The 72089-nt window shown below is 38.3% G+C and overlaps 1 long non-coding RNA gene across 5 annotated transcripts; it reads right to left on the bottom strand.

The window, feature by feature from the left end:
* Window positions 1-20680: 20680 nt before the first annotated feature.
* LOC138118004 (uncharacterized) lies at window positions 20681-54694 on the bottom strand. 5 transcript variants are annotated; one of them, XR_011154941.1, is made up of 5 exons: window positions 39613-54694; window positions 24350-24494; window positions 23344-23733; window positions 21352-22811; window positions 20681-20851 (listed from the first exon to the last, which is right to left on the bottom strand). It is a non-coding gene; the product is annotated as an uncharacterized lncRNA (long non-coding RNA). The 5 variants fall into 5 exon arrangements; XR_011154939.1 differs by lacking the exon at window positions 20681-20851 and having other exon boundaries at window positions 20909-22811; XR_011154942.1 differs by lacking the exons at window positions 20681-20851; window positions 23344-23733 and having other exon boundaries at window positions 20909-22811; window positions 24308-24494.
* Between the last annotated feature and the right edge of the window lie 17395 nt (window positions 54695-72089).

Here is a 72089-nt window from a genome sequence, read left to right as displayed (position 1 = left end):
CTCTTGGAGAAATAAAAAGCTCAGTAAAACAGGGGCTGCTCCATGTGTGCATGATGCTATTATTTGGTGATGCTGCAAAGAGAGGATTATGAATATAATATCGTGGAGAAAACAAGAGAGAAAATGAATTATAAGAGCAGCTGGGAAGGAAAGCAGGGGGACAAAAACCCAAACCCAACCAACCAAACCACTCCTATGGAACAAGTTTTCTTCTAAGGAAATGCTTTGAGTTTTATTAAGCCAACATAGAAGCGGGGGCGGGGGGGGGGGGGGGGGGGGCAGGGGGAGGAGAGGAGGAAGAGGGGCTGGAGAAAAAAAAGAGGTATTATCATAAAAGTATCCTAATTTCTACACAGGAACCAGCTATGGAAACAGGTCAGTTCTCAAGGCAAATGCCAGCAAACGTGTTGCCTATTTGAGCTGTAGTTCTTGTAGCCCAGTAACAGCGCAGCTAATTAAAACAATAACAAACACCACCAGACTGATAATTGCTCGTGTGCACCAGGGAGGGTGTGATCCAACCCATCCTGAGCCATTATCGCATCTTTCTCAGCCCTCTTTTGTTTGGCTCTGACTGGACTGTGATGGTAAGTCGTGTTAGCTCATTTCCTTATTATTTCTCAAGGATTCAAGCAAATGGTCTTCACTCAGTATTACTAACTTCTTCCCACGATTTTAATTATTCCTTTGAAATTACTAATATCTTTTATTAGGAAGCACTTCTATGAAAGTTAGTCATCAGTAGAAATCTTTCATTTACATAAAATCATGAAATTGTGTCAGTCCTTTTAAAATGGGATTTTCAAGAGATTTAATTCTAGAAGTACAAGCCCTATTCCATTACATCATTCTTCATGGTTTATAAACCTTCCCATCTTCTTGGCATAAAAAAGATTCTCCTTAAAAAGGCTCAAAGTATAAATCTGAATAGAATAAACCCAAAATTATTTTCATAACTATGATCTGCATATCTTCCTCTCCCACGGGTTAAAGGACAGGACTGCAAATTGAAGGTAGTCGGGAAATTTTTGGCTCACAAAGAGTAGCAGACAAACATTGCAGCTGTGTTTTACTTCTGGCCTTATCCTAGAAAAAACTGGGCTGCTGCCAGCTTTTCTGAAAGGAAGGAATCAAGTTTTATTCTGTGTGATTAAAGCAACTGAGAAAGTACTAAACAACACCTGAGCATCACATGCAGTAGTTTAAAACTCACCTATACCTTCACATAAATCAGACTTAGAATATTTACCCGTTTGTAAACACATGCAAATTCCCTCACGACAGGGTTCTTCCCTTCTTCCTACTATTAAAATGCAAATTGCTCACAAATAATGAGCAAAGGACTTCACGATCAGACCAGTGGGCAAAATTGATAGGGGCACTGACGCGGGAGAACTGGTACAAGCTCTTCCTTCATCCTACAGAAGGATGTTAGACACAGATACAGGAGGTAGCTCTGCCTTGATATCCTGCTGGGAGCAGCTCTTCCTGCACAGATTAAGAAACGTTCACCAGAGGAGGAATACAATCCTGGATTCTAACTAGGACATCTCCCAGCCTTTCCTGCTGATCTCACTCGTATTCACAGCAGAGTTACGTTACAAGGGCTGAAACCAAGGACAGTCCCTGTCAGACATCCCGCCTTAGGACACACCACTGCTGCCCCCAGGACCTGCAGACCAGGCAGGAACAGGACACGTCCCACTGTTGGAATGCACTTATTTATTACCCTTGACAAGGCATTCCGGGACAACAAACCCACGGTGATTGTATTTGTCACGACCAGTTTAACTTTCCTTGAAGTTAACAGTAAAAGTAATAGCTTGTCCCTACAAAAACAAGGAATTTCTGGAAAATGGACTTAGCTGGAAATGTTCATTAACAGATCTCAGTTGAATGAAATTCCTTGAATGAAATTCCACCCATCCTAATGTTTTAATATAGTATTTTTTAAAAATAAAAAGACTAGCTACTATTAAAATTTTCTTTTTTCTTCATTTTGCCCTTGGAATCATTAGAGTTGATATATTTCAAATTTGGAAAATACTCATTTTAAGACTGTAAACACAATCATTTATTGTTTTCTGCAGTGAAAGGGTAAAGATATCTATTTAAACAAACATCTGGACAAACAGGTGCTTCCTCATTCAGTATCCTATTAATAATTCCACTTACTTCTCTTTCCTGCTGATGCCAAACAATTTGTGAGGGATTTAAATCACAGTGGTATAAAGTGTCACCTGCTGGTATCAACTTAACATATTTGAAATATTTAAGGCATCCAAGTTTATCATGTTTCTTGAGCTAAAGTTCTGTCAAATACTTTGAGCTAATTTCAGTCAACGTTGGAAAGACCTCAAATCAATACCTGAGTCATGCAGGGATGTAGCCATCATTTAACGGGATACTTTGTCATTTCAGTCAGTCTAGTCTCCAAGTTTCATACAGGTTGCTTTGGATTGTTGTTTGAAGGGGTGGGTTTATTGTTTTGAATTTTGTTTTGCTTAGTGTTACTTTTTTTTCAAGGCAGGAAATCGCAACTTTTGGGAATGACAAAAATTTCCCCACTTTGATTTTCTTATGAGTGTTGTTTGACCTAAGCATACTGGCCAAATGCCAATTATAATAATTACATTCTCAGCTCCCTGAACTCTGAACGAAGCTTCACCTGGATATGCTGACCCTCTGAAAGCACACAAATGAAGTGTCCATGTCTTATTCCAAAGGTGACTGCACATTAGTGTGGGGGGAAGTGACTATTGTATATTTCTTAGGTATTTAACGGAAGTGTTATATCTTGCAGCTTAGTCAATTAATTGTTTGTAATAGGAGATCATAAGATGAATGATGGTATCACTAACAACAAGGATAAAAATCTATTGCTGGATTAGATTTACAAATGTGAACACAAATCCTGTTACTCAAGGCAGTAGAAAACACAAGTTTTCCTGGACTACTGACTTTGCACAAGAAGAAAGGTGACAAAGACTTTTGTTGAAATAAATCACAAGAAAAGATCTTTTGGAACATCAAAAAAAAAATCAATTTAAGTTCAATCTGAATGTTGAGCTGTATTCACTAATTCTAGATTAATGAGTTTCTCTACATATTATTTAAAATAAAAAATTATAAATGCTTCTTTTGAAAGCACTCCTCCTTCTGCTATGAGAAAAGATGGTGATATTTAGGATACAATAGAGATCCAAAAAAAGAAAAGGTAGAACCAAACAAATAAGACCAAACAGCAAGATCAATGGGCTGATGAGTGCCTACATACTCATCTGAATCTTCTGTTTGCTCATCCCTGGGATTAATGCATTTTAGACCTTACAGACCGACCTGTGAATAGAGTGACTACAGGCAGTTATGTTCAATACCTAAATATAAACCCAACTCCACTCTGTGCTATTCTTCATAGAACACAGCACAGATTCTAAGGTTTAGTAGTTTTCCACATGCATAAACAATTCCCCAAAAAAAACTTTAAGTCAGGCACAGAGGATAACTTTAAACAGGAGACTTTAATGCCAGCATTAAAACTTTGTGGAGAGGCTGGGGACAATGCCCTGGTTTTCATTTGCAGTACAGCCTCTCACCGGATTGAGTTGAACCCTTTATAGACTACAGACAGCACAGTTCAGAGTAGAAGCAAACCAATCATTACAAATTAGGCTCACAGAACTGGACTTCGCTATGAATCAGACATCAGGGAATAATAGAGATTGGAAGGACTTCAGGAGGTCATGCCCACAGACAACAGGACACAGCTCTCACCACAGACTGCAGTACCAGTTACGGCATGGGAAATGGTTTTTCTGAATAAATTGTCTGATTCTAATAGGAAGTGGGCATAAAAATAGCATTCAGCAACTCAAGTCATCACACACATTCACTGAAAATACAAAAAATTAAAAGAAAATCCTTTCTCCTGGACTGCTAAATTAAACAGAAATAGAACTTTTGTTATCACCAGCAAACAAAAGATGAAAAACCTGGACCCTCTCATTTACACAGCTGAAGTGACTGAATCTCTTTAGGGTCAACACTCAATTTTTCTATTTCTCAAAAGAGGAAAAGTGTTTCCATGGATCCAAAAACTTTTAAAAAAAGCATTCTGACATCAAACATTTTGTCTATTAATCCTTTTCATATATTTCTCTTGCAGCACTTTCAATTCAGTAGTAACGTGCTATCTCTTACAAATATTTGCATTGTAACTGGTTTTGTTGTTTGTTTGGGGTTTTTTAAACCTGAAAGGCGTTAACACACCATGCACAAATATTTTACACTGAAATATGAAGGCATGCATTTAGGAGGAGATAGTTCACCTTTGCAAGCACAATTCTCTGAAGTTATCCACTTAAGAATTGCTTCCTTCCTGTAGGATTGCACACATGCAATTCTTCTGTCTGGACCTCTGTGATCCCCTATGGCTGCCACATACTAAAGTTCAGCACTCCATTTAAACCACAGAATAGTCAAAAGCAGGAGATGATCTAGAATATATTCCTTTATACTGTTTTGAACAATATGAAGCAGTAGCTTCCTCCCCTTCTCAGTTCATTGGCAGGGAAAAAGAAAAAAATTGCTGCAGCATCAGGACTAAGTGCAATAGCAGTAATATGCACCATGATATGAGGTTTATTATCCAAAACACAGAAGGCAAAATAAGACAGAACTAGATAGACAGTGCTCTCAAACCCATCCCAAATATAAATAGCATAATTTTTATTTAAAATGAACCAGTAAAAAATAGTAAAGTTGGATGCAAAGAACCAGTGAACTAGAAACACAGCATGGTCCTCCAAAAGAGAAAGGATAGGACATTGATGAAAAATCTCTATGGTGTGTTCTTTAAATGGCAAAACACAGTGGAGTCAGTTAGGTGTCTCCTGAACATTCTCCTATTCCACGGAAAATTACTATTATATTTGTCTTCCTAGGGCAACATGCTTTTTTTTTTTGACATCACTAATGACGCCAAAAACTTCACAAAATGAATAGAAACACAAGAGGATAAATAAAAGATCTTGGAATGCCTGGATTTCACGTCCCACACGCTGCTTGTGACTGTCTGAAATACTGACTGCAGGAAGATTTACAGCATTGTTCATGAAGTTGCAGAATAAATTCAGAAAGCAGAGGAGACAGGAACAAAGGAATAGAAATAATTAAACTGCTGCTGAAAGGAAGATGGAACTGTTAAACACAGTTACTGAAAATGAAAAACAGCTAAACGTGTCAGATTCCAGAGAGCTACATTTTATAATACAACTTAAATAATCAGATATTCTTACCAGAAGGAATGTTGTATTTGATGTACTCTGATGAGAACCAGCTAAGTTTTCTCCTGAAAGAATATAAAATGAAAATTATATCAGGAAAAGGCAGCTTGAAAATTCCCTGTCAAAGCAGAAATTATTTAGATTGTTTATGTATCATTAGTATGGATTCATTCAGGCATAAGTATTCTTAGCTGTAACAATATAATATAATATTCTTTTTAATAACAGTCCTATTCTGGAAAAGGTTTTTTCACCAAGATCATGTTAAGACATACATTTTTACAAGTGCAGAGCAGCTATTATACCTGCTTATTTACTATTTCTACTACAGAGTGTCTAGGATTCCAGCTGAGGCCAGAGAGGACTTTGTGATACTACTATACAGACATAAGGAAGTATAAAAACATATTTTTTGTGTTAGAGTCTTTAGGTGAGGAAAACTAAGGGGGGGAAGTGGAAATTGTTGGGGTCCCTCACCCTGCCATGGGGCCCTGGGGGAGGGGCCCTGGAGGGAGACACGGGGTTTCCCTGCCCCTGGTCAGCCTCATTCCCCATTGGTTGTTTTGTGTTCCCCGGGATGAGCAAAGGTCCCGGGGTCCCGTGACTGCGGCAGTTCCTGAGCAGGGCCCCAGCCATGCGGCTGGAGAAATAAACATCTCTCTGAAACATCTACCATGAATCTGTCCAGATATATTTCCTTTCCACGGGACTCCTGGTTTGATATATACTTGTTACAGTATTCCCCGCTGTAACAGAAATCACTGGGCCTAAATAAACCTGACAAGAATTTCTATTTCTGTTTTAAACCCAAATGGTTAGTTTAAAACACTTAATTCCACATTAATGCAGGTTAAGAGGTGGTGACCCTGGTTCTAGCAGTTTGAGTAAGTGTGCAATAAAACCCCCCTCATTTAACACCTTTTCTGTAAACCTGCAATTAGGAAATCTTATGGAACAATCAAGTGATTGCCAAGGTGTGTTGGTGGGCTTGAGCACATTCTTATGACTAATTTACCACAATTTTCACATATTTTGTCCAGTAGTTTCTCTAAGAGGAGGCTGAGGCAGGAGGCTATTTTACACTCATCAGAAATGGCCCTTTTGTCACTGTGTCCATCAGTAGGTAGCAGCTTTCATTGTGGGATGGCACATTTGTTTTGTCATGCACATGTGTTTAATGAAGCAGTCACATATATTAATGAAGCATTATATCAGGGTTCAAATGCTGCCCTCACTGACACTGAGGCTGTTCTGGTGCTTCCTCAGGTAAGCCAGAAACGAGCCCTTTTGTCCTTATTTCCCTTCTGCAGCAGCAGCCAATTCTCATGCCAGAGCCTTTTCTTACCTGAGTGACTGCACTAACTCGATCAGGACACGTGGCTCCTGTCAGTTTGTGACAAGCCACAAGTGAAAGCTTCTGCTTAATGGCAAGTACTAACTTTCTTCCACATAATAACAGCAGAGCAAGTCTTGTCTTTTTTTTATAGAGAAATGAGTAACAGATGTCAGTTACATTTTTTTCAGTCAGTAACTGGGGATTCTTGAAGTCCATCTTCTACGACTAATCTGCCCCCCCTCATTAGCACACTTTTCACACCTTTGTGCAACTCACTTGGACATGTGCCAGGACTAACAGACTCTCACCCCAACCACCTGTTGAGCTTTTACACTGTATTTCTACTAATTCTCTTTCCTGACTCAAGGCATCATTACCGATTAAACAAAAGAAACAGTCACTGGTCTCTCATGAGTGCCTTTCTCCTGTATACAAAAAAATTAAATTTAAGATCAAGATAGATGGAGCTATTATAGTTGCTGACATTGCTTCTGTTGTGGAGCGCTTCCATGTCCCAGTGCTACACGACATTGCACTGAACAGAAACAGTGACACATTTACCACTTCACAATCACCTTGTTTTCATATACAGTGGTATTAAGCAACCAGTGGTGCTATCCATTAAATTGCATGATTATACAACAGGGAAGGTGTATGCATTGAAGCAAATGAAGCATCCTCTAAGTTTGTGATAGCAGCTGGCTTTTGTTATCACTGCAGAAATCACACCAGAGTACAGGAACTTACAGCACAAGCCCTTCGCTGAAATTCAAAGTCAAAAAGGTTCCTGCCATGGAAACAATGTTTCTGAGCCCATAAAAGGAACTTCAAAGGAAATATTTTTTAGGTTCCCACCACTGACACAGGCTCAACTCATGCTCCTAAAAGCAAACTGAAGAACCTCTAGCTCTACCTGTCCCACGTAGCATCCGTAGAATTCAGAATCAGTCTACATTTTATTAACTGGTACCAGCAGGAGTGGTTTTTTACCCAGTTCTGGGAAAAGGGCAAAGCTGTGAAAGCTTTATGATATTCTATTTATTTGTAAATGCTTTGTGTAAAAAGTTTCTGTAGCCTTTACAAACCTTCACATAAGAAATATAAAGCCCTAGTTAAATCAGTTATGAAAATGTAGCCTCAGTGCACTGAGAGTACAATAACTACAAAGGAGCTGTTACCTGAGGTATCATTCACATCTCAATTTTCAGATAAAAACTCTCCAGAAAACATGAGAAAGTCTATACTTCACTAATTTACTGTTAAATTCAGAATTGCTTTCATGGTCCCAGTATAAAGGCAAATAATTTGAATTATTCAAGGAGAAGATATCAAATCCTCCAGAAACTAATGCATATATGCTTCAATCATAAGCATTCCTACATTACCATCATGAGTTCAACAATATTAGGATAAGGATGGTAGTTCAAAACATTAGGTTAAGTGTGGTATTTCTTTCTCTCAATGAGTACTCTATCTTTAGAAAAGAAATTTAGTCTCTGAAAAGCATTTTTGTTCTTTAAGACTCTTTTGGACACGTCAGACATTTGGGGTAGATGTGAATAACACAAAAGATCAGTATTTCTTTTGACACACTAGTTAAAAGAAATAGATTATTTCATTCAAGTATGGTAAAATTATTTTTTTAACCTGTTGAAGCAGAGAAATTACTATTGTTTGTATTAGAGTTGAAAATGACAGGAAAGCTTCTGTGCAGCTTCAGTAGGGTGCAATGTACTAAAAGAATTGAGAAAATCTGAAACACTTGGTAGCTTCAGATTTCTAATAGCTGCACATACACTGTAATTAGAATCTAAACTAAAAGTGATATACACATGGAACTGCAGCATGACACACACCAGAAATGAAAATTGTAATGTGATGAGCTTTACAGTCATTATTTTTTTTTCCTAACAAATGAGTTCTAAAAGCCACAGCATCTCTTCTGATGGCCTAGCTAGCTGGTTTACCTAAGTAATTTCAAAATCCAACACACTTCTCACAGTACCCATACAACACTGACTACTTCCCAGACAAACCCTACAGAAAGATAAATGCTTTCCAATTTTCCTTGGAAAAAGGCCAGATAAACGGGGTCAGTACTGTTGGATGGCCATCATCAGGTAGGTACAAGGCTCAGCAGCGGGAATGCATCCCTGCCTGGCTGGGGCCAGCTCCCGACACTGCACTCCATCAGAGCGCGAACCCTGGAGCCGGGGCTGGACCACAGCAGCGCACCCACTGCCTGTACCAGCCTCCAGCTAGCTCATGCTGAGCTCAAAAATTCACCCAGCTCTTCAAAAGGGTGCTACAAAACACCTTCAGAGGGGTTTGGTGCCAGTCTGTGCCCCACTCTCCAGCCCTGAGGTGGAACACAAGCCCACCCTGCTGCTTACTTTGCTTGTGCAGAGCAGAAAGTTCTCAGGGCACTGCATTTCACAGCAGCAGTGAAATCCAACCCCTTGGGATGTCTTGCTCTGCTGAGCCATTCAGACCATCCACTCTTCCCCCAGCCTGACAACAGGAAGCTGGAATACTGCAAGTTATTGGAGATTGCCATGGGCACTCACACTGTACACCAGGTATGAGTACTCACTCTTCTACCAGGTGGTACAACACGAGCCAAGCTAATCCTACTCTCTAGGACAGTAGAATCACACTGATTTAGATTTCAGAGGATTTCTAGACATCATCTCAAGTTTAACCCAAGGCAAGACTATATTACTGTATATCCAGTAGAGTTCTGAACATGTTTGTGGATGGAGATCACCCAACCTTTTCTTAGCAACCTCTTCTTAGCTCCAGTGGCTGGCTGCCATCATTTTGGGATCTGCCCCTCTCCCCTAACATTCAAGTGTAATTTCTCTTGTTCTAGCTTATACCTGGTTTCCTCTGCCCTTTTGCTATACCCTTCCAGGAATCTTCATCTTCTCTATGAAATCCCTTTAAGGAATTGAAAACAGCAATTGGATCCTCCCCTAAGTCTTTCCTTAGGAGAGACCCAGCTCTCCCACCATCTCTCCTACTGTGCTCCAAACCCCTAACAATTTTAATATCATGAGTAATACTAATTCAGCAGTGTCACCATGCCATCCTTTCTACCTGCTGCCTTTCTTTACTTACTGCTGCCATTGAGTCACTCATTTCTAGGACTTTTTTTTTCATTTATTACACAAATAGCCATTGCACAGCTACAGAACACTTCTAGTCAAAATCAAGATGAATTCTAAATCAAGCTTGGATTCAAGCCCTATTTCTCCACCAGGATACCATTTACTAGTCTTGCCATCCCAGCAACTAACAGAACAGCTGACAATAGCGGGGACCAGGAAAAACGTGCGGAAATATGACTTCTACAGGAAGTACTAAAAGCTCATTCGTTCTCACTTAAGATGTACTATGAAATGCAATTAAGGAAGATGACAAAAAAACTCCTGGTATCTCCCCATCTGAGTTCAAATCTGCTCTGTAAGTAGCAGCATATATTTTTTTTTCCCTCATTAAAAACAAAATGGCTATTTGTCATGGATTAGCAAGCATAGTCCCAGAAGGGATGTCCTTGCTAAGGGGTACTTACAGCTTCCTCTGGGACCTGACAGAACCTATCAGCTGGCCAGTTGGAATATGGACAATTCTTTAAGCCACTTAAAGTTGTGACCGCCTCTGTGATCCACACTTAAGAATAGACAAACCCCAGGCAGAGCTCTCTCTCGTTTCCGGCGCTGGGACAGGTGGCTGCAGGCCCCGTGCGGGGGCCAGCAGGCCCAGCCAGGCCCTGCTTGGGCCAGGCCGGGCCGGGCCACGGCCATCCTGGAGCCGATGGGCCCTGTTCCACCCATGGAACCACCCCCGCCCCCCCCTTCCCCCAGCCCTGCTGTGGGCACACGGAGTGGCTCAGCTATCCCCCCCTCTCCACTGCAGCCAAGATTCAGCTGAAGCTGCCCTGCTGTCCGGCAGAGGTCAGGTGACCAACAGCGATAAGAGAAATTCCAGCTGCAAGGCCTGGGTGAGATTAACCCTTTTAGTGCTGTGAAGAGCTGAAAACCTGAGGGAAGAGAAAGAAGAGATGCCTAAAGCTGAAATTCTGCTGTGAAGCTATGATATATCAGAGTATCCCGTTGTAATTTCATGAAGATATGGGGGGTGGAGCATTCAACTTGTACTTGTGAGCAAAAGCACCTGCGCTGAGATAAGCAGATGCTGATGCAGTTGTAATTTCATGAGAAGTTTGAACAGGGAGAGATGGAAGCGATGAGGACTCTTGCTCCAAATGGAAAAGGAGAAGACCTCAGTTCCTAGAGATGCTCCCAGAGATAGTCCTAAAGATGAAGAAGACCCTTTGCTCCCAGGGAAGGAGAAGGGCCTCTACTCTTAGAGATTAAATGCTCCCAGAGATGGGTGAAGACAACTTTTGTTTCTAAATGGCTCAATCTTAAATTTATACCCCAGTAATTCAAGAGTGCACCCTCAAAAGCAGTTGTGGGAAAAGCTGCAAGTCGGGGAAGGGACTCACATGTGAGCAGAGAACCAACCCAGGCGGCTGGCTCGTTGTGATAATGTTTTCATAGCATGGGCAAGAGAGACTCCTCTTCTTAAATGGACTGAACAAGGTTATTATGGAAGTGGTAAACAGACTGAACAACTCAAGGGCTGTCTTTCTACACTGTCAGTGGGAGAAGGGAGGAAGGTGGGGGGGGAGGAGAAGTATTCTGAAGGTGTGGTATGATTTTTTTTCTTCTTTTAGGTCTGTTAATAAACTTCTTTATATTCTTTCAAGTTTGGTGCCTGCTTTGCGTTTCTCCTAATTCTTATCTCACAGAAGGTAAATAGTAATGAGTATTTTGGACCAAACCACTACACTAAATTGGTGTTTCTGCCTGGTTACAAACCCAACCCGCTACACTATTACAGACACAAATACAAAACTCAGTAAAGTTAACCATCCAGTGATACTGGAAAATGAAATTTCAGCCAGCTAAACATGAGAAATCACAGCACTGGCCCAAGGTCCAGCAGTTTTACTGACACAGCATTACTCAATATTCTCCAGTGCCTGCAGGGTTTGAGTTAAGCAGTGGGAAATAGAAAGAAAAATTTAAAAAAAAAAAAAAAAAAAAAAAAGGGTCAAATTTGAGATCAGTCATCAGCCTGTATCTGAATGAGCTCTACTCTTAATGGAAAGAATGTGGTACATGGAAATGTATCACTAACTGCAGATGCCACTTAGCATTCTTCCAGCTTGCTCATCACAGAGTGCCTCACCGTTCAGGGCTCCACGTGTTCTTTTCTCCTGACTCCTCACAAAGCGTCACAGCAATATTTTGCCTTCTTCCTTTTTGCTGCTTTTGCCTTTCTATCCACTCCTGGCTGAAGCTTGCACACATTGATGGGTTGTAGATGGCTTTGACATCAGACTGACACTCTTCAAAGATAAACAACGGAAGTGCTCTTTGTTTTCTCTGAAGCCACCCTTTCTGACCCTCTCAGGTAATTCAAGCTCATCAGCTCTTGTTCCCAGTTTGTTCCATGTCTGGATACAGCCAGTTCTAGATGCGTCCTCCCAGAAGCTCCAAGTCCCATTAATCTTCTGTACTCTCTTTTAGAAGTAGGTGGAACTATTATGGACAGTGAGGCAATGGAAGCAATGGTAGGGGAGGATCAGATGGGACAGATGTCACACACTCCAGCTCTACTTTAGGATGGCCATTCCTGAAAAAAGGGAATGGTCTTTTGACAGAAGACAAGGACCTCACTATGTCTAAAGAAAATGACCTCATGGAACTACACATTAAAACTCATCACATACTCACCTGTGGAATACAATTAAGAGGATGTTTTGTTTCAGGGTTGGTTTTGGTTTTTGTTTTGATTGCTTTTGGGGTTTTTTTTAACCATGAGAACTCTTTCTTCTTCCTAATTCTAAATAAGGTTAGGAGTAAGGAAAGCTTACTCTTGACCACTGGCAGACAGGATTAGATGTCTTTTGAATCACGGTCTCAGCGAAGTCAGTTCCCCAATGTGAGGTAATGTATTCTGCATTTTCATCAAGGCCGGGTAAGACAACTTTCCCAGATTTCAACATTGATTTGTCAGTTCATCAGGCATGAGCACTCCAAGCACAAGCAAATAATAAAAGTCAATTTAATAGCAGATTTGGCTGCCTTTTGGAAAGCACACTCTGCAGACTGGTAGGAGAAGGAAGAGTAACTGCTGTCAGAGCTGGAACAGGAATGCAGGTATCATTAATGGATCATCTGGATCATGGCAATTCCTTCCAAAAATTCCACCCAGTTTCTGGGCCCTACATGCCCAGAGCTTCACAGAAAAAAATGTGAAACTGATTTTACAAAGTGGCAGTTGAGTTCTGGCAAAACTAAGATCGTAGTGTGAGCATTCAGCAGATGATTTACAAATAAATGAAACCTGAACAATGCCAATTTTCAAAGATACATTTTCATAGAATATGGTTTTCAGCATGTTCTCTGGAGTCCTGCTTTCATTTCTATCACTACTGTGGTATCAATAATATTTCCATAGAATCGGTTTATTCCCATAGTAACCTTTACAGGAGATTTCTGGCATGAAAGTAAAGGTAGGCAATGTGGAGAGCTACTTTTCAATGTCAGGCTGTCAGCACATCCAGGCAAAGACACAGAGACACTAAAGCTGTACTGAATGCAATTCAAATGCAATTCAAAGTATTCACAAGTATTTACCCCTTTCTTGCTCTAGAAAGAGAAATCATCAAGAAGTTTTTTTTTACTCCACAAAAATATTAATATTTTAAATATAATAAATATATAGTTATTTTTAATATAATAAAAAGATACAATAGCTTAAGAATTAATAAAGCAGTACCAAACACATTAATGTATTATTGGATTTAAGGAAAATACTTCAAAGTTACTGGTTTTGCCTCTGTACTATAAATGTTGGATATTTCTTAACTTAATAAAGCTCCATAAGCTACTGCTGGTCAAATCTTGAGAAGTCTTAATAAATTCTCCAGAAAGAATTTCAATATTGTGAAGACTCAACACTTCAGTTATTAACTAGGTTATATTCTGGGTTTTTTAGCCTGATTTGAGAAAATCCTTTCACAAAATCAAAATATTTTTGTGTCTCAGTGTCTCAATAGATAAAAATATTATTTTGGTAAAAATTAGCCCTTTAAATAATAGATAAGTCAGTAACATCAGGAAAAATATTTCAGACTCTTTGGTTATGAAGACTAATAATGATAAAAATCAAACTTAAATTGTCAACACTTCAGTCTACACCAAAACCCGAGAGTCCTAATTGCATTGGTGTCATTGAGGCAGACTAATAAGATAAGTATATGTGCATTTAGTGTGCACTGTTGTATGTTTGTTGGGGACTAATCATAGTAAAATAAATCCAATACAGCAACGGAAAAGGTTGTGTTATGACTCATAAATATTTATAAACCAGGAAAACAGTCAAGTTGGGTTTGATGTTCAGGAAAGAAAAGATTTATTTTTCATGAATCCAATTCTTTAAGAGCTTCAGTGTGCAACATTTTTAATCTTTATATAAATGACCTTGATAGAATGAATAAATTGAGCAAGGCTATCACCTAGTGGTCAATGGGAGTAATATTTTATTTTTTTCTTGTGAGCTTTTTTATTTGCTGGGGAGGTGTTCTGGAGACCTTTTTTCCTCCATAGAGATTTGTCAAATACTGAATTGGCACAGCAATATTATATAAGCAGCTAATGAATACATTAAGAAACCCTTGTTGTGCCAATGTTTTATTACTTGTAATTTATTTTTACCTTCAGTAGCTCTTTTAAATCATCTCAAAAAGTCCTACTAAATCCTTAATTTCACTTAGTGTTTTTTTTTTTTAATTTCGGAAACAAACCTAAATGTCTGCCTTAAAAGCCTATTCAGACATTTTCAAGAGTATACAGCACTGAGTTCAAGCAACACTCCTTTAAACTATGACAAAGGGAAGAAAATACCAAGAAGGTAGTTCTAGCAGACAGAAAACCTAAACTTAAGGGAAAAATGAAAGAGTCATTCCTAAAATAAATAAATAAACAAATACAAAAGGAAATAATCAGTGTCAATTCCACAGTGAAAATAGGTTTGGATGTTTGGGGGGAGGGGGGGGAGGGGCTGGACTACAAGTTTTTGGGTATAAAAGCAAAGAAAACAAACCCCATCCACACATACATACACACTTGAAGCTCTGCACTACTGCAGTATCAGTATTCCAGGGCCCACAGGAGCTTGGTCACAGCCTGCTGCTCTGGAGGCTACACCAGCACGGAACAAAAGCCAGAGCGTGCCCTAAGCAGCTTAGTCCCTACACCTCCACACTGGTATTAGCCCAGGGCATTATATACAGGCTGTAGGATTATCTTATCAAGGGCACAGGGGCCAGAGCTTCAGGAGTTTAGCTGGACAATCAGTACACTGTAATTATTTGTCACGCTAGAAGAGGAAATAGTTTTCCATCTTGGAGGTTTCCTCCTTGTTTTTAGGCAGGCTTCTATCTCAGCTGAGACCAAGAAGTGAGAGCATGCAATTTTATCAGGAAGTATTGGTGCTGTGTATTTTCAAACCATTTAGAAAAGTTATTCTAAACAGACTTCACTGTTTTTTAAACACACAAAAACCCCAAACAAACAAAACCCCCCAAATCAAAACAAACAAAAAAAATTCCAACATTCAAACCAAAACTTGAGCTGTAACAAAAATAAGTTTCAGCTTACAAAAGAAAAAAGTTGTTAGTCTCCTAGACTACAGGGAACATCATTAAAAGATTGGGCACATTACTGCATGCAAGTTTCTCAGCCCATGGATGATAACAAATCTCTTTTCTCCATGACACTGTACAATATGCAGCAAGGAGCAGTACTTACAGAAATAATACAGAAGTTGACCTGAAATAGTGGAGAGTCCCATTTATTTGAGACACAAAATTAAAGTATTTCCCCCTCAATTTGACTCATGACATTTTTTCCTCAAGCCCCATCATTTTGTTTGTCTTGACTCCTTCAAACAGGACTTCAGTATTTCACCTGCAACCACAAGGGCACTGCACAGGTCACAAATCCTGTCTGCACAGTGGCTGATTGCAATTGGTGACCCCAACCACAGCTTCAAAGTACAACCCTGATAAGGAACAGCATGTCAGGGATCCCCAGTGAAATATGAAACGCCACACAGAAAGAGTGCCAGAAGTCAAAGGCAAGTTCCAAATACTGCTCTCACCACACTTCTTTCTCCGTGGTAATGGCAAACGATACATGTGCTACCAGTTTCTCAGTTGTCTACAAGCAATTATCTATTAGTCACCAACAAATACCACCAACACTGAGAATTTGCATGTAATGTATCCAACCAGTTACTACTGCCAGATCTTCCCCTACTCATCACTGAGCTACACCTATTCACATTTTGTTGCTGAAATACTCAGAGTAGACACCCAAGGAACTTCTACATGAACATATGAAGTGTTCATATGTGAATGTCACTTCAGACCTGAGACAGTATTTCCTAAAAGTTTTCACAGCCATGACTCATCCATAGTCTTCTTTCTCCAAGGCTACAACTGTTTTCTGCAGTGTTGTTTCTGCTAAACCTCTCAAATATAGGATTTGAGAGCAGATCTACTTGGATCACCCCATCCCAGGGAGGAGTATCCTCTCCTTACACTGAGTGCATGTCTATTCCCACTGAGTTGTAATGTAAGCATTATTTATAGTAATTGCAGTTTTTATCATGAGTTAAGTCACATCTAGAAATAGAATGCCACAACTATCATGTGTACCCATTTTTATTTCAGAAATAAAGGTCGAAGCTGAACTTCAGTGTGAAATTGAATTCCTCCTCTCTGATAGAATCTCTGATCATATCTGCAGGTGTTAATTGCTCTTTTAATAATACCAAAACTAACTACATTAAGGCTAACAGTAGGAACATAAACTATTGCAACTTATTAAGAAGGTCCCAAAGTATAAAGACATACCTTGTCCCCTTTTACTCCTCCAAAAGAGTCTGGTTAAAACCAGCACAGTGTCCAATTCCCTGAAGACTTTATTAACTCAGGCCTGCAGTGTTAAGTAAGTCAGATACCAGATCAGACAGAATTAGATTAGACAAATTAATCAGTGGAGAATGCATTGTATAATATCCAGTTCAACCTGCCTGCAATTGTATTTAATTTAGAATCTAGGGACAAGTTTCAGACTTTAATGACAAATTCACTTTTTTCTTCACATGCCAAAGTTAGCTGGCAATGTACTGACTGTGGTACCAGTAAAACAGAAAAAAACAGTTGCTGTACAGTATTAACATACTAGGCTGCTTGGTAGTTTGGGATTCACGAGGCATAAAATACATTGAAAACACACTTGCAAATTTGAGCTGTTTAGAACCTTGCTGCTTTATCTGCAGTTCAACTATTTAAATTGCACCTTCACTTGTGCTCCCATGTTTTTGAAAAGAAACAGCTCAACAATATTTTCTAGGAAAGTTTTGCCTCAAAGTACTCATTTCCTGCCTGACCACTCATTTTGACCTAACCACTGCATTGTCTAATGGATCCAGGGCTATTCCAGATCTGAATCTTTATTAACTTTTCATTCACCCAGATCCTTTATTCTAGGCACAAAAAGATTATTTGTAAGACCTTCAATTAAGGTCAACAGCACAACTAGCCACGCTACTTCTTTAACGGGGGGAAAATGAGAAATGGCACAAGATCCACAACAAACCAAGCCCAAACCCAAAAATAAGAGCAATATCCTCCCTCTTTCAACTCCTTCTCCCACTGTCAAATTTTATATATTTTAAAGACAAACTCAGAAGAATTGACCACATACTCAAACATATTTGATGTTGGACATGGCATCTGGAGTTCCACCTCAATCTTGGAGCAGGGGCAGCTGCAAAAGAACACTCAGGAATGGGTTCTGTTGATTTAGAACATCGCCAAGAACTCTCCCAGCTGTCTCTGCCAGTGGTCCCACAACCTTACAGCAGTAGAGATCTTTTCTATGTAATGTATGTAATGAATTTGAGCCAGAAATCATAAATGTCACTGAGGATCACAGGTTTTTTTTTAATTAAACCTCCTATTTTTTGGTAGGTAGTAACAAGTTTTCATTCTACAAGAACAGCTGTGCAAAAGAAATCTAGGTCATGAAGATTCCATTATTTTCTATGAAAGAAAATGTCAAGGGAATTTTTCCCTCACTATAAGTGAATTTTTAGCATTTAAAAACTTCAATATGATAAATCAATCACACAGTTTAAAGCTTTCACTCTCCAACAGAACAAAAAAAACCTTAAAATATTGTTTATTGTTTCTCCTCACAGAAATATTTCCCTCTTTCTAAAATAAAATTTGACTAGAATTGACAGAATTTTGTCAAGTACTGAAACTTTATCAGAACTTTAACAAAATATGTTGACAATCAGGATTTTCCAAACACCCTCCAAACAGAAGCAAACTACATAGTAAGTTGGGCATTACCCACCTCCCACTCTGTAGCAGGAAATGACAGCACATCCAAAATTAGCTTATCTTGTACTCAGTGTCCAAATACAAGATCCTTCATGTTCTGCGTGCACTGACTCAAATCAATGAATCGAAGTCTCCCTCAGAGTCAAAACAACTGTTTCTCTTGGCTAAATTCTGCAACAATTCTCACTGAAAATTTATTTTAGCTAAGCTGCTTCAAATCTAAGAGACAAAATACATGAACATGCTTGCTATCTCCAAAGCATTCCAGAAAGGAAACAAAGAACCCAAAAATATCTGTGTTTGGCTCCATCTCTAGAAGCCATGTGATATGGATGGAAGATCATAATGCAAGGTTAAAGTTAACAAATATTGATGAGAGATGCAGTGTAATGTGACATCTGCTACAGGCAGAATTACAGAAGACTACAATTTCATCCTCATTATTGTTTTTGGGGAAAAAAAGACTTACAGGTGTTGAATTTCATAAATAATATAGCTCTACAGTTTTATTATTCTCCCTGTCTTACTTCTGGCTTGAAAAATCAGTGCCTCAATTTTTATTAAAGATGATAACACAGTGCAGGGTTTGCATAGTCTCAAGAAGGCAATGACACGAGAAGCAGAATCTGTATTGCACACATTTATATGGATGGATTGGACCCAACAAATGAATTAGCTCAATCCAGCTCTTCACAGCTAGCACAGAATCTTGTTTTGGATTAATTTTCAGGCAGGAGAACTGTTTCACTCAGAAGATGAAGTGTTTTGGAATGAGTTTCAATGAGATAGTTAGAAACATCACATCAAATCTTTTTTTAAATCACAGACATTTAAACTGCCACAGCCAAAGAGCCTGTTCACATTCTGCTTTCAAACACACTAGTAAAAAATCCAAGGGAAAAATATAATAAAAACCTTATCTGCTCTGTGATCTTTTGGGAACTGAATAAGAATAATACTTAACAGTGATATAGCACTTTACCTCTTCAAAGCACTGCATAATCATTAACTGAAAAAATAATCTGACAACAATAACTCATCTACCTCCCATCTGCCATCAGCACTGCACTCCAAATGAGAGCACTGCAAAGAGAACATTACTTAGTACAGCCAACACCAACTTTCTTATCTCATTTCTCCAATTTAACTGGTACATTTCCTGCATGGGGCAAAAGGGGCCTCTGAGGGCAATACCAGTGACAAGAGCCCTAGCAGGCCACAGCTGATCAAGGTCAGCTCACACCACAGTAGCTGAAGGCTACAGTCACTGGAGGGCTGCTTATTCCAGACAGAAAATAGTCGGTGCTGATATTTGAATTAAAATCAAACCAAAACCCACAGAATTCTTCAATTGCCAGCTAAGCACTGAGTAACTAGGAAACTCATTGATCTTGTCTTTGGAAGGGGTGTGGAGGGCATGGAATAGCAAACTACTGAGCAAGTTCCATGATTCTCCTTCTCCAAAATATGCAATTTAAAATTGTAAATGCAAGATTTCCACACAGATTGACTTGACTACTAGAAATAGACCAGGTAACATTAAGTGTTTCTGTATTCAGTTTAGGACAAGTAGGGTGAAGCAGTAATTTATTACTAACTGGCTACTTCTAAGTCGCCTTATCCATTTGTCACATGTACATCCTTAGAAATTACTGTATAGAAATGAAAACCATGACAAGTAATCCAGAACATTCAAGAGGCCACTGTCTCAAAAATGCTCCCTGAGATAGGAAATACACAGAAAAAAGGATCCCTGATAATGTCTGCTTGGGAAAGCAGCTGCAGCAAACCAGATACACAAACGAGAGAACAGATACACAAAAGAGAGAATTTTCAGATTTAATCTCTCCCCCACCCATTTATTCCTTCATCTGTATCTTCTATACAAATGCTACGGTCCTGTGCCGGCTAGCACGATGTCCCGGGCACCGAGCAATCTTCTACCTGCCTCGAGCGAGGACGGACGGACACCGACTGCGGCGCAGGAGGGCCGGCGAAGCACCCGCTTGGGCTCGCCTTGCCCACCGGTGTCGAAGGCACGCAAGGAGGTAGGAAAGAAGCGGAGGGACTCCTTCGTGGAGGAAAAAGGTTTACTGCAAGGAAAAAAAAAAACAGAGAGAGAAGCCGAAGCCGCGTGGCTTGCAGGAAGCCTTGTACTCCCATTTTTTGGGAGTGGAAAACACACAGTAACCAATGGAACATGAGCCAGGGGCTGTTACCAAAGCGGGGAGAAGGAATTACAGCAAATGGGAGAAGGGGTAACAAAGACCAATTAACAACCGAAGAACATAGAACTCTCTGGAAATACAACCAAATATGAGAAATAAGGGGAGGGGAAGGCTGCGGCCAGTGGTAAGGCACGGATTTATATATTTTTCACAGCTTTATGAATGCTCTGAGCATTTGGGCTGTGGCAGCATCAAACCAATGGACCTTTGGGTGTACTTGATCTGGCTGACCCTGGTTTTGGCCATGGTTCACTGCAACATCTATAAACTTGTAACTGTGCTGTGTATTCTAGGTATTATGGAAATAAATAATTTACTTGCCTTTTACCTTGAATCAAGGGGAACTTCAAGGTAACTTTCCAAAAAGGATTTATCTCCTAAAGGCAGAGCAAGTCTAAAAACCAGAATACAGGGATTCCTTTACAAGTGCTTTGGCTTCTCGGCACATGCTCCAAAAGACTAAAATCATTTGTCCAAGACGGTCAGGCTGGTTTGACGATGACCACTGCAGGATCAAATCACTTTTAGTTACCAGGTAAAATCTGCAGAACACTCCAGCTTTCTGCTGGGATACTGCAGAGCTCACCTCACTGTCAGATCTATAGAGCAAACACCACCCGAGGTGTCATAGTCATAGCAAAAGCAGCTGCTGATGGCTTTACCAGGCAGTTTTCAAATCTCATTCACTCTCAGAAATATTTTTATTTCTTATATTTTATTTTTATTCACAACTTATTTGCATGGGCCAAGTGAATTTGGGCTTCATATACTGTAAATATTAGCAAAATGATAAATGATAAGCTTTTGTTATCTAGGAAGAAACTTTTAGATACATCTCAGACCATCTAGTAAAGGCACAGAAAACACCATTGATTGAGGGAGTACTCAACAAAGCAACTCATCTGAGGCGTACTAAACTATAGGCCCCAGTACTTTTGGGAGGCACAAGTTATCACATATAATCACAGACAGACATACAGGCCTTTCTTCTTTTTATGAACCTACATTTTGTGGTGTACATTATGGTTTCTATATCAACTTGTATTCTGCTGAAGAAGTCACTGTAGCATCACCTTGCAGAAATGAAGTTATCAACATTAGAAGCCCATTTACCGTCTTTTGAGAAAAGGGCACAAGCTTACCAGTTTGCCATAATTAATTTACAAAGCATTAAAGAAATTAACACCATGTGAATCAAAAGTTGTAACAGGAACAAAAAAACAACTATGACAATTTCATTGTTCACCAGTTAAAGTGTTTTCTTTAATTATTATTTAAAGGAGTTACTTTTTTCCCCCCTTAATGGACTAATGCAATAAAAAGAGACTTAGAGAGCTGCTCTTTCCTTTCTTCTCTTCAAGTCTGTGTGTAATTATTTCCCTCTGTTGTCGGTAGCTCCCCCAGGCTGCAGAACCACAAAGTAATCCAACATCACATTTTCATGGGGTCATAAACCCTGACTAGATGACAGTTAACTCCAGTGGCCAGTTTGCTAAGGAAGGGTCACAAAGACATTTATAATTCATGACTGTGAATTGCACAGTGTGTGTTTGAATGCATTTCAAACATTGTTTATGCCCTGTGGCAGTTTTACAGCTCTTTACACCAAAGCTTCACTTCTGCAAATACCTGCAGTTTCACTGAGGACAGCTCCTCTCCAAGGTTCCTGCCTTCTGCAGGCACCCCCAAACAATATTTGCACAAACAATTAACTAATTTACTGTAGCAAGTCTAAGGTACCATGCCTTTTGTCAATAATGAACCCTACTACTCATCTCTTTTAGAACTACAAAAGGGTGATTTTGTCATTGTCATTGGACCGACTTGTCCTTGTGTGCAGTCATAATAATATAAACTTCCTCTATTCCATAAATTAGTTTCTTCATTATCTTCTCCACTTAGCTCATTGATCCACAAATGCAGTACTCTTTTTGGTCCTTTAAGACTGCTATGCCAGCTTGAGCACTTTCCACAGGAGAGAAAAAAAAAAAGGCAACTCTTAACCATTTCAGTAAGAAATTAGATTGTTCTTTCTTGCACTGTCCCTAACAATAAGCAGCCTATATAACACTGCAGCAGTGACAAGAGGAGAGAAACTAAATTTAGATTGAGATTCAGCAGCAAGGTTTGTTTTCCTCACCCCCTTCCATTACTTCTCTAGCTTTCACTTAACAAAAAAATTTGGAATAAGGACAGTCCCAAAACTAGCAGAAAACAATGCAAAATTACTTCATTGAAAAAAGCAATTTCAAAATGTCATTTTTTCTTATTATTTCCTTTAAAATAGTATCTTTAGAAACATTCCCAGAGATGTGACTTATCTAGGAATAAAAGAAGAAATCAAAGTACAGTTTTGCTGAAATGCACAAAGCATAGCTGTATAAGAAAAGAGTTGGAACATCTGTTGCACAGCAGTAACTTCACTGACACCGGAGTGCACCCAGAGAAATCTGAAGTGGAAGTGGCTGCAGATTTAGGAAAGAACAGCAACAATTTAAGTTATGATGAGATAGTCTCACTGTCATCCTCTAATCTCTTGCCATTAACATATCTCCTCTCTTTTCCTGGCAAAATCTAGCCTTATTTGTGCTTTTGCTACTATCACACCCCAAAATCAGATTAAACTATCCACACTGTCCTATAGAATGTGCATTAATAATTCTTACTTACAAAGAATGTCTGTCTTTTCTGTACACCACAGTTATTCAGGTAAGAAATATCTTTAGGTCATGACTCAAAACAGCTGAATTATTTCTGCTCTTGCACATTACTAACTGAATCAGAGCTGTGGTTACCTATCCCTTAGAATACTATTACTGTTGCCTATCTTCTGCCTGGTGAGTTGCAAGTTTAATAACAACCTCAGACATAACAGAAAAACATATCTAAAGCACACAAACCCTCTACATAGGGTTCTACATAGAAGAAAATGTTAAATTAAACCTAATCTTTTAAAAACATTTGTATTCCTCATATTTAGGTAAATACAATACCTACCAGCTACTTTTTGGGCACAAAGTCCTTGCCAGTAACCTTTCAGATTTAAGTGCCATGGTCTGCAGAACTACTCCCAACAAATGCACATGGAGCAGCTCCCTGGAGAAGCACTAAGTATTGGTGCAACACAGTGTTACTTATCTTCCCTTCAATTTTATCCTCTTAAGTTGGGCTGTTTGAAGCAAAATCAATTCAAGTTGCTTTGGTTACTCTCACTTTCAGAGTCTGAACCATTACCTGGAGCACTGCAGCACCGACTTAGCTGCACTCAGATCTATGTCAGGCCTTAGTGTATAATTCTGTGCTGTTCATAGTGCATTATATTCAGCAGTGTTGTATTTTCCAGTTAGTTGTTTAAGCACTAGCACGTTTATATTGTCCATGACAAAACTGTGGAAGAAATGAACTGTATTGTTGTCTACCAAAGGGCATAGGTAAAGAGTCCATTATATTTCTTTCAGCATCTAGAGAAACTGAGTAAAATAACTTCATTCCTCTGTTGGTAAAGAGGAAACACATCTGCTAATGAAGGAGCAGCTGAGGTTTTCCATGAGAATGCACTTCCCGTACAGAAACCTGGCATTTCTCCTTCAAGAACCTTTTTATTAATACACAACTGACAACATATTTTTTGATTGAAAACTGGACTAAAATTTTGATAAGAAGTCAATACTGGAAATGTATATATTGAAAAGCCATGCTGCAGTACATCCACCTCTCATGTGAGCCAATTTGAAATTGTGTGCTTTAGTACTTTGTGTGGGTTTGGACGTGATGGAAATACCACATCTGGGGAAGTTTTGTTTCTCAATAACCATGGTCTCTGTGAGAAGAAAAATCTTCCTTACAAAAACCCCCAAAATTTATGATGGGGAAGAAGGGAGTCTGTCAAAACCAAGTAGTCCCAGTCACTTTTTTCTCTGCAAGGACAGCATCAGCTTGAGCCAACACCGAGTGCTCTCACCTGCACAGCACTGCAGGTTTGCCTGGGGAGCTCTGTCCTCACCTGGCCTTAGCAGCACCATCCCTCTCCAACATATTGCTTGCAGCAGTATTGTTAACACTGTCTGGAGGAACTCAGTAGAGAACTGTCATCCTCAGTATTCAGCCTTTTTGAGCAAAGTAGTGCCCTTCATGTAACAGCGTCTCCCCTGGGAATATCACCAAGGAAAATCCAGGTAAGGAAACTGACAAGTGAAAACCTTGTTAAAAATTTAAATTCTCTAACAAATGTTCATATTTGTATGCCCATTTTATTGGGCTTTAAAATTATAAGCTGCATTTAGAAGCAGCTTAGAAATAAACCAGCTGGAGTAAAAAGATATTTTTGAAGGAATAATTAATAAACAATCAGACAGAAGTCTCCTCTAAGAGGAGGGTCCTGTGGATGAAAGTCAAAAGTAAAGCATTCAAATAATGTGCCGGCTATTTATGCTGCAGAGGGGGGGAAATAGTTACCTGAAATCTTATTCTTGCACATTTTCACCCACTTATCAACAAATGAAGCAAATTTCATATGCAGCTCCTGGTCTTTTCCAATAGCTTTCAGGAACTCTGAAGTTCTTTTTTGAATGTCAGTATTGTTTTTCGCTAAGTGCAGGAAATGCAGGAAAGGATAAGGGTGTGTTGGGGGCAGATGATCTTATTCACTGGGGCAAAAGGCACAATGTGGCCACCATGATATTTAGACTGTTCAGGTGCTTTAAAACCATGTCAAACATTCCATATGCTTTAGCAGCACACAAGAAGCTTCAGCAGAGTGGTCAGCAGGACAGGAACCCATAAATCAGCCTGTGGCCACAATGTGGGGACTGGTGGTTACAAGCACATTAAGGGAATTCAGTGATGAGATGGTAAGAAGCCAACTCATTATAGTGACAAACAGCACCCAGATGCAGGAACGCCTGCTCACAGAGGCAGACACCTGCCCTTGCAGGCAGCCACTGCTCTCAGCCCACATGCTGGGACAGGACAGATGTGCTGGCACCCTGGGACAGGGACAGATGATGGCCCAGCCAGCCAAAGCATGAGCCCAGCTCGGCCTAGTGGCACCTGCACCCTCAAGTGCAGGGCAGACTGGTCCCTTGTCCTACAGTAACAAAGGCAACAATTATCTTTTATGATGACAAAAAAAAAAAAAAAAAAAAGAAAATTCAATTCCCCTTCTTAATTTCCACAATCAGTTGATCAGTTGTTTCTTTATTGGGGCCCCAACTTTAGCTTACAGCAGGAAAAGAGAAAAAATCCTTACTGATAACAAATACAAAATTCAGGAACATAGAAGCAGAGCAATTGCAATGTACTTTTCAGGAAATATGAAAAGTAGTCTTTGGATGGGCTCAAGCAGAAATAAATACAGATAAAATACATTGTCCAAGAACATTAAAAAAGATATAGTCCAGAGACCTTGCCCCAGAGTTCTTTCAGGGGGCTTGGAAATAGCTGAAGGGGACTGTTGTCAGGGAAGATGCTGCTTTACAGCCAAATGGTGAGGTGTGGATACTTGATGTTCATTTAAAGATAGAGGAAAAAAAATAAACTGCAGGCATTGGAACACCCATTCTGTAAGGGAATGCATGATTTAACTAGATGTGTAAGTCCTCATGTTAGGATCCACTGAAGGCTGGAAATAACACATGGGTAATCATAACATTAAATTAATGGAGTAGTTTTTCTCAGACTCCTTTGACTATTTGTGAAGCTGAGGCTCCTTACTTTGCTGTCTAAATTAGATGTCCTAAATAAGGCAAATTCTTCAGGCAATATATTATTTTTGCTCCAGCTAGATGTTTTAGCAAGTAATGTTCAATAGATTTGCTTAAAAATTATGGTACTGCAAGCAAAAGAAGCAGGAGAATATGAAACCAGCTGCAGTTACTTAAGTAGCATAACAGCTACTTGAGTTATTCACAGGAATTTATTCAAAACTGGAAGTTTTCAGTTCAAGTATTTTCAAGAATTTAGTTCTGGCCCCAAAGGGCAGCAGTTCGTTTAGGAATGGGACGTTACAGTAACAGGCATGAATAAGAGGCCTCTTTAGATTACAAGGACAAGTCTTAATGGTAAACTAAGGGTCTCCAAGCTGACTGTCAAAGCACATAATCAATTTAAGGACCCAAACAGCAATTAATGTAAAGCTTGTTTCAGTAATGGCATGACCAAGTTGGGCCTGTTACCCTAAATACAGTAAGTCAAAGGTATAATTTATCTGATTATGTGTGCAAATACCATCAAAGGACATGTTGAAGTGAAGGCACTGTGGTTCCTGCCATGGTGAGGCAGATTGCAGCACTGAAGGGACCCTGAATGAGCACTGCCTCTGCTTGTCCCCCCCACAATTCACCTCCAGAGCTTCATTCTTGCAATCAACCTGCATTAAGAGACAGCTTTCAGTGCAGAGTTGAACTTTAAGTTCCCAAATCTATTCAAAACCAATACTTAAAATGGAATTGTCCTTTTCTAATGGAACCAAGCTGTGCTTTCTCCCTCCTCTCCTTTCATAAATGTCAAAAAACTCAGTTGGTTTACTCATTTACAATAGAGAACCTTTTGCCATGGAAAAACATTGCATAGCTGTGGTTCAAGGGTAGGTCATCATGTATATAGTTTTGAGATCCAGAGACAAAAGGCTTCATAAGGCTTTTGTTACTATAGCAAAAAAGCTGCAAATGCTGTAAATAAAAGAAATTAAACTCTCTCTGATTACATTTCCTTGAGATTAGCAATGACAGCTGCCCATGTATCACAGAAAGCAGAAAAACACAAAGCTGATCTGCAAATACAATTACTACATTTTTGATATTTAAATGTGAAAGTAAAGCTATAATGAACTAATGCACTAAATTAATTTCAGATTGCCAGGGATAACAGAGCCACTCAGTTTATTTCTAATTGCTATATCAAAGTTTTTTACTCTGAAATGAATGTCAAGGTACATCATCCAGGCCTGAGCATTTTGTAGGTCTGCATTTCTCAGGCACCTCAAAAAGCATTCTCATAAACACTTCTTTATAAATCATAACGCTCCATATAAACAAAGTCACAGAGGATTACACTGATGTCAATTACTGTAATTTCTTCTTCAAAACACTAGTTTGATGATGGACTAATAAACTTAATCATTTTTAAAGCCTGATTACTTTGTAAACATAGTATCAAGTAGAAATACATGTAACAGCAAAAAACTTTTGTCCCTGAAGCAACTCTCAAAAAATTCCCACTCAACCTATAGTCTCATTTTCCATAGTAAATCTGCTCACTGGGCTCATGGTAAAGACTAAACCTAAAATAATATTACAAGCAGGTCCACTGAGCTTGCAGCAAATTATGAGTTTTATAGGTGTAAGGGGAAAGGAGGTTTTATGGTAACACTAAAATGACTGGTGCAAAACACTATAAAGCTTCCTGCTGCTTGATAAAGAAGTGCTCCATATTTAAGAGGCAAAAAACGTGTATGAAAATCTGTATAAAATAATGGAAGTGGCTTCTCTAAGTAGTTGGATATATTTAGATGTGAATTTCTTAAATCTGTTATAGGCTAATAAAAACCAAAAAACCTCCAAGTTCTTTCCTACCTTTGTTCTTACAAGCACAATACAAGAGCAGTATGAGAAATGCAGCATCTCTTATACAATTTGAAGGCTCTAATCCAGAGCTTCATCTCCAAACTTAAAAGGAAAGTGTTCCAGTTTGCCCAAAACCTCTTACATAAGCAAAACTGAACATGCTCTAATAGTCAAATGGTGATAAAAACTCTTTAAACTACAATTGACCACTACCTAGAGGATTGCTGATTAAAGTCCTTGGGAATGAAAATTTTACACTGGTGCTTTGAAAGAAGTCTTCTCCTTGCAACCACACATTTTTAAAACCAGGCTCCACACAGAATTGTAGTCCTGCAGTAGTTTATTGGCAACCTAAGCAAGCTGGGTCCAATTACACAATTTTGAAGGCGACTATTTGGTACTTCTATTCTTTTAATCGTTTTCTAACACATCAACAATTTTGCAGAAATCTGATCAGCAGACCTGCAAAGGAAATATCCTCCCTCTCTAACAAAGATTTATGATGTTGAGTTCTCATAATTCAATACATGATGAAAAATAATCTTATTAAACAAAGATTTTAATCCTTTTTCTTATTGTGATGAATTATCAATATCATGCTTTATCAATCATACAATATTACCTAAAAATAGAGTTGATGAGGGCTTTTGTGCTGTACCCAAGTTTTAGTCTAAATAAATAGCTATTTAATATCTACTATACAAAATGACCATGTGAAGAGATGCCTTTCCAATTTTACATCCTGATGAAGAATAAATGCCTTGCAACTAAGAGTTCCTCAGTGCTAATTCAACCATTGTTAGTTCCATTTGCAATAATGTCATCCTTCAAATACTGGCAGTGATTACTGCCTGACAAATGTTATGCTTACTGGTGGGTTTGTTTGACGACTTTGTGCACCTTTTTGCAAATCACAATTTAAAGAAGAACAAGAAAAGGAAACAGCAAATTAACTAATTCTTGGACAAAAGTATAATATTTCAGGCCGCTTCAAAGATTGATCTTATCCACATTGCGTGACCATCCACACTGTGCACATGGAAACCAGCACGTAGCGAGTATTGTCCATCTGAGCCAACAGGTATGACTTTTTATAAATATTTTTAAGTCTGGGTTTCACATTTTACAGTTCATTGCTACTCTTCTCCCAGGTTTTGTACAGTTCCTTCATTTTTAAAACAGAACAGTATTGACAAAGTTATTCAAACAATATCCATCTTGTTTAACAACTAACCAATTGACTAAAATGATAGGTTCCTATTTCTCATGTGTCAGAAGTCAGAGAGAGGTAAGACAGGCTTAAGGAATACAGCTGCAGAGCAGGAAACATTAAACCTTGTGGAGAGTAATGAATTAACAAAATGCACTTTGATATTGCTTATCAAAGAGCTACAGCACATTGACTCAAAAGTGGGAAAATATCTTGGCACTTAAACAAGTATAGTCAAACTCATTCATTTCCAATCTCTACATTACAAATGACAGAATAAAGGCAGAGTATGACACAAAAATAGGAACAAGTTCACGTTTTCAGAATGAGCTGTACCACAGCTCCATGTTCTTAGTAACATACGTACACTGGGTTAATATTGTGGTAGAAGACAGTAGAAGAAAAATCAAGTGACTGGATGGTCGAGGGGTATTTGCAATAGGTTTTTGCAATTTTCAGGGCTGAAAGACTGCACAAAATTGGCTTCTGTCTAACTTCAACAGTGTCATATAAAGTGCTTCCTAGTGATTTCATCACTATCTGCTTCTGGCTCTTTGTTAGAGATACTATTTTGTTCTACTAAAAATAAAAAATACATGAAGAGCTTCTTTTTCTTGGTTGGTTTTTTTTTTTCTTTTATTTTAAAAAACTATTTCCTTTTCATTGAACAAATATTAGCAGAGAACTACTTGCACCTATGGCTTTTTGTTGAAAGACCAGCTTGGCAGATCATGCCACTCAGAGTAAGTGAACTAGAACTTGACTCCAGCAGCTATCTACAGCACAGTCAAATTGTTCTGAATAATGTAAATATTCCAGATCTCATAGGGTTGTAGTAATAAGAAATTCCTATCAAAAGAATGTGTGTTTTCATCAAAGCAGAAATCCATGGCAGTGAAATATTGCCTTTGTGCTTGCTTTGATTTCTGACTGATTGTTAATGATGAGACAGACAGCTGTATCAGCCTTACATCTGATTGGTTTGGATGCTTGAAGTTGCAGCAGTCCAGCTACTCACTGTTGTTTCCTGGGGGTGTTATTATACATAATAAATCAGAAAAAGTAAAGATTAATTCCTTACTACAACATGTTTCTGTCAACATCATGTCTCTTGGAAGAGAGCCTTCTGCTCTTTAGGATGCATCTCACATTTTGTGAATGTAATTCCTGGGGATAAAAAAATGCTTGTATCAGGACAAAAATAGTGGACACAGCTAATCTTATAATAACTGAACTTATTGGGCAAAGAGTGTCCTTTCCACAGAAATCACCTACAAAAGTGAAGATAAAATTAGATATTTCTATGAAGAGAGAAGAATAGTTGTATTTACTGTAATTAGTATCACAGTCCATCCCAAGTGTTTAAGTGATCACAAGCCAAGCACAAAAGCAATAAACAAACCACCAAGTTGAGCTATTCATTCAACTTTCCACAATGATTCTGATCTCAAGCACCAAAGGCATTTTGCTTACAAAAACTCTTACTATCAAACCTTGCAGTATTTACATGCTCTATATGGATAAGAAATCATACCCAAATTTAATGCTTTAAAAAAAACCAAACCAACAAGCACAACAGTTAAAGTTCAAAGAAAGAACTCCTTGAAAACTGTATTTTACCAGCTCTTTGTTTGAGGCTCTGCATTCATACCTTAGCTAACACCCAAAGCAAGAAAATGATACTTGCTCAGTCACAAAGAAATCTGTTGCCATGGGAAACCCAAAGATATCAACTCAGGAACTGATAGCAGGAGTAAATGAAAATCCACTTCAGACATACAAAGAAAGTAAAAATCAACACACAGGGCTATGCAGCAATTGTGATTTAATCCTAATTTAGGAAAGAGTTTGTGACTTTTGATTGTGGAAGCTGTATCTGCACAGTCCATGTGCAGTTGACACTTTTTGCTTTAACTTAATATCCTTCAGAAACTCCCGTTCTGCCAATCTGCAGAGTGACATAACTAGACCTGCGCATTCATCCCAGTGTACGTTTTTCCACGAAATGCCTTTCCCACAGGTCCCAATGGAGTCAGCAAAATAGACAGGAAAATAATCATTGAGAACGAACTCATCCTTGTACAGAATATTATGTTAAACTCCTTTTTAAGATCTAACGCTTATAAGTTACTTTCCAGAAGACCTAGGGTCTCCCCTCAGACAGAATTCAAGTACAAACTCCTAAGCACTCACCAATTGATAACAGCTCATTTTGAAACACAGATTTAGAAGAAACATAAAGATTTGAGTTACAGGGGCTACCTGTGTTGAGATTAGTGGGAATAGGAAAGAATTTGGGCCCAGTGAGAGTTAATTAAAATAGTTAAGAGAGCTGGACCTGAAATGGGTTTTAAGATGTTAGTAACTGATTACCAAATAAGTGATGATCTGTCATTTGCATATTTGCTTAGCTGTGCTTAGAATGAGGAATAGAAACATTGATAAGTTGGTGTAGGCAACAAGGACAATTACCAATTTCCTCCCTTTGTGGGAACCTGTCCAAAAGTCATGCAAGAGGAAACTTAGAGGTCACTAAATAATTAGGATTGTTAAAATTCAGAGAGGCAAAAAGGTCAAAATGAGGAAGATGAGTTGCTTCATCATTTTAGGACCACTGACCCAATTCAAGACCACCGACTCAAATCAGGACACACACTATGCATGCTTAATGACATTTAAGCTCATTTCCATGCGAAGCGGAGAATGGGAGGTGTTAACGTTGTGAATATGCATTTGTATTTTGGATCATCATCATATTTGGAAATAAAAGGTATCGTGTTTGCTTGTGTCAGGGCCCTGCACCTTAGGGAGCTATCCCACACAGTGCCTGGTGCCAAATAAAACATACATTTTCTAACTCTAAACTGTTAGAGAGTTTTTGTCCGTCTCAGTTGGATATCGATATTAGATCGATATTCATATTTTGGTAGATCAATTTCAAGTGATTCATAACTCACTTCAAGAATTTGTTGTAGGCGTTAACTTGTGCAAATGTAATTTCAACAGAATTTGCTGACAAAGCACCAAAGTAAAATAATTTGTAACTTGCTAATGACAAAAGAGATGGAATGCACTCCTATCAGTGTAATGGCTTCATAATATTCTCAATATCCAGAGGATTAAAAACTTGGTTATTAATCAATAATCCATCAGCCATGGTATTGTGAAGCAAATCTGTTATTGGTATTTAAATTTCTACTAAAATTTCTGAGTAGAACAAAAGCTTGGGATGTTCTGTTCAGCTTTGAAAAAAACAATTGCATTGATTAATGAAAAAAATGCATCAGTGAAGCGCTTTGCTTCAATCTGAGTTCAGACTTTAAGGTATCCCAGAAAACACTTACAATCTCAATATTTAAATGCACCAAGAATACTACTGGTGAGAACAAGATCATTATTCAATGCTGCAATTCGGACAAGTCAAATACTCTTAGCTCATTTCAGATCAGTATGTATTTTTCTAGCACTATAATTCATCTTCCTGATAGAAATTGTGCCTCAGGCTCTCATACAGTCTTTGCCAAATCAAAAAAAAAAAAAAAAAATTAGGATACCTTCTGAAATTAAATTCCAATTTTGTGCTATGCTTTTTCACATTCTTGACTTATTGTCACTGGCACCTAAAGGTAGAGGCTTACTAGCATTGTCCTGTGATTGGCTGCTGCTCAGACCAGCAAGTGGCTCACAAAACACTCAGCTGAGATTTTGTTTACTTGTTTGGTTCAGAGTTTCAAGGGTCTATAGCATCATGTACATAAATATTTTTATGTGTCACTCTGTAGAGGTTGCTCATGAGAGAGTAACTTCAGATGCTAAATATTTATCTTAACACTATTAGTAATTAGACAGTGATTTAGTCTCATTATTGTAGCATTTCTCCAATTTTATTCTTGAGCTCAAAGAGGAAACACAAGCACTCTGCCATGACACTCACCCACTCCTGTTTAGTGGCCAGAGTACAATTCTATAGGTTCCTTATTTACCTACAGGCACTGGGGCATGTTTAGACCAACAGCTCCAGCCATTAGTAAGATGGCAAAAACTGTTAAGGTTAGTTAGAACTTGCTCTTTCAAGAAAGCTGTACACTGCAAGACAGCTTTTCACAGGAGCAAATTTACAGTCTAGACCACTTTGAGTTCTACTTGTTTGCAGAAGTTACCAAGTGTGACATTCTCCCTAAACAGAATCATTCCCCTGGGAGGAGCAGAGTCACTGTAGCACAAGCACTGAAGTTGCCTCATCTTGGAATAAATAAAGAACATGCATTGAGGGGTTGCCTTGAGCAAAAGTGACGGTAAGTGTGCAAAAGCTGAAATCTTTGAGCATCCTGTCTAATGAACACATTTCCAGGTCTGTCCTGTAATGACATGCTGGCTGGTAACTGAAAAGTTTGCTTGCAGTTTGCATTTCAAAACATGTCCAAATAATCTACTTGACAGATAATGAAACTTCTTGCAATTACCTTTAGCTCGAAGCAGAGTTCTTCAAATATCATTTTCATATTGATTTGTGATGAAGTTAATTATGTTTTCCTGCAAGCTGGAACCCACAGCCAAAACCAAAGACTAATCAAACCAACTGGGACTAAGATAGTTGTAAAAGAACCCTTAAAATACAGACCAGAATAAAATGACTCTTGGTCTTTGACAGAGTGACTTGGCTCCCTGTAGGGGATAAGGGTTAAATCTCATCACAAACAGACAGAAGCCCTTGCAGTCCACTAACAAGGGTGGAGGATTACCAGGAGCTCCACATCTGTTATTGACAATGCTGATGAGCCTAATTGGCAACACACAGCTGATCCCCCTGAAGCAGCAGGGGAGAGAAACAAATAAAGAGCACAAAGGTGGATAAGACAGTTTGAGCAATGCACTTCCCAGAGTGGCTCTGGATAAGCTGCTCTTGCACACTGGATCTCACCAGCCCCTCCAGCAGAAAAGTATCCGAGGCTGGGGGGCTGCTGCAGGTTCAGCACTGGTGCAATAATAGAGTTCTGGCAGACAAAGAACAGACATACACAAACAATAAGCATGACAGCAAGACTTGTCCAAGAAAGCCACTACTTTCTGATAGAACAAACATGCCCTACCTGACCCCCCCCAAAATAATTTACTAAAGAATTACGGTTCTAACTTCTCAGCAAAATCCTGGAGTCTGTGACACCACATTTTGTATTAAGCTTATTATTACAATATTTCTTTAAATGAAAAAATTACCTAATTTTACATTTAATTTCAGATCTATTTGGAGAATATTCTAACAGTTATACTATGCTCAAAGCAGTTCATTACCAAAATATAACCCCCTTCCAGCCTGAACTGGCTTTGAACAGGGCCTACTCTCTGCAGTTCAACAGCCAACTTGTTACAGCATTACAGAAGCCATCTCAAAAGTCAGGAGAAAATAAAAATTATGTCATCAGGCCTAATATCATAAAATTACATACAACCCAGGTTCCCAAAGTGGCCTTTGCTCTTTTATTATCACTTACAAAATACAAGTTGCTGTCCAAGGAATTTTATTAAAGAGGTGACCTCTTGCAAACACCAGCCTACACAACTGGATTCCCTTCTTGCAAACCTCTTTCCCCAGCAAGATCCCAGCTGCCAAGACATGCTGTTGGAGTCCATGAATTATTCTTAATTAGAATATAATCAGAATGCTGGTGTCACCACATGCCAGAAATATGACAAAAGGAGAGCCAAAGTGTGCAATTAGTGAGCAACTGCAGCTACAGAGAGCCTTCAGAAAAAGCAAAGCCAGGTGGAAGGTGCAAGTCCACCCTGAGTACAGGTCCCTCTTGCACTCTCAGGCTGGCTCTGGCCACCAGTGACCATGGTGACCTCAGTTTCCTAATTGGCTGTAATGTGTTTGAAAGCCATTGGAAAGACTCTCTGGAGACTTTTTTTTCAGGCTTTTCATTAACTTGTGAGATCAATACATTCTCTCTGTACTAAGAGGATAAAAGGAACAAATTAGGACAAACTAAACCAGCTTTGAAACATTCTTGGGATTTTCCCAGCCTTGATATGTACCAAGTTATATCTATTCTGGAACAGACTCAGTCATTTAATTTACTCCCCTTTTGACAAAGGTAGCCATTAGAAAGAAGAGTCAGGATTTTGGTATTGTAACCCACCTTAATATTGACAACTGTAAAAATCTATCCAAACACTACTACAGACAGTTTGTCCCAGACATCAACCTCAGTTGAAGTCACAAACTGTGCAGCAAGAGTACAATGATTCACCTTTTATCAGCAATCAATGAAATTTTCAAGCAATAACACCATTTTCTGTTAGCACAAAATTTCAAGATTACTGCCCAGTTAGAAATTATAAAAATATCTACATTAGGAAGGGTAGGTGTATTAAAACGTGCCTTTCTCCAAGGGTTATCAAGAACTAACACAGAAATGATTCAAAAAAGACTCTGTGATTGAAAATGCACTCTGGCAAGTCCTTCAATTCTTTCCAGTCTTCTTTTTATACACACTTCTCTCATTCAAACATTTATTCACAAATTTTGTGAGTTCATAACTAATATCCTTCCAGGTGGCATTTGTCAACACATCTCAGAGTGCTGAACTGCTACGAGATCTGCTTCACCATTTGGAATTAGGAACGCCTTATCCCAAACACCTCAAAACTCCCCAGTCAAACTTAGAAATTTAATATGCAGCTGATGTTTTTTCACTTCATATTAAAATGAGTTACTTCAGTGAAACAAACATAAAATTATTTTTCTTTCATGTTTAGATATTAGTCAGAATTGAAAGGGCATTTGGAGTGTTTGCTGAAATATGTCTGCAAACTTTGCTCCTGTACCCATATCATGAGCGTGGTGTCCAGCTGCAAGAGTTCCTCAGCTATCACCTGGGGCTTTGCAAGCATCTGAAGTCCACAAGTCTTTTAGGTCCCTCTCCAGGCATATGAATAAGATTTCACAGCAGGACACATCAATTCAGCAATCAAACCTTCAGTTTAGACAGGCTTCTCCTCTGGCTCCAGAAGGCAGCCCTCCCATTCTGTTTATTCCTCACATGCCTTTAACTGAATTCCTTGCCATTTCATGGGCATTACTGTAGATTTGTTTTACATGATCAGGAGACAAGCTTTTAAATATATGTTATGCATTAAATATCACTTATATTCAGCAGGGAAGGAAAAACATTTCTGGAGTACAGTAATTTTACAGACTCTGGTTTCTAATAAATTTTCACAGCTACCTAAACTGCATTACCAAGTTCCAGTTTATTGTCAAGCTTGTGCACAACATCCCTCAGTGGCATGTCAAATCTTTACCAAGGCAGCTGAACTCCTAAAGCTGTCCTCATTGGCAGGAAACTTGTCAGATTAAATTGCCACCTCTTGTCAGGTAAAGATGTATGATTCGATATCTCCCTGTGGCTGATGACAAAAACTGTCCTTCCATTTTGGATGGATTATGAATGTCCAGTGTTCCTTACTATGAGAAAAGATGTATCTAGTGGTGAGAGGAAATATTCCTTGCTGACCACTTTAAGCACAGTTTATTATAAATATAGACATAGGAACACAAAACTCCTACATTTTTAAAATTGTTTTGCTCAGTTTTTACTTTTTTCCAGGGTACTTTCTTACCTGTCTAGAGAATCAAAAAATTAAAGTATTTTCATTGTCTCTTGTGTCTTAAGTACTGTTTCCATAGAGTTGTCTAGCTGCATATTTAGTATTTCCAAAAGCTTGAGCAGGGAGGTTGGACCCTTCCAGTCTTACCCATTCTGTGATTACTGTGCATTCCTGCTACTCTTCCCTAGACCCCAGGAGCAGCATTTTGCTAGAAAGAATTACCTATTACTTTTGTGGATCCTTGACTGCACCCAAGACCTGAGGAACAGAACAGAAAAGAGCCAAGTACCCCAAGCTTTTTTGGTATTTACATTGAAGTGTTACTTTCACCAGCATTTTTCAAATAATTACAATTCCAAATCCTGCTGCTGACTTACTTATTCAAAACATAGTTATAGAACTCTGGCATGTGGGGGTATGCTAAACAACTTGTCTAAACTTGGAGGAAAAATAAAACAAGCTAAGTACAAACAAAGTATTTCTGACATACATGCACAACAAAGTTCTGCTAGATTCCTTTACAAGCTGCATTTAAGCTTAAACAAGTTTAGCATTTCCACGTCTCACCCCCCCAAGCTCCCTGTTCATTAGAAAGGCAAAATAAGTTTCAGAATTTTCTTTTCTTGAAAGAAGAAAGTGATAGCTCTGTCTATGGAGGAGGGAAGTATTTCTTTTTCTCTATTTACAGTTTTCCAGTTATGAACTGGAAGTTCTAGGCAATGCAAATTAGGGCTTTTTAGACCAGAGATACAGAACTTAACTTTCCCAGCTATAATGGCGCAGCTCAACAGAAGGTGGCACAAAAGTTTGATTCAATAGTTTAAACCAGAAATTCCTAATAGCAGGCAGAAACTTTCACGAAGTCCTCTGAAGCACTAGTGCTGATTAGTACTTTATTTCCTCACCTGCTTGCAGGAACACAGATTGCTTACTCTGTTCTCATCACAAACTGAAATGGCTCCAAGCAGTGCCTGGGAGCATAATTAAAAAAAATTGTGCCCCAGAGAAAGCTGCCAAGAAGCCTGAGTTAACTCAGAAATGCACTCACAGCTTTTCCAACTGACAGCCAGAGAGGAGTTGCATAGCAAGTTCAATAGACATCAGATATATGGTAATGCTGGAAATTTTCTGGGATTCTCCAAAATTTTGCAAGTTTCCCAAAGAGAGCTGAATGGAAGTTCAAACTACTAAAAATCAAGGTAAGACTCGAGAATAAGTAAGAATCTAAAAATGGGAAGAGTAGGTATCAAGCAGTGTTTTTAGAAGTGATAGAAGTGGTGAATAAAATAATTCAAACTTCTTCACTGAAAGCTTAAATGATGATAAAACGTTCAAAAAGGGATGCTTTTTACCCCCTTTTATGTCTTACATAAAATGGACTCTTTCCACTAACCTTTTCTATGATCCTAGACCCCAATTTAGATAATTCAATTATCATCTTCAAAGAAGAAAGATATATTAGGAAAATGAAGCTATAGACTAATGTTACCTTATTAAAATCCTATTTACATAGAATTAACATAAATACAAGTTGGTAAACCATATGCTATCACATCTGTTCCTCTGTGTATTAATAACAAGGCTGTCCCCTATAGGGCTCTCAAATTAATATGCATTAGAATATATTACAAAGTATTTTGATTCTCTTGACAATATAATTTGCAGCTACATTATTTGTAGGCTTCTAGCTTGGAATTATTACTTTTGCACTATACATCAGCTGTTTCTTCTCGTGTGATCAAAGTACAACACCTGTCTGTTCTGGTATTAAGACTTTATGAAATTGTGTCAATTTTCAACTGCTCAGCACCTTATATTTCAAGTATTTTCAGTCTGAATGTGTCAGAAGATTTGAGTCCTTTACCAACTACACTATCATTTAGGAATTTTGTTTTCCAGCTTCCAGGACACTTAATACACGTCAAACACAAGCAGCGTTTACTAATTAGGTTAGGAAAGAACACTCACATAACAGAAAGAAAAAAGCTTTACGTCTGAAACTTAATAGATAGAAATTCCATTTCAGCCACCAAACATTCTATAAATATGCTTGCATTTCCAATGAAACTAACAGATGCCTCCCTGCACTGAATAAAGCAGGTGCTTGTATTTTCTCTTGAAGACTACGAAGAATATTTTGGGAAATCAGCAAAGTCCTTTATGCCCTACTGTTTTTATAATTGTATTTATTCCTTTCTTTGCATGTGTTGTATGAATAAAAAAATGCCCAAAAAAATCTGTCTGTTCTTCAGGTCAGCTACAAGGTTTAGTAACTAAAAAGGTTTAAAAACTAAATGTCAAAATAAAAAATTACAGAGAGGTATTTAGAACTAGTAAAGCCTCTCCTTCACAGGAGAGAGATGGCCACCAAGAGCTACCTACCAAAGCCTGCTCCCAGACTGTGACTGTAAAATGCTTGCCCTGAAAAAAGACTACAGCTCCTCCCATGCTTTCCAACCTAAGGATCTCTATTTCAGTGTTGCTCCTTGAATACCTCACTAAGTAAACCAGGAACTACCAAAACCATGATTTAAACTCCCCAGGTTAGGCAGACCTGCAGCCAAAAGGAGGCTGTTGATACTCTCATCTCTGTCAGCGCCTCAGCCGGGCACTCAGGCTGGGAGGCACTGGTCACCCTCCCACAGCTCTAATGTCCACACACAGCTCCCTCACAGACCTTGAAATAGGGCATTAAAAACCAAACAGCACAGGAAAATGCCAACTCACTTCCTGAGAGCAACTTTAAACCAAACCAAATACAAACAAATCAATTAAACCATTAGGTTTTGTCTTCTTTTGCTTTATCTGAGCCAGGGAGAGCTCAGTAGGCCTCTTCCCTGATAGAGATCCAGCACTACCATGCTGTTCCAGAATATTCCTCACCAAGTGCCTCACAAGGGGCAGAATGTTCTGACAGATCCAAGCCATGGGCTCAAGGAGCCACTGCTGGTGTCCAGTCCCAGAGGAGTTTCATAGGGCAGGAGGAGAAGCCAGAACAGGCCCCCACAACCAAACCTCTCCCCTGCCTGCTGCCCTCACCTTCTGAGGAGAGCTAGAAAACAGAACCACAGCTAATACTCCTCACCTGAGGCCAAAAGCACCATTAGCAGCCCTCTACCCAGCTGGTCATGTAACAAACTACTCAGCTTAACTCAGGACACCTGTGGCTCCATCCTAACGAACCCTGATCCGCCTGCCTCACACACCTGTGGATTGTTTGTTTTCCCCTTCAAATGAGAGCTGCTTTGATTTGCTGTGGTTCTTTCTGAAGCAGTACAACAAGTGTTATTGCAGGTTTTTTCTCTGTAGGTCATCTTATAGCTGAAGTTCAGAACTTCTGAGAAAATGTATATATTCATAAACTAGAATTACATTTCATTGCTGGGCTACTTAGAGTTTAGATATCTAGAATGTTTTCCTATCCTAGAAGCTTAAAGGTTTTTTTTATAACTGTGAAATGCTCCCAATCAAGACCCACAGCTCTTATTTTAGGTGTACAATGCTGTATGGATGCTATCTCTTTTCACAGCGGGGAAACTGAGGCTCAAGAACATGGCAGGAATGGCACCCCCAGTCAGAAAGAGCCCCCTCATCCACAGGGGGTAACCCTGGGGACACACTGCCTTCCTGATCACCCACCATTCAGGCTGCTGAACGTCCCAGGAAAATTTTAAGATAGCTGGTGACAGACCCAGAAGTACAGATGTATTTACATTGTTCTTACTTTTATACACTTGGACCAACTTTTGCTCTTCCATATCTCACAGCTGAGTTTGTCTTAATGCCTCAATGCCCCGAGACTGATGGCGTGATGGGTAAAGGGCTTCAAATGTGAATTAATAATAGATCCTGCCTTAATATTCTTGATGTAATACTGAAAAGTATGCCTGAGTTTTCAAAAAAATATTGAGGAAATACACTGTATAGAAAATATTACCGGAAGGTTGTTCTTACTGTACAGGTTTACTTTCACAGTCCTGGAGCCCGACACATTCTGTTTGAATGTTCAGATTCTGCTAACAAAAGGAAATATCCAGTATGGCATTCTCTATCCACAGAACAAGGAGAAACATTAATGAAACCATCTTTCCTCCTAGTGCATTTTTTTCTTGCAGTTGTGTTCTGTGCAACCTGTGCCAGGCCCTGGCTCAGGTGCCAAGGGACAGCCAAGGCCAAGCACAGACTGCTCTGTTCCAGCACTATCACAGGAACCCTGCAACTTGTCATAAGTCAAGCAAAGCTGACATGGAACATGTGAGTCCAGTCATGAGGTATGAACTGGACCTTTTCTGGTATTGGAGCAGATTTAGAGTGAAAAAAAGAAAGATAAAACTGAACAGTCCTCAGCTCCTTCCCCACTGGATCTTCTTCTCCAAGACTGAATCCACATTTCTTTTGTTTTCATGCTTAAACAATCTTCTGCCTGGCACTCCAGTGAAAGATTCAGTGATGCACTGTGGGAGACAGTGTGGGCTGTGTCATCTCCTGGAATGAAAAACAGCCTTAAGAATAACTGGCCATCAGCAATTTTTTCTGGTTTTAGGTAACAGAGCAGGAATTACAATATTCAAAAAGCAAATCAGTTGAGCAGTAGAGGGATGGAAGCCATGCTGACAGGATTATAGCTGGTTTTTAGTTTTGGCCTGCAACTACCAAATTATTCTGCTTTATTATATACATTGTGTAAAGGTGCACTGTGGATCAGATTGCTGTATAAGGTATTACAGAAATATGTGAGCTTTAGACTTCTCACATGCAATTTCATCATGTCTGCAAAATTTCCTACAGTTTTGCATATTCATTAATCGCTTGAGTTGTCATGGTCTTAAGTTCTGAAGTGTTTCATTAATTTCCAGCCTAGACACAAATATAATGATTTTTCCAGCCAGAGACACATAGATTGGATCAAGAGTAATCCTACTGAGCTTTGAGTTCCAACATAGTGATCACAAAGGGTCTCTCAGTTATAGAACAGTGACCCTTTCGAATAGTATTCACATATAATTAATATAAGCATGTCTTAATAAACCATATGCTCACTCAGCTGTTCTTTGCTGTATTAATAACAAGGCTGTCCCCTAAGGGACACCAAAATGAATGTATATTAGACATATGTATCCTAATAACCAGAAGGTATCACAGTTGTACTTGTCTTACTTTAGATAAGTATTTAATACAGCATTACTTTAATGACTTTAAGAAAACATATGTCCCTGTCAGCTCAAAAATGCAGTTTATGAGATTGATAAGCTGAATATTGGGATAAAAAACCTCACAAATGCCATTCCTTCCCACTTTGCATTAATAACTAATGGGATTTATAATAATGTGTACCTAATAATTTAATACTCTTTAAAAGAAAAGGGAAAGTGACTATAAGGCAAAGTGCAACATAACAAAACCTCTGAATATATCATATAATTTCAGGTCTCATTTGCTGTTGCTCATTACCTTATGACACAGACTAGAACAGAGTATTGCTCTCCACAGTGTTAAAGTAGGCAAACCTATTTAAATAAAATAATTACCATTATCTCACACAAGAGTTCAGCTTGGAGTGATCTGAAATTTCCAACAACGTTTGTTTTCTTATCTGATTTATCACATCCAATTTATTTTACAATATCCTAGCTCCCCCACACTTCTGAAAGTAAAAATGTCAAAATGAAATTTCCAGTCAAAATCCTAGATTTTGAGAATCCTAGAGAGAAGACAACTCAGTAAAAAAATAGACAAATACTAACAGAAATAAAAACTCCTGCCTATGTCTCTCACTTTCCAAAGGAAAGCGTGATCACTAATTTTTCGTCTTTTCTAGGATAGTTCTCATAAGAAGCTTTGACAGAGAACAGACTGATCCTGCTGTGATTTATTAAAATGTGAATATGTCTTTTTGTAATGGCAAAGAACATCATGGCATAGAAGGGCCAGGAAGATGCTCAGAGGACTGGAGCACCTCTCCAATGAAGACAGGCTGAGAGAGTTGGGGCAGTTCAGCCTGGAGAAGAGAATGCTCTGGGGAGACCTCAGAGCCCCTTCCAGTGCCTAAAGGGGCTCCAAGAGAGCTGGAGACGGGCTTTAGACAAGGGCCTGGAGTGACAGGACTAGGGGGAATGGCTTCCCATTGCCAGAGTTAGATGGGATATTAGGAAAAAATTTTTTATTGTTGGAGGTTAGTGAGACACTGGAACAGGCTGCCCAGACAAGCTGTGGATTCCTCCTATCCCTGGAAGTGTTCAAAGCCAGAATTGGGCTCTGTGGGTTTTGTTATGGTTTTCTTTGGTGTTTGGTTTGGTGTGGGTTTTTCTGAGGGGGTGAAGATTAAAAAAAAAAAGCTGTTCTCCATGTGTTCCTACAGGACAGGAAACAGAAAAGTGTCAGGTATATTTTCTTAGCCAAAATTGATGGGGAAAAAGTATTTGCCTTTCTATTTGCTACCACTTGTTATCTGCACATCTTGTCCTTCCTTGAACAGAGATCTGTATGGCCATGATAAGCTCCCATATCAACGCTCTTGTATATACACACCTGGATGAATAATTCATGAATAATTTTTTCTTGCACTATTTCCCATGAATGCCTTCTCTCACCTCTCATGTGCACTTTCATCCTGTGCCACTTTGAAGTACTGATAGAAGAGTTATTTTTTAAATTTTGGGGTGGGGGGGGGGTGGTTGTGGAGGAGAGAGGGGCTTTTCTGCTGTATGTAATGACCATAGGTCATAGGTCATTGATTGCTCAGGTACCCTGAGCAATGGGGAAACCATAAAAGTGTTCGAGGCACCCCAAATAAAATACTCATGTTAGATGAAATTTGCAATTATCATTCAACCCCTTCTACAGCTTTGCATAATAGATACAGCTCACAGAAGAGCTTGAAGTTACAGCTCCAGTTTTCTGAGCAGATGTGATCCCCACCTCACAAGATCCTCTGGTAGTTAACAATACACTTGTCATTTTGAATCAGATAAAAAGCAGCTGTTCTTTAAGCTTTCATTTCAAAAAAAATACCTACTGCAACAAATGGCAATTAACTGTCAAAAGGGGAATATTGAGAGCAGTTCTCCAGATAAAATGCTTTTGTTTGTCATTAATTTATAACAATGCATCACAAACTTGAGGAGTAGATGCAAGAGTTGTAGAATAATGAAGCCTGAATATTTTGATCAAAACAACTACAGCAGGTTCAACATCTCCACTGGGCTAAGTTAGCTGAATTGAAATATCTGGTCTCAATTGCTTGTTGTGCTTTCAGCAGCTGACATGAGGAAAGTTCTTTTCCTGACAAAAGACAAAACATTTCTGCCAGCTGAGGTGACATTGTGTTCATTCAATAATGATACAAGACCCTGAGGTTCTTCAGCAAGAAAGATAACAAAGAGAATCCTCATTAACTAACTGCAGAAGAATGAAGGTCAACCCACAGAGAGAATTTCATGCTTACATGTCAGTTAGAACATTTGTTCTTCATTAATTCTTTAAACCCAAGCTGGGATATCATCTAGCAGCATTTTAATGTCCTGCACTCCATCAGAAATAACTCTTAGGATGTGGGTTGTTTTCACTGTGCTTAAGAGGCTTTTTTTAGAAGCACTTGACTTCACATCATTGGACATTAATAATGTTTTAGGATTGTTACAAGACTAGATGTAATACAGGAAATCATGGTTTGGGTATTTCAAGATGAAATAAATGAGGACTGACATAATATATTCCAAGAAACTCGCTATATGGACATATAAAAATACCACCACTTTTTTATGTTTGTGCAGTGCTTCATTATTGTTGCATTTTTAAGTGTTTTCTGGTGAATCAAAATATCTTATTTCTGTCAAGAATAAACTCCCCATAGAGTGGTAGAATTATATGCAAGATACTGTATTTTCAAATATGCAGATGCAACCATAAATATGTAGGTGTGTTTACATCTGGGGAGTTTTGGACCTATGCTGTGTAGTTAACCACTAAGATGATAGCCACACCTTTGTTTTCTTAGACTTTACCAAAAAAAGCTATCCACCTGTCATCTTGTGAAATAATGTTTCACATTTTTCTCTTCCTGTGATGGCCACAAAAAAATCTCCCAAGCCAACAGCCTTCTGGTTCTTCATGTTTGTTGTTCTTAAGTACAGTTCAGTTCTCATAGGAGTAAGAAAACATAGATCACATATCACATTGTGTATGTGTATACAAGTGTGTGTGTGTACATCTCTCTCTCTCTCTCTCTCTCTCTCTCTCTCTCTCTATCTTTAATGGATATCCTTTTGAAGATTTAGTTCTTCCTATGATTAGAGTTTGAGGGCATTCTTCATAAAATAGAATGTTAAATGTGAAACTTGGGAAGACTTCCTGCAGAGCATGAGCACAAGCAGGGACCTTCATCTGGTCCTTCTCAAACTGCCAGAAGATTCCACTGACAGAGCAGCGCTGCCAAGCCGTTGTATCAATGCATGACTGAACTGAAGCAGCTAAGGAATTCCCATACTTTCTATGCCATCAGTCCTGGTAACCTCCACGTACAAGACAGTAACATCCTAAATATTTGCAGTTCTTTGTAATTTTGACCTCTTCTATGTCATATGACTATTGTGCTTTCAGGTTTATTTTACCTGAATGTTTCAGTTAGAAATATCAGAGACATCAGAGAGAACTTGGGAGAGAAACTTTCCAGAGAGTTACTGCTTCAAATGGAGAGGCTTACCCTTGTATCAAGTTTGATCTAAAGCAGTTTGCTGTAACCCCAAATGGTTTGTCCTCAGTCCTCATATTATTGTTTCTATTGCTCATCTCTGGATTCTTGTTAGAAAAAGAAAAAAAGATGATAGAGAGGTGACTGACAAGCAAGAGTATTTTAATGGAGTGTCCTTCTACTGTTTCTTCCAAATCCTCAGTGAATTATCCTAAATCTCCCTTTTAGCTGATGCCAACCTGATATCAATATATTATTTTATGAACACTGTGCAAATAGAGAAGCACTCTTGTCTCTTAGCATGCTTTTGTTGATTTGTTTCAAGTTCAATCTGCAGGTGACATTACATTCCTAGATCAGCACAGAACCCCAGTGTTCTCTGAAGGCAGAAGGCAGCTTGTGTCAGGGAAACTTGGCTGATCAGCATGCTGCCTAATCTAATACTGAGACAAAAACATATGATTCTTTGCCTACATTTTCAAATTAGAACCTGTCAATAGTAAATGTTGTAACAGAAAAGCAGAGAAATAAAATTTTAAAATACCAAAACACTAAGGCACCTGAAACAAAACAGCCTCCAATTTAATTCACTTCTGTAGTTGTACTCCAAAGGAATAGTGAAGCAAAGTGTCTATTTGTGTCCTGGATCACGAAGCAGGCTGTAGCCCTAAGTGGGCTTATCTAGCTGCCTTTTAAACTATTTCCATCCAGCCTTGTCCACTACAAAATCCTCGGTTCAATACCCTTGCTTCTGCTGTCAGGCGGTGCTGCAAACATGACGGTTTTTCCTACACTCCCCTGCACCTGTAGCGTTCTGATGTCTGTTCCTCAGTCAGACAGCCCTGCAGACAATTGCTCTTCTCTTTCACATCTCCTTTTTATTAGGAAGGCAGCAAATTATAAGCTATTCTCTCTTCTGAAACTTGTCCTGATTGGCTTGAAAGGAGATCCCAGAGCCAGCCTTCCACATCTACTGCACAACAAGGCTCTTAAAAAGAACAGTAGTAGTATGTTGTGTGTTCCATTTCCTAAACACCAAGTGCTCCAACAGTTCTGCCTCAGTCTTCTCCTCTGCTGCTGCCTGGGTCCCTCATGGCTTGGGTAGCCTTGCTTCTGGCAGGTGCCATTTCAGATTAATGGCCACAGGACCCCCTTACAGACCATGGCAGAGAGATATTTGCCATTCCATCCTATTCTACTGAGGTATGCCAAGCAAATCAAGAAGCAGAAGTGATAGAATAAAATCACTTCTACACTTAGGCAGTATGTCCATCTTAGCTGGCTTTACACATTCTTCAAGTCTCTGTCATAATAAAACTGACATATAGAAAAACCTGTCACATCTGTACTAATTTACAAAAAGAGACCTGTAACAGTGTTCATAATTTTAAAAAAATGGCCCATTCAGTTACAGCTTTTTTTTTTTTTTTTAATTCCAGTCTAATATTGATCAACAAAATGGCTTTACAAAGGGGAAGTTCCTTACCTGATAGGTAGATGAAACACAGACCGTTGTCTGCAACACAGATACAGAAGCTTCTTTAATTTCTTCTCTTGTGTTTGCAGACTTAGAGCACAGGATTTGGTTTCCCCTCTTCTCTGCTGAACAATTATGAAGTAATTGTCTACTACTATGTCTGGTCTTAGCAAATGGTGCAATTTCCCCTTTCATTTTTATTCATTTATTTATTTTATAATGAAGAGAGAGCTCTCAGAGTGAATGAGCAATTACCCAACACCTTCCTTTGGGATCTCTCTGAGAGTAAGGAACAGAGGCACTCAAACATGATTCCAATCCACCTTTGCCATCATCCAGTGGCAGAGTCGATTTGAAAAGCTGCTGACATATCCAGAGGTCTTGCAGGCACTCACATGAGTGAAATGTGTTAATGGTTTCCTAATCAAAGCAAAAGCTACAAAGTTCCTATAGAAATATATGTGAGAAGTTCATAGTCCATTCCCCTAAAGTTTATCAAAAAATAACACATTCAAAAATTATCTGAATATCCTGACATTTTTATAACAAGGCTTCTGAAGTGAACTGTGAAAATGCCAAATTTTAATGTATCTTGGACTAGTTTTCCACCAGTATCAGGTGATTAATGGGTTTAGATAACTTGATTGGAATTTAAATGAAAGCAAGCAGAGTGAGAGATTTTTATATTTTTATTTCTTGGGGGATACTGAAATATTACATTACAAAAGCAAGTTCAAAGATGTAAAATAATACAAATTCAGTTTTAGGAAGGTATACAGGTTACCTCTGAACCAATAATTTTCTGAATTCTATCCTACTATTTTACATCCACTGCAAAATACAAAAAAGTAGTGGAAAATTATTCCTTTTCTTCTCCAGTAAAAGTGTTAGTCAAAATAACATTCTTTTATTATTTTCTTAGATAATAATTGATATCAACTAAGTAAAACATGATCCAAAATGTCTTCTTAAAATATCACAGCATTTAATGTTACATTGCTGGACGGGGCTATGCACTTCACGAGGGTTACATATTACATTAAGAAAAGTGAATATTTATTCTACATACCAAATCAAGTCCTTGATTATTTTGAGAAAGCTGTACAAAGGGGATTTGAAATGCTGTCATCCAAATCTGACACAGTTTACAACTTCCTGTTAGTGGCTGAAGAAGATATAAGATAAGAGTATCAGTTTTACTTCACATACATTTAAATAGACTGGAGGAATTCATTTTAAACTTTAGAAAATCCTAATCAACATAAGACTCTTTATAGAAGTACTGCTATCATGTGTTATCGGGTAAACAGATTTTTTTCTCTTCCATCAATCTAAGTCTATTTATTTAGAAATTACTGAGTTATTAGAACTGCTATCTTGTCTCTTGCATTTAATTTTCAATCTGCATTACATTTAGATATCCAAGTGACAGAGAGAAGCGGATGGTTCCATTTCTGTAGCTTCCAGTTCTGTAAAATGAATCTCAGTGTGAAAAATTAAGATTAATGGGCTTCATAATCATTTTTTTCTGGTAAAGCCAATTTGAATAAAAGGAAAGAAGAGTTTATATATGAAAATATCTTTGATATCTTTGGATAAAAATAAGCATTGAACATGAATTTGAGCTCATGCAGAAATTGCCATTTTATTTTCTCCCATACATGTGTGAAGCCCCATTAGCACATGCACAATGGATTTCATGACATTCTCTTTCAAAGTGTTATCTAAAGGATGTGCAGGAAATGGTCAGGGAGAACATGAAGTGTGGAGTATCTGACTGCCACTGGACATGTGATTTTAGGATTCCATATACATGAGGATCTTTCAACAGATAATTTACCTTCTTTCTTTAATTGAAGGGTAGAATGGTTCATCTTGAGATAGATGTAGCAATTCTGACCCCCCGTTGCCTACCCGGTCCCTCTCTGAGGTACCTCATGTGGTTGCTTTGTAGTTATTTAAGGGTACCATGTGTCAAGAGTTTTGCATTTGGATCAGTTTAAGAACCTGAAAATACTGTGTAGCCAGTGCAGGAAAAGTTCAGAATTCCCTGCACTGGAGAAGGAATGTCTGAGAGAGGAGTGGTGAGACCATGCCCCAGAAATAAACCATCCCCATCATCTGTCAGAGACATGGAACTGCTGGCAAAGATAATGGGCACAAATTTGGGCCTTTTCTTTCTTCTGAGATAAAAACCCACTGTGTTGTGTAACACAGAATTGACATTTGAGAAAGTCTAATCCAAATTAAAACTTCTCCAATACCAGTTCTATAACATTTAATGCATAATCCTTACTGATTTTAAATGGCTAAAACCAGATCTAAATTGGTTAAACTAAAGAGTATTTCATTCCTCACTGGTTGAAAATTACTGCACTAGCATTTTGGATTTTTACTTGTAAACTGTGGAATTTCTTTAAGCTCAGTTTTATTTCATAGGAGAACAGGCACATTTTAAATTGTTCAGTACTGGAGAAAGAAGAAAGCAGGTGACTCACAATAAAGATTTCATACCTATTCAGCTTCTTGTAGCATCTCCAGACCAATGATCTTAAATCAACAGAGTGATTGCTTGAGAAAAGCCCTATGCCACAAGTCTGACGAAGTCCAGCATTGATCCACTTTCTCACTTCTAGAAAGTCAATATATTTCATCCACCACCTTTGGCTTTATTCTTAACTTTGCCACTGTATCTGTTGTCATGTTGTTCTGGTACGTTGAACACTACCCTGGGCAATCAACCAGGGAATACCTCACATTACAAATGGATGTGGTATGGTAGTACATTAGCTAGGAAATGCTGCAGTATCACCTTTTCCCTGAAATCTCACAAATTCCACTTTCCCTTCTAGCAAAATACTACTGAATCCATAATGGGAAATAAATAGAATTTAGATTTTTGTAACTGCTGGCTGTGTCCTAGCCTATGAGAATGATAAATATTTTACTATTTACAGCATCTGGCACTTGCGAAACTTTTGGTTTTAATTTCTGTTGTGTGATTTGACATCACCTCAGAAAACCTGATCTAATAAGGTGTTTCATTTTACGATAGAAGCAGAGTGAATACACAGGGTTTTGGATGTACCAGAGGTGCTGTGATGTCCTGATTTGGACATGGCCTATTGCCAACCTCAGCTTTGGCTGCATTACCTTTGCAATCATTTAGTACCAGTCATTCATGTCAGCAGGGGGATAGCACAAAATGAGTATTTCTATATGCATAAATACTCATCAACAGCAGCAGAAAAGAACTGACCTAAGGCACTGTACTTTGCAGATAAAGAGTTACATTGGCTGGCTATATGCTCATGGTATAATTTGGACAAATAACCCATTTCTTTACATATCAGTTCCGTCTTTGTGTGGCAGAGGAAGTAACTGCTTTTTATTTTCTTTTCCCATTTAACTTCTATTTCTTTTTCAAAGTGAGGGTCCCTCACTATGAATGTGCAGAGATGCTTTTAGAAACTGCTATAACACAAATGAAACAGCATTGACCAGACAATCCTAAAATAATTCCAATAAAGGCTGGGCAGATGCATGAGGAGGCCTTCAAGTCCATTTTCTCCTGCGAAAAAAGCTCAGATAGCTCTTATGCTTTGCTTCTTTGGAAAAGTGCAAAGCATAGCCCATTAATCAGGAATTACTCATTCACTGTGCCTGTGTAAGCCTCAGTGCAATAAACTGCATGCCAAAAAATTAATATTTACCTATAACACATATGCAGACACAGTAAGTACATAGATGTACCTCCTAACTACATGCAAAAAATTAAATAAAATTTTTAAAAACCTCCCCCAAAATTTAATTGAAGACTGCACAAGGCCTTACAAAATCAAGCAGTTGAGTCAGGGCCCCTTAATAGCAGAGATAAATTATGGAAGCCTTTGGCCTCACAAACCATGACTATGATATCTGATGGAATCTAACCCAATGGATCATGAACTCCTCAGGATAAAAAGTATCACATAAATTCAAAGAAATGTCAATAATAATGAAAAATGATTTAAGCAAACTAAGACACCATCTAGTATAACTCAGATGTAGAATTATATTCTCACAGAGATATTTTTTTAAGTTTTCTGGGAGGCATCAGTGAGGAGATCAAAAGAGGAGAATTAATCCCTAAAACACTGGGAAATGTGAAGCTCAGGCTTTCATTTATCTTGCACTCATGGTGCTGCACCAGGTATATCAGGGATCTGACAGCCCTGCGTGGTATTACTGCTGCACCATCTGTGCAGCAAATGCACACCTGAGCTCCAGGGAAATGCTGGGGAAGTGTAGTGGAATTTTTAACTCAGTGTTTCTTTTGAAATATTTTATGGAAACTCACTGCTGACCCAACATTAAAATATTGTTAATTATTGAACAATAACAGTAAAGTAGTCTCTCTCTGTAAATAAGATTGGCTTTGTGAATACATACGATGTGAAACCCTACCTTGGAGAGGATGGAGAGGGCTTTGGCACTCACATAATGAGACCCAAAATTAATCTGTCATGTTCTTATATTGATGGGTTTTGAATTTATTTATTTTCACAGTACTCTGATCTTGGAGAGGAAATACACTTCAAAGTGGAAAAATAGCCTTGTAATACTCAGCAAGAGATTTTTTTAATATCAGGCACAGATTAGGAAGATATTCAGAATAACAGGAAAAACCAAAGCACTGAACATAGAAGCTGATAGTGTCCTTCACAGAACATAATATTTAAACAAAATGTTAAAGCTTTTAGTCTTTTGACAAACACACTCTCTGTTGTGTGAATCGAAAATAAAAGCTGGTCTGACTGAAGCATTTGCCAATTAAGTATAATTTACTTAATTAGTATCAGGAGATCCCCTCAACATTTTTATTCTATGTGTTTCTCTTTGCAATTTCTGTATCTATATCCTTGCTAAATTCCTTATAAGTTTAAAGCTGAAAAATCTGTTTGCTGCTTCCATAGGTAGCAATTAGAATTCAATTGTTCTCTCATTTTTAAATACAAATAAATTTCTTACATACTTATTTCATAAATAAAAGCCACCTGTTTCTAACTGTCCCTTCCAATACCACAAAGACAGATTTGTATCCCATTCACATAATAAATGGATAATTATTATAGGAAATCAAATTTTGTCATGCACAGTGCTCTACCCCCTATGAAGCTCAAGATTAAGAAAAGATGACAAATATGACTTTCTTTTGGCCCTCTGATGATCTAGTATACATGACTGGCAACTAGAACTTCATAGAAAGAACAAATAAAAGCAACAGCAAGAAGGACTGAAGAAGCACTGAGGCTTTCTAGCTGCAAATCCTCTGGGTAATGGCCACATCTGCCTGCCTGGCTATAACAGCACAGAGGGAGGAAAGAAGTGATTGGAATTATCAGCTGCTTGTGATGACAGTGGTTAGTTTCAGGAGTAGTTCTAGTCAGATTGCAAACATATATTTGTATTTTCAAACTCACCTGCTATTGGAAGAAAAATGGTTCTACCATGAAAATAAGCTACTTAATATACACTCAATTTAAACAATAAATGGAAAAATAGTCAGAAAAATAAAATGGAGTCCCATGGTAGGTCTCAGTCAATATGTAACCATAAAAAAAACCTGTAACACAATTATTCTTGTTCATGACTCCAAAATATGCTCTAAATTAAACAGGAACTCACAGGTTTTCCTTTCTTCTTTCCTGAGAACACTCCTTAAAATGATTTCCACTCTGAGGATTTCATTCTTTTGTTTTCCATTACCGTCAGAGTTTACATTAACTCAATCTACCTCCTACCTACAAAAAGCTAATTACTGATCTCAGTTAGGCTCATAAACAGTGCTTTTACATTAACCAGGGGTCATTAAATACCAAGGGAAAACACTTTCTTTTCCAGATGGTTGGAGGGTTGTCTCTATGCAACATGTTCAGCATTTGTTCACCTGCAAAGAATTCTAATTACCATGCTTTAAGTTAAGAAAATGTATACAACTTATTACACACGCATCTGTTGGCAGCTGTAGGAGCTATTACTGATCCATGCACCACATTAACTCATTTACTCTAGGATAACTCTGTGTAACTCCATGGGTTTCATTGCTTTACATATTTACCTTCTACGTTTTCTCATAAGACTCTGGTATGATTTTACAAAAGTAAATATATACTTACAATACCAGTGTTACCTCTTTTAAAGGCTTGGAGCTGAGTACCCAACACAAATCCCTTGAAAGCATGCTAGTAATTAGCAAAAATACTTTGCAGAGCATAAGACTTCTTCCTTAAAAAGAAAAAAATCTTAAAAAAAAAATCTTAAAAAAAATCTTTTTCCTTAAAAAAAAATCTGTACTTGTGACTGCAAAGTCTATCTGTTATGCACTCAAAGTCTATTGACTGTGAGTCATAAGTGAAGAGCATGTCACTGACATCTGTTTTTTTCTCTCCTGAAGGATATACAGTGGAAATCAGTGTTATTATTAAAGAAAATCATGAGTTTTCCTCCTACTGTGTAATTGGTCAGGTACCTTGGTGCAAAATGTTATGCCTGATATGAATGAATTGCAAAAGAGACTGAAAAATCCAGCCCTCATGCAGCAGAGTAATCTGAGGTCTCTGAATGAGAAGACAGGGAACCATCACCTAAATTTCAATGGGATTATAAATATATACAAGTATAAAGAGGGCACAGTTCCTTTCATTTGCTCTGGAATATTCCTTCAAGGTGAGAATTTTTCAAGACAATCACTTAATTATTTTCCTGTATGTACATCACCTGTTTGTCAGTGGGTGCCTTCAGGTTCTAAAGAAGAGATGGATTATCAATAAAGTCACTTGCTTTCACATGAAGCATAAATAAGAGAGTGTGTGAGAAAAAGAATTGGTGGAAAATGTGCTGCAAGTGGACAGAGAACTCAGAAATCCTCACTCCTCCTTGCCAGGGTGGATGCTTGGATCAGGAGGTCTTCATCTCCAGCCTCTTTTCATCAGCAGTGAGGAGATGCATCATCCTCCAGCAGACAAACCTCATCCTCCCATAGATAAACCTTGTCCTCCAGTGGATCATGTGTGGCAAGATATCCTACTCTCAGAGCAGGCTCCAGCACCTCTTGCTGCTTTGGTTACATGGAGATCTGGTTTCCTGTCTTGGGTGTTTAACTTATCTCTAATTATCAGAAAATGCTGAAAAATATGTTATTAGTATTCACAATTATAACTGTTGTATACAAGATAGCTGTGATTACCAAAATTGCTGGACAAAAATTTTCAGATAAAATATTTTTTGGCAAAAAGGCATACTGAGCCACTCCTGCATGCTTCAGAAATTCTTTAGATTTTGCCACATTGGGAGGGAGATGCTCTGAATTTTCTTTAAAAATACTTTTTAAATAATAGACTTCAAAATTTTTGTGTTGCTGTATTTTTTCAAATGTAAATGTTACTTTTAATGTAAGTATTTGCTATATCACTTGATACTTGGAACTTTTAAAGTATCTTTAAGATTACCAAAATAATTTTTAAAAAACCCAGAAAACCCAACAACAACCAAAAAAAACCCCAAACCCAATAAATTTCAGCATTTTCAATCAATCTGAATGTTCTGTTAAGCCTAACGCATCTTTCCAAATTATTTGGTATGAGACAAGCCAAGAAATCTGTTATTGACCTCCTTGTAATCATGATTTTTTGCAGTCATAATCACAACGTAATCACTCATGCATTTTCTTTTTTTCAGAAAATACACTAAGAAAAATTAAATTAGCTCATGATTAAACATCAAGGTAACAGTACAAAGGCAAAAATGTCCAGATTTGAGAATGCCTGTGAATTCTTAAAGCAAGATTGCTACCAAAAATATTCACTATATAATTCACAAATTATTCTTGGGCTGTTTCCCATTTTATGAATGGTCTATTCTCCTGGTTTTATTAATATTGTTGACTAGCTACAACAGGTGACATTTTTATCCCCTTAGGCTGTCCATTATCCAAATGAAGGGCCATCTGGAAAGGGATTCTGTTCACTGAAAAATGTGACAGAGCTGATGGCTTTTTAACTGCAAGTCATCTATGATTGCTGGTAAACACCAAAAATTAGCATTGATCCCCCTCAAATGGAAAAAACAACAACAATAAAGTACTTCAGACAGGCTTATGGAAACACCTTCTCGGCAGATGTGCATGCTAATTAATAATTGTAGATGGCAACCCTTCCTCATTTTTGTAAATTAATGCCAGTTGAATCCTCTAAAACAAATAAACATGACTACAGATGGGGCAGCTACTTGTATATGCCCAGCAGAGCATATGTAGAGTAGGAAAGGGGGTGGGACAGAGATCTCTGCCATGCGACAAACAGGGAGTAGACAAGAGCCATTACCACAGCCTGCCACACTCAGAAAATCAGGGACTTTGTCCTTTTGCCCCCCAGACCACATTCTGGGAGGATTTCCAAAGATGAGGTGGATACTGCATTGCCTCTGGATTTGAAGGCATTCAGTACAGAGACTGAGGCTGGAAGGGACCAAGGCAGGAGTCACACATCCAGAGGCAGAGAAAGACTGTCACCATTTGGGTGTTGACAACCCTCAAAATTGTGTTTTACACCAACAGTATAAGAGGAATAGAAACAGAAAATTAAAATACACTCCACTCATCTGTCTTCTACCAATATTGTATTTTTCTTCTGGGGTGATGAATACACACCTGCAGTGAATGTACTCACCAAACCAACTGGAAACTACTCTTTGGGCTTTGGTGAAATTGAACCACACTCTCTAACAGTACCAGCAAAAACTCAACAGATTCTGACATATCCTGACAAAGATGTAACCCCACTAGGAACAGAAGCAGTCAGGATCATAAGCATCAGAAAATAGTCTCATGGTTTCAAATGCCCTCTGCACTGAGATACCATTATAAACATGTTTATTTTATTATGAAACTGTGCCACATTTAATGATTAAAAAAAGCACTGGTTCCATATAAATTGGACACAAACTCGTTACCTTTTGAGCCATTGATTGAAAATGTGGGTTTGGGGACTATTTGTTTCCATCATCTGAAATCAGAACAGCAATATGCAAGTACCTTTATGTTGACACTGAAAATATACATTAAAAATTCTTCAGCATACTTTGGTCATCTCAAAAGACATTAAGAGTATAATTATCTTGCCTTAGAAAAATCATATCCATCAGAACCTATAATGAAAACAGGACTAACAACCCTTGATTTACTTCTGCCTACTACCTCATACTGGAAAACATTTATACCATTCTCTCTGCATCTGGTGCCACCCCAGTGAATGCTTGAGGAGCAAGTTTGGGTAACATAAGATTCCCCACTCCTGATCTAGCAGGTGTGTGACTACAAGGGCTACATCATGTTCATATATCAAACTGATTGCAAGGAAAAACTTAAAAGGAAGAAAAAGATCTACAGCAATAAAATTGAAGCTTTCCAATGTACGAAAATAAAAGCAATAGACTTTGTTACATCACAAAACACAAAAAAAATTTAGTTTTAAAGTACTGCTTTGCACAACACAGCAAACAGAACAATCAAATTATTGTCTGCTTGTCTAACACGAAGGCAGCATTATCCACAAACACCCTGCAGCTAGGAGATAAGATGCTGGAGAAGTACTGTAAAATGGTTTATAATGGAACTAACAATGATTTGGTAATTTGGACATTTCATATTTAATGAAAAACTATTTAAATCAGAAATCATCAGACATGCAATGACAAGGCTTATTTATACCATGTTTGTGTCTCCAACCAATGACTAAATTCTCTCCATTTTTAAATAGCACTCTTTTAACATGAAAGGAGAAGGTTGGATGCTTGGTATTACTTTTAAATTAAACCACACAACTGATATGACTAAAAGGAAGCCCCCAAAAGCATTCCATAATAACAGGGATAGCAACTGGCTAGCAAAACACTTGACTTGTTTTTTTACAGCAGATTTGAAGTGCACTGCAATGTAATGTATTGAAAATTATTTGTAGCCCTCCCTGATATCACAAATCACAACCTGTATAAGCCACACAAGCAATCAAAGATCCATTTGAGCTGTGATTCCTATGTGCATGTGCTCAGAGCTGGTTCTGCTCAGTGCTGTATAATCAGGGCTGCAAATATTTTTCATTAGTTTCCCTTTTCATTAAAGCTGTGAAAAGGAGGAGATGGAATTAAATGTAAAAAGAATGAATTTGGTATATAAGGCCAGTGTGCTTTTTAAGGCAAAATTTTACCTGCTCTGTGTGTGTATGTGTGTGCACATATATAGACGCTCGATTTCTGAGCAGACAATATTTCATAAAGTAATCTTGGAAGAAGTCCTCTATTGCCCTTTCAAGAAAAAGTTTCTTGATCTTCAAATCAGAATGTGTAAACAGAATCCTATGTCCTATATTGAATACATCCCAATATTCAGGATCTTATTCTCCAAAACATCACATTATGCAGAACAGTACCTACCAAAGAGTATCTTTTCCTTTTCATTAAGATGGAATGGTTATTAATGCCACTCTTGGTATGTAGGTACACATACTGTATCTATATATTATTATTACATAGAAGTCATAATTAGACCAAATACCAAATGTAGTTAAGAGAAGTTTAGTATTCAATGTCTTTTTTGAACATGAGTAGAAGGCATATCTGGAATTCAGACTGTTAGAATTACTTATAATGTTTCTACCCTGCACTGAAGAAAGTATCCAGAATTCACCTCTAGAGAAGATAGATGAGGAATAAAAGTACAATTGGAATGAGGAGCTGAGCTGGCTCACATCATTGGCTGGAAGTTCTCTTCTCCAGCTATTTTACATGTAATATATTTCTGCATAAATGTGATCTGTAACACTTATTTAGGGCAGAGTTAAGGAACCAGATCTGACACTCAGTCTGGTTTGTTTGAATGATGTGGTCAGCCTCTATCCCTCTAAAGAAATTCCAGGAAACTCCTTAACTGTCACAGGGGAACAGAAGCAGTGCCACTCCATAGTCCAGTGCCACTTCACAGCCCAGTGCCATTCCATAATACAGCTGGGCTCCATTCTGGGCTTGCAGAACAAGCTTCTGTCCCTAGCAAAGCTCCCCATGACTCCTGCCACATGGAGAGAGCAAGGCAACAGAGAACACTTTAAAAGCATCCATACAAACATTTCCTGAGTATCAGAGGCCAAGAATTATGATGCCACCTACTCTCTTGGTTTGCAGTTCTATAATTACAAGAAAAATTACAGAATTTCAAACATGTTTTTAGTATAAGAAGAGGATTTTCATGCTGAACGTGGTATATTTATCCCAGCACTACCATTGATGAGGGTTATTAGACTACTTTCTATATAGTCACTGTTTGTATTTTTTAATGTTCTTTTAAATTCTATGCAGTTTGTAGATAAAAATTCACAGCATTAACTCTCTGCATAAAGACTGAAAACTTGTTGCAATTTGCAGCCATGATAGTTTGGACTTCTAAGCTATGGAAAGCCTGGATACTGTTTAAATGCCTTACTTTTGACAGCTTAGTTAATACTGAATTCCAAAGGAAAAGCCAAGCATTGATTATAAATTAAAAAATCAAGATTGGAATTCAGGTTGTGGAGTGACACAATTGCTAAAAGGTAGAACTATGACTGACTGAAATATTTTACTTGATTGGAATTAAAAATCTAATTTATTTCTTGAATCTTATCTGCATAAAGCAATCAAGACTATTTTGTATAGCAATTACAGCTGACAGAGGAACAAACGGTTAATGTTTACCATTTTTCTCCTTGCTTCCCATTTCTCAGAGGCAAAACTGAAAGGAAGTAGTATAATAGGGGTTTTTAAATGGGGAACAGAAAGAGAAAAAAGTTAATAGCTTGGTTAATAATTTAGCTATGACTTAGCAATAATTTAGGAATATATTTGGAGAAAAGATATGCATCCCTATTCCCACATATTCCATGAGAAAGCAAATTTGATAGCAATGTTCACTTCAGAAAATATCCTTTTTCAATGAAAAAGAAAAGTTAAATTCAGTAAGTCTTTTACTATAGGGCAGGAAGGTACCTCAAGACCTTAGGTGGTCATAAAATCCATCTCCCTCAACAGGGCAAGATATGCTACACTAAAATGATTTCTGACAGCTGTTTCCTTAATCTGTTCTTGAAAATCTTCGATGTGTGGAAAAGGCTGCAGCATCCCAGGGTGACATATCCAAGTGCTCAATTATTGTTGCAGTGAGAAAAGTGGTTTTGGTTGCTTCTCTGTCCTGATGTCCAATCTAAAGCTCTCTCACTGAAAAAGAGTCACATTACCTAATGTCCTATCCCCTATCCTGATCTGCAATGGACATGGAGAACAAATTATTACCTTGCTATTTGTGATAACCTTTATTCCTTTTAAAGACTAGGATCCTCTCTCATGTTAGTTGTATTTTCCCACCTAAACAAGTCCAGTTCTGTCAGTCTTTCCTGGGAGATCATCTTTTCTCTGATCATATCTGTTTCCATCCTCTGGGCTGGCTCTGATTACTCTGCCCATTTCCTCATATGCCTAAAATGCCTAAAGTCAGACACAGTGCTACAGCTCATTTGCCTGCCCTGCAAATTTGCAATAAACAGACAGCAGTAGTTTCAAAACCCCTTAGTCATTAGGAAGCTGAGGCACATTTTTAACCCCCAGTGCATGTATATCCAAATGATACAATTTTTAAACTAGTATGCCAAGTATTGAGGCACATTAGGAGACCTACAGCTTGAATCTGTAATGAAAAACATGGTAAAATGAGTAACAACTGAACTGGTCACGACCTCTCCCTGGCAATAAACACAGCAATGACCAAAGGGAGAAATAGCTGAACACCAAACCTCTGACACACCGCTGGGTGAGGGCCAGCTATGACAGAGGTGGTGATGTAACTGCCCCTTCACACCGAAGTAATGAATCCTCCAAGTGATCAGCCCTCAAAGTTACCAAGTTTCAGAATTAAGAAAGTTGTCTGAGCAGCTCCATAAAATGTTGAACTGTCTCATGCTGCTCTGAGGGAAACAAACCTCATTAGACGTACATCTCTGTTCTTTGTCATGTTTCTGGTTAAAACCCAGAAGAAAGAGAACTTGTACAAGCACTTGGATATGCAGAAGAAAGAAAAACTAATTGCGTTAAAGAAAAAATATAAAAGAAAAATGAAATTATTCTTTTTATTGCTTATACACAGCTCTTCCTGCCTTCATTACTTTAAAATCAAATTTAATACACAAGTTCTCATCTCTCTCTCTTAGACACGAAGTTTGCTATTAGTGATTTCCCAGGAGTAGTGTAGTAAACTCTACATTGATCAATTGTTGTTGTATGTATTTTAGGACTCCAGTTGCACAAGTGCATGCCTATGTTAATGTTGTGTCTGCAAACACATTAACATAGACAAAAAGGCCTCCTTAATCATTTTACCAAACTGTTCAGCCTAATTTTATTTAGATATCAGGGAAGGGATGTTTGTTCTTGGAAGAACTTTCCAAAATTGCATGATTATTAAGGTAATACACAGTTAAGACACAGTTATTAGGATATTATACTAAAATACCTTTTATTCTGTTTCATAGCACTAAATTTAATGTAATTAGATGTGCTGGGCAAATTTCTCACTTATTGTCCTTTTCAGTCATAGTTTTTGGCAGATAGGGGAAAACATTTTGTATAAAGTAAAACAACCCACAACATTAAAATTCTAACTTCAAAAATTTAAAGAATGCAAGGGAAATGAATACAAAACAGAAAGAATTGGGTTTTTTTTCGGATTAGTACAATGCATAGACTTTCTTTTGCTACATTTTTTTCAAAATAAAGTACTTTCATTACAGTATGACAAAGCTAGGAACTGACCAGCTGAAGTTCATTAGCTATAGCTAATAAGATAAGCCAAAATAAACCCTCTTGTTCATTTAAAAGGGTTTTTTGGTTGTTTTTTGGGGTTTTTTTGGATATTCAGATTATTTGATTGCCTGCATTTGAAAGTTGTGATGGTTTGTTCGTTGGTTTTTTTTTTTCCTTTGGGGAGCAAAAGGCCAAAAAACTCCAGTGCTGATTACTTCAGCGTACACAATGCCCCCTTCATCTTTATTGCAGCTGGCAACACAGGAAACCATAGCTTAATTTATGGTAGGATAAGTGGCCTTACTGTGGCCACAGAATAAAAAAGGGCATTAAATTGTTCTATCTCCAACTAACTACAAAGGTTTGTGTCTCTGTGATTCCTGTGGTACTCACTACAAAATTTTTGATGCTTTCAATGAAGCAATCATGGAATTTTTCACACAATTATAATAATAACTTCTTAACTTTTGATCTGTTATTGAAAACAAAGCTTAAAACACCTGATATTTCACTGGGACATAAATAGTGCAATGTTTTGAAACAGCTCTGGTTTTACCTTTCCTCCCATGGGAGAAGAAAGCATGTGGCAAAATTCCTTACCACATTAAAAAAAATCCATAAACAGAGTTCAAGAAGCATTTGGACAATGCTCTTGAGCACAGGGTGTGACTCTTGGGGTGTCCTGTGCAGGGCCAGGAGCTGGACTCAATGACCCTGATGGGTCTCCTCTAACTCAGAATTTTCTGATTCTCTGATTCACTGGCATATTTTAATGTGATATTATTGCTGTTTAACCCCAGCCATCACCTCAGCCCCACAGAGCTCCTTGTCCACGTCCCTCACTGGTGGGACTGGGGAGACAATAGGAAGAGTAGATGGCAGAAAAGTCATGGATTGACATAAAGACAATTTAACAGGCAAAGAAAAAGGTGCATACACAAGTAAATCAAAACAAGGAATTCATTCACCACTTTCCAAGGGCAGACAAGTCTTCAGCCATCCCCAGGAAAGCAGGGCTTCACCACAGGGAACAGTGACTGAGGACAACAAATGCCATCACTCTGTATGTCCCTCCACCACCTCCTTTTTCCCCAGCTTTACATGCTGAGCATGATGCTATGTGGTCTGGAATTTCCCTTGGGTCAGCCCCCTTCCATCTCCTCGTGCATCCCCAGCCTGCTCACCGGTGAGGTGGGGTGAGGGGCAGGAAAGGCTTCGACTCTGTGAGAGCACTGCTCAACAATATTGAAAACCTCCCTGTGCTATCAGCACTGTTCTCAGCCCAAATCCAAAACATAGCCCATACCAGCCACTGGGAAGCAAATTAATCTACCCCAGCCGAGACCAGCACAGACCTGCAAGAAGCAAAGGCAAGTGGAAGGGGAGGCTGTTCTGCAATTACCAGCCCCCACTGTGCTGGTGCAGAAAAGCAAGATGAACAGCTGTGACCACCCATCCTAGCAGAAATGCCTTTGAAACAATGCTGTTTTGGGGGTCGTGTACCTCTCACCATCTCACTAGCAGTTACTTTTTTTCCCCCTCTATCCTTTGGCTATTTTCTCTGGCAGCTTTTTTCCACATCTCCCCTCCCCTTCACCAACATGTTTAAAATTACTCAGCACTCATCAAATGACCATTCACTAAACCTATGACTGAGTGTATCTTAGAATCCAAACTTGAGGGCATCGTGAACAGTTACATCCGAATTTAGCCCAAAGCATTCAAGCAAACCTATGAAGACACAAATTCCAGTGATATTACTATAATGTCTCCCTTTATTAGCAATAGTGTTCTCAGATGGTTTGGTAAAAAAAAATGCAGACTTCAAACTGAGCATCTTGAAGCACATACATCAGCTTCACAGCCAGAATGCTGAATTCTGCCTAAATTTTTCATATACAAGGTTTTCCAAGCAACAAACTTAAAGTTACTATATCAGTTCTCTCAGAATTCTATACAACCATAGTGTATAAATTATTTGTGCAGTCTATAGTGTTACTAAAAGTAATCCTGTGAATTAACAGTGTACACATCAAATGCAATGCTGTTCATTCAGAAATGTGATGGATACTTCACTCTGTTGTTCTTCCATCTAAATACTTCAAACCATAGTAAATGCCTGAGAACTATTTAGACATTTTTAATAAGTCAAGAGGTCAAACAGTTTATGGATATGAACAGGAAGAAATCTGACAGTCTTAGGGAATTGTACAATGAGACTGTAAATTAATTGATTATATTGCATTTTTCCAATCAGCATGCCTCCTAGACGATGGCCAAATGTTTTCCATTAGAAAAGGGAATTACTCAAAGAGGGAGAGTAGGAATACATGCTGGCTTTCAGTCTACCTGACTGGCTAGAGAGAATTATTATCTGATCCTAGATAATCATAAAAGACTCCTTATTATCTCCAACACCATGCAAATTCTAGGAAAAACTGCAACTCCTCTGACATCTAAACACCTAACCCCATTTAAGTTTGGTATCTGTCTGCATCTCAGAAATTTTAGTGGTGGTTTCAGCTATTAAAAAAGCTGATCTTTTATTCTTTTTTAATCTGTAGCATACTGTATTTTTGTGCTGCAAACCTGAAAAGTGTTCTTTTCCCCAGAATGAGTCCCGAGACGTCTAAACAAAAGCCCAGGGCCTCATCACTCTGTCTTCCATAATGTCCTCAGTGACTGTTTTCACAGATTTAGCTGTTATCTGAGCTGCTACCACCATGTGAAAAGATGGATGAACAGCTTCCAGTGTTGCTGCCACAGATGTCCCACACCATAGATCACCCAGGGAGCTTTGCTGAAGCGTGGTGCAGTCTGGACTCCCTGTACCTGATGTCATGTCCCCTTGCCCCGGGAAGCCAGACACTCTCCCATGGCAAAAAGTGATGTCAGAATAATAATCAGGTCACATTATCATGGTTGTGGGAGTTAAAACTTACAGAAGTAGTTTACAAAACTCCTAATGATCTCTTTGCTGTGTCATGAAAGAAACGAGCCCGCTGACTTCAAGAATCCCAGCAGCACACATTGGGCACAGAGGACAATCGCTTCACGGAGGAGTGAGGGCTATTTGTGTGTAGTTCTTACTAGCTCACATCAGACCTGTACAATAATCAAAAGTCAGCCAACCAAACTCGAACTGAAATGACAGATAGATGGAATATCTGAAAGGACACATGCATTGTATTCAGGCAAGCCTTCCTCACATCTATTCTGACGTGACAAAATAGAAGGCTGCAGTCCTGCTCCAGAGGGGTTTAGTGAACAGAACCCTGCACATTTGCTTGCAAATTTGAACCTAACCAACTATAGCCTCTAAGGGGAAATATCATCTTTCCTTTTCCCTTTTATTGGCTTATTTATCCTCTTTCCTCAGCACCATAATAACTATACATTCCTTCAGAGGGACTGAATAGCTCATTCTGTAACCCATGTGTTTTGCAGAATTTCGGTGCAAATGTTATGTTCATTTTTTCTGATCATTAAAATCAAAGGAAATTGCTGATAAAAAGGCAGTGATGCTTTTGGACATGAGATTATGACTGAAAGATTACAGGTTTTCTTATAAAGAGCAACTATAAGAAGCTACTTTTTTATTTTGTAACCCGTACCCAAGGCTGATGATTTGAAAAAGTGTCATGTTATACAGCTGCAAGTCATAGTCCAAAGCTCAGTTCCACCACAGGTGAATTGACTTTTTTGTGTGACAAGTGTAACTGATCTCCAGAGACTCAAGGGAGAACAAACCAGCTCTTTTAATTATACCATCAGCTACTATGACATTCTCAAAACCAAAGAATTGCCAAAACAATGGAGATTTCATAGAATCTCTAGATGTATCTTGAGAACAATCAATTAAAAATTTTTGACTTGCTATTGACACATGATTTTAATTTAACTGCAATGAGCTTATGACATGGGAAATTTTACTGGTATTACAGATTCAAGGATATTAAAGGAATTCAGCTGTTGAGAGTACCAATGAAGTTTTCCTTTATAGCTGAGAAATAGAAGAGAGGATAAAGAACTTCATGACATTACAAATTGACAGCTCTGTTTTCAAGCCTGGTGAAAAGTTTGTGTTAAAGCCTAATTGTTTGAATAACCCTACCTTAAGAATGTCCTCAATAACAGACAATTAACCATTACTTGGATGGTGTCATTTATTCTAAAGAGATTCATGCTCAATATACAAATAGATGTATCAAAGGGATTTAGACGCCTAAATGCCTCTAGTGATGTGTGCCATTAGCACCTAATACAGGCTAATAGAAACGTACCTCAGTCAAGAAAACCTAGATTCTTAACCTCTGATGTATGACACCCCTTTTTAATTTTAAATTAGAAACTCATATTTCTTTTTTTGTTAAGAAGGTTAAAAATGAAAAGAAAATGAAGATAGGGCAGTTTATATATACATTGAAAAGTCAGTTTCTGTAGTTTCAAAAAATGCATGCTGATGAAAAATTAATCACACTGTATTTCTCATTATCCCTGTGAAATAGAAACCCTGTCTCAATAATGTACTGTATATACCACGGTCAATACAGGAAATTTGAAATTTGCTTTTTTTTTTGCTCCCAACTATGTTGGGTCATATATACCTCAGTTCAAACACTCATCTCTTTATGTCTCCTGTATCATTCTGGCATGATCTTGAACAAAGCCTTTTACCTGACAGTATCAACGGAAGCAGCAGTGGGCTGGGAGTTTGGGCCTTGGCATGAAGGATGTGTTCAGTTGCTGCAGGACAAAGTACTAACAGCAGCCTGACACAGCCCAATAGACAGAACATGTCAGTAGCCTTAAAACCATTAATACACTCTCCCTTCTGGATTTTTCTAAATTACTGTGCAATAATGCTAGACTATCCAAAAATATGTTTTAGAAATGTAAAAAAAATAAAATTGAAAAATCATTCCTGTTAATTGAAAGCATGCTTTGGAGTTTAAAGCAAATAAATAATGGTATGTAAACCATGGAACATTTATTTCAGCTGTGGTTTTGGTTTATATTTCTAGTTTGATTATTTTTTAGTTGATTGGATTACAGGAAGGGAAAATTGCTTTGCTGCCCTTACAAAGATATGTCAGCACTTGAACAAAGTCTTCCCTGTCCTTTGAATTCTTTTGCAAGTGCCATCAAGTCCAGGTTTGTGCTCATTCATAAAATGTGCACCAGTTCAGCTGCTTGTCAGCTCCTGAACGTGGCACCAGTGGGACAGCTGGCAGGAGGACTCTTGGAACAAACATGAAGAATGATGGCAGTGAAACGAGATGCAAGAAGCTCTGGCTTCCTCTGGGCAGCTGGAAGGTGTTCCATGCCAGGTGGTACATTCAGGGCCAGGCAGCACAGCCATTTGTACATACAGGAGTTTGGCAGATTTCATCTGGATGAACTACATTTTCTAAAACCAAAGCAACTGAGAGAAGTGGAAAGAAGAATGTGCAATATGAGGTTGAAATAAGCCTCAGGTATTTGAGAAAAATGTTTGGGGTATTTTTTGCATAAAAATATTACTGCATACATTATAGAGCTTCCTTGATAGAACTGTGTGTTATCTACAGAATTTAATTAGGTGATGTAGCAGATTTACTTGTTTATTTACACCTCCAGCCATATTAAAAAACCCCCTTTCCCCTGGAACACCTAAGAGTATTGCCTAAGCAGCCAGTTGGGAGTTTCCCATTAACTGATGTTCCTGAAAGCCTGAGGCTCTAATGTCCTACTTCTCAAATTTACTGAATCCATGGATAAGACCATGAGTGCTCAGAATTATTTTAATGCAGATGCCAACTAAGTTCAATGTGGGATCTTTCTCTCTGTGGTGTATCTTGCAAATCATCTGAGATGACTGCACCTGCAGTGCTTGCTTTAGGTGCACTCTCAGGCCTGTGCAGGTGAGTGCACACCTGCAGTGTGTTGCAGTCAGTGGCACTGGCCTACTCCTGTTCCCTGCTGACTGACAGATTAGTGAATTAATTAATTAATTAATGAGTTTTCCAGAGCAGCAGAGCAGGACAGATCTTACAACTCCTGGTATTCCAAATGAGTTTAGATTATGGTGCTCAGGAAGCAGTCAGAGATGGGGATGAATTTTGCTAAGTCTCACAAACAAACTAAAATCCTGGAATTTCAATTCAACTGTTCTGAGACTGAGGCAAGAGTAAAACATCAGCATAGGAAATCTGAGTCTCAGGAATACATTGCTACATCAGCACAAAGTCTGCTAACCGTACTACATCAGGCTAGTCCACTGGTCCCTTCAGTCCCATCTCAGTAAATAGTTTGCTACCTGTTGTCTTGTGTGGGGATGATCCATCTCCACCAATACCCTAAGCCAATTATGCTATTGTGTAGATAAGAGGAAAATGCTCTCCTGACTCCTTTTGTGGTCGGTGAAGGCTCAGAACTATGAAATTTTATTACTGTTATTTTAGTAAGAACTGCAAGTATCCTGAAATGATCCAGACTTTTTAAATTTCAGTCGCAACTTATCCCCATGGCATGAATCCAACAGGCTTTAAATAAAACGTACAGAGAAATTTTTTCTCTTACACTCTTTGTAATTTTCCTGCTATTATTTCTAAGGATAACTTGTCCTTGAACTCTAAAAAAGGCAGGCTCATCACTAGGGACCCTAATATTAACAGTGAATTTGAAGTGAAGTATTACCCAAGAGAAACATCCTGTTCCCAGTTTTGCCATCTGTTTTGTTTCTACATGATGCTCAAAGAGAAAGAATCTATTAAGCAGAGCATATATTTAGTATTTCTTACAATATGAGATATAAAGCTTCACCAAAATGTGTCTTCAAAAGGTGCAACAGAAGACTGGAGTTTGAAGCCTAAAGCAAACAGGGTGTTAATTAACATACATAATAGAAATGGTAATAAAGTGATAGGACAGAAGAAGAGAGGAAATGCTGTAGTTCCCACTTTAGCATTCTACGTCACACGCTCAATCTGAGGGATTGAAGGGCACAAGAGAAAGGGAAAAACCTCATATCCTACTATGCTAGGAAAGAAAAAAAAGAAGCTGCCTGTAGTAGATTTTGCGAGCTGGTCTCATATTTAACCCTCAGACGGTTTAACAGCCATGGCTAATGGTCAGATCAGGGGAGCTGTAACTCAGTGCAGAGCCAGCCAGAGGGGAGGCTGCACAAGGCAATTAGCCAACCTTGCAATTTAGCTGGGGTTTTATAGCAACAAACACGATTGGTATGGCTCACTATAATCTTAACACTGCAATTTGTTCTTTAACTTTTGTAACTGTATTCCATTATGTAAATTTGTGTTGTAAGTAATTGCATTTTGATCATTAGAGCTTGTCCACTAAGCTTCAACTCATTTTAACACCAGGAGGAATCCAAAGATCCTTGAAAGAGGCAGATTTGGTCACTGTCCAGCACCAGGTGCAGAACTCCTCAGTACCCAGACAGGTGATAAGGTTCACCTGGGTGGGAATGAACTCATCACTTAGTGTGAACACACTAACAAAAACTTCTGTAACTCAAATATCTGAAAAAAGAGAACTAGCAACAGATATTTACTATTTCTTAGTGACATGCTTAGTGCTCTCAAATTTCTAATAGTTTTGAGGAAGAATTTGAACAAAACCAGTTCTAGACTGAGAATGTTGCTAAAGTCTTATGTGGGAGATTTTTCTTGGGGAAGACTTACTTATTTAGAGAGCTCTTTGGTAATGAGTTTTCCCAGCAAGATGAGAGCATTCATTTTTTGGATAATAAACAAATAATTTACTCATTTTGCAAAGAATTCTACGAACCACTTCAGCCTCTTCCTACACTTCTGCTGAGCATTTCTGAGAGAACAGAATAACACAATTGCTTCTGCCTGCGAAAGAGGAAAAGCAAGAGTGCAGAGGTTACAGGGGATCATGGGGGCAAAAATTGTTTCAAGTAGCAAAGTTGGCAAGTGCTTGATTTCTGTTTCCATGAGGGCCTGAATGTTGGCTTTTTGGCTTAAGCAAGCGTAAGAGGAACGATCAGTAAGGGCTTGTACCTGAAATTTCTGCAGAATCAACAACCTCACAAGCTGAGCTCTAAGCAGCATTTGTGTTTCAGCAAATCCCCCATGGCAAATCACTTTGATAGCACCAGCATTTCCTTTCTCATTGATTCAGCTGCCTTGTGTTTCAGCACCTCTCTGTGTTACCAGGCCTAGAAATTAAAGTTAAGGAGAAGAACGTATTTTTTCTTGGCTTTCTTTCAAGGCAAAAGAAGTGGGTAACCCCAAAAGGGAAAATGCTGTGATTTGTCCTTTTGGAGAGAGATTCCCCCGTGGCAATTCCATGTGTAACTTTTCACACAGTGAATAACAGGTGGGACTGATTGACTTTCACAGTTTCTTTGAGGTGGGATATGATGTTCTTACCAACTCCAACTTGAGTTCACTCATTTGCAGAGCTGAAAAGTTTGCCATCTAGGTGGGTAAAAAGAAAAAGAGGAATCAAGAGAATAATCTTTTCCATGATAGCACTGTGCCTGGGAAGCTGTCATAGGATTTTGTCCCCAGTTCACCCTTCTCCTTCTTTAACACCAAGACAAAAAGCAGGAGTATGAAATTCAAACATTTTTCTTCTCTCAGATACATAATCTAAATAATTAAGGTACCTAAAGCACTTGATTCCCCTGTAAAACTGATCCCATGACAGTTTCAGTAGAGAACTCACGCATGGTGATTCCAGAGGAGGTACATCGATGCATTATTCATGCCCACAAAGTGCACACACCATCTTACTCTCAAATGACCCTCATTATTTGGGACATTCCTCATTTTAGATTCACATTTATCTCTATCCCATACTGAGGTTACCATCTGGTAATTTTTTTCTTTGCTGACTCAGCCTTTATTATGTTACTTTTATATAAAAGTCATTTAAAGCCAAGAACTAACGAATTCTTTCAAATAGCTTCAATAAATAAAAATAAATACATTGTCTGTAATTAGCAAGGAAAGGAAATTGGTAGGCATTTAAAGATCCTACAGCAGTGTTAGAATGAAGCCAAGGTTAATACAAGCTGTATTTGTTTCTCTAAAAAATCGTCACATTAATTTTTGATGCTCATAACAAACAAAGCAAAAATGAGATCCAGTAACAAGACATATGAAAATATAGATAAATCTTTTTATGAAAACTTTAACCTAGACAAAGGTGATCAAATTATTAACCAAGAAAATGATAAAGAATAAATGGCATAAAACTAAGCAGATCCAGTTATTTGAGAGAGCAGAGGAGAACAGATGATACAATATTTATAACTGAAATCCACTGTCAGCAGCAACATGTAGGGAATTACACTCAAGGGAGGATCACACTAGAGATTCCTTCTTACTGCTCCAGATAAAATTCTCAGCTTATTTTGTCTTTTCTACTTATTTTTTTCTCTCAGCGCATCCACAGCAGCAGAACTAGGCCAACACTATCAGTTACTATTCACTTGGCTGGAGAAATCTATTTGCTCACACAGCATTCCTGCCCCTTTTGGTCCATTTTTAGTAACTTTCTAGTTATCCTTCTAGAAAGGACAAGTAAACCAGGATCATGGAAGAAACAGAAACATTGCTAGTAAAGATACACGGCTCAGAAAAGCCCTTTCTCTCCTTTACAAGAGCTACTCCTGAGAGCACCCCCACCACACTGCAATGTGGTCAGCACTAGGACCACAAAGGGGTATTTCTGCATCTGACTTTAAAGTTTTAGCATACTTGTATCTTGTTTAAAGTGAGACAGAAATTTGAGTGAATGGCTGGGTCCCACAACATATTTTATAAAGGTTGAGAAAGATTTAATTGATTTAATCAGGGGGCTGTTGTTGGAAGCATTAGAATTATTGTGATACACAGAGGTACAGTGTCAGCTTTCAGGATTTTGCTCCTCTACTGAAGCTAAAGAATTGCTTTCTTATTAAAAAATTCAGTGTGTGCCTTTGCTTTTCTTAAAATGTTCATATAATGTATCAAAGCTGAAATATTTTAATCACGGCTTTAGAAGTATATTAAAACCTTGTCTTGTTATGCTTTTATTCCATCCCTTCTGCAGTAATATCAGCTTCTTTAAGAGAAGGTATTTCCTCCTGAGGAGTAAGAGTTCTCTGATACCGTCTCTGATGATCAGTCCTACCTGCCAGGTACTCTGGAAATGTATGAGGGACTTCAGCAGGACTTCAACAATCTCTGCTTTATTTCACCAAAGGAACCACCATTTGCCAGATAAAAACCTGAAAATGGAGAAAAAAGAGGATCATTAACACTAACATCAGCTAATACTGAGAGCTGAAGCATTATTTGAATCAACAAATTCGAGGTTTTGCTCTTCCTGAACTCAAGAAATTTTCATGAAAGTTAAGTATTAAAGGTCAGTTTTCAACAATTTTTAATTAATACTTCTTTAGAAATGTTTCTTTTCAAGGGCTCTGCAAATTATGGCTGGGTTCTTGTATATACTCCATCACTGCCTCCTGCAGCATAATTCATCTTTTGTCTCTGCAAAATTATGAATGAGTGTTTTGGTCACCTTGGTCTTGCCTTTGCCCTTCCCATACTCCCCTGTGAGAATCCTTCAGCACTTGAAGTTCAAACTCATCTTCTTGTTATAAGGAATATTATTAAGAGATTTGACTGGGATTTCTGCTTTAAATTTCTCAGTTCGATTAATAGAAAATAATCACTCTCACACTCTCCCTCTCTGGTGATTTGGTTAATTAAATGATAGAAGCAGCACAAATAATTTCTTCACCAGCGTACTTATTGTTTTTAAAATTATGTGAAAATTAGTCCCTTACTAGATGATTAGGGTTTTAGATTTGCTAATGAACAACAATAGTCTGCCATTGCCATCTTTTAATTTACTTTTAATCACCAGCTAAGTAACAAAGAAATGTCTTTTAAAATAATTAAGACTACATATCAGGTCTCTGTAGGACATCAACAATAAAGGGGTTAACGATGCATCCAGTCATCATGGAAACAATCAAAAAATGTCTTGCTTTAAACAATGCAGAGCAACTCTCGCTCTCTAAATGCATCTGTGCCAGAAAATTCCCATAGCTTTACAACATTTTTCATCCTGTAGAGATCACACACACACACGCACAGAGAGACAAAAAATAATGATGGAAATCACCTATGTAACAGGGCAGAGATGTAAATTAAGATATCTGTGAAAGGCAACTGCTTTCCTCTGACTCGACAGAACCCTCTCAGCACCCTAGTATGACCTCAGCTGTGACAACATGGAATAACAAAAGATGCCAAACTAAAAACAGCACTTGGAAGCATTGAATGTTTTTTTTCCTCTCATAATCTT

Source organism: Aphelocoma coerulescens, chromosome 13 (genome assembly GCF_041296385.1).
Source record: "Aphelocoma coerulescens isolate FSJ_1873_10779 chromosome 13, UR_Acoe_1.0, whole genome shotgun sequence".
Taxonomy (NCBI): domain Eukaryota; kingdom Metazoa; phylum Chordata; class Aves; order Passeriformes; family Corvidae; genus Aphelocoma; species Aphelocoma coerulescens.
Note: the sequence above shows the minus strand (reverse complement) of the source record. Positions and strands in the feature narration are given on the sequence as shown.